The 72089-nt window shown below is 43.9% G+C and overlaps 2 protein-coding genes across 3 annotated transcripts in view; both read left to right on the plus strand.

The window, feature by feature from the left end:
* Positions 1-2525, plus strand: part of UBA6 (ubiquitin like modifier activating enzyme 6) — a 40241-nt gene extending 37716 nt beyond the window's left edge. The window contains exon 30 of the mRNA XM_082195393.1: positions 1-2525. This exon is cut by the window's left edge and continues 367 nt beyond it. The gene's annotated coding sequence lies outside the window, so the exon portion shown is untranslated.
* A 6565-nt stretch (positions 2526-9090) lies between these two features.
* On the plus strand, positions 9091-38396 carry CENPC (centromere protein C; the record flags this gene model as incomplete). Of its 2 annotated transcripts, XM_082194783.1 has the most annotated exons (17): positions 9091-9240; positions 11519-11565; positions 12162-12229; positions 13452-13546; positions 14744-14846; positions 16544-16673; positions 16972-17163; positions 20960-22300; positions 23129-23199; positions 25416-25481; positions 26449-26553; positions 28971-29060; positions 30249-30338; positions 30957-31111; positions 33184-33274; positions 35107-35179; positions 38247-38396. In XM_082194783.1, exons 1-17 carry the CDS (start codon positions 9229-9231, stop codon positions 38260-38262), a joined length of 2745 nt encoding a protein of 914 aa, XP_082050909.1. In that variant the 5' UTR covers positions 9091-9228. The 2 variants fall into 2 exon arrangements, with proteins under 2 accessions (XP_082050909.1, XP_082050910.1); XM_082194784.1 differs by lacking the exon at positions 38247-38396 and having other exon boundaries at positions 35107-35183.
* Positions 38397-72089: the final 33693 nt, after the last annotated feature.

Raw genomic sequence — 72089 nt, forward strand, 5'->3', positions numbered from 1 at the left:
TTTTTGAAGAAAACACACTTATTAAGCACTGCAGGAAGACCAGAACTGCAATCATAAAACCTGATCACAGACACTGACCATTAAAGGAGGTGGCAGTTGAGATTTGAAGAAGCTGCCAATTTATACCATCCTAAAACTGATTTCCTTTTGTTTTGTTTCATCTTGGCCCCTAAGCCAGTTCATCCCGCTGACGTTCATTTCAGTAACACAGCTATTATTTTCCCCCTTCTGATGCTGATAGCACATTTGAAATGTTGCTTTGGAATAGAGTCATAGTGAGGAGAAGCTGAGTTCTTGTAAAGTTAGGTTTTATGTTCTTCTAAAAAATAATAATAGTTATGTCTTTCCTTGTAAAGCAGAAACAACACCAATTCTGTTCCAGGCATTCCTTTGTCAGAACAGCGATTGCCAGGGCTAGTTTGCTTTTTCGTACTGGTTTTATTTAATAAGCTTGGTAATTCATTCTTTGTATGAAGAGTTTAGCCCAATACATTGATCTGAATTGAAAATACAAGTGTGGGGCTTTTAGCTGAAACTTGTCAACTGCCACATCCTTCAACTGCCACCTCGGGTCAGAGTGAACACCTGGTGACAGAACCACGTATTTTTACACCTTGATCTGCTTCAATCACATAGGAAGAATGGGATGGGTCCTATTTTGGTAGCAAAAAGAATATACGATGGAAGGATCCCTCTCTGGCCACTACTTTTCTCCCTGCAAGCCCCTCACCCCCAAGTGTTCTGCTCTGACCCAAGCTCACTTGCAGTACTAACCACAGACTGATAAAGTAAGCCTGCAGTGGCAAGAGGGTGTAGCAGTCTTTGCCCACACCACTTTTGTTGCTCAAAATTCAGCCCATGCACCTGCTGCATTCTTACGGAATAGGGCAGATCCAGGTTTAAACACACTGTTTACATCCCCAGGATACTGAATTATTCCATCAGTGCTATTGTCTGACCACTGGCGCTACTTGGTTGCGTATTAGACCACCCCCCCCATCAGCTTTTGAAGGTTTCACAAACGCTGGCCATAACTCAACATGGACCTTGGCATGCTTAAGCCCAAATCAGGGGGCTTAAATGTGTTCAGTTCTGTGTTGGGTTGTGACCTCTTACTTTAAAACTGCAAAAGCTGCCCGCCTGCTGCCGCCACTTGGTGTGGCAGTTCTGTAAAGCATGTTAGTAGACATATTCCATTTCGCCTGAAATGAGTGATTAACAAAACAGTTTAGACAGCCACATTTAAATAGTCCTGTACAAAATATACTAGGAGGCAGAGAAACAACTTTGGCCACAGTCTGTATGAAATGGCAGTGTGCTGTATATACATCATGGCCCATTTTGCTCATTTGTGTAGCACTTGAAGGGTAGTGTTGTTGCTTATCATCTTCTCTTCCCCTTATTCCCCTCCAAGCTTTGCTAGAGAAGTCAAATCCACATTTAGCATTTTTAGAGCTTTTTAAAAAATCACCGGGTTCACAAAGGCTTCAGACTGTGTCCCTAAAGTGAGATCCTTGGTTACATCAATATTTTCTGACATTATGACATACAGTTTCTCCGGTTTCATATTTCTATAGGCACATGAGTACCAAATACATTTTTCCATAAATATTTGGAAAATAGTCTTAAAATGTAATTAATGCTACACAAATGTGTTTCCCCAAATATACAGATGATAGTTTATTATAATTTGTTACAGTTTATAATATTTGATTTGACAACTGGCTGATTAATTTATTTTAACAACAAATATTTCTTATGGCGGTGGGAGGTGGGGAGGGAAGATACACCTTGTGACAGTGGGGCGTGGAGGGGTGCTGAAGCTTTTGTTTATGTTGCCATAGTGGCAATAGAGGTATATATTTCAAATAAAAGCTTTGATCTTTATGCTTTAAATACTTTTGGAAAAGGCAAAGTACCGTGAGCTCAGAAAGCTATAGAAGATGGGTAGAAATAATAATAATAAAAAAGAATGGCTGTCATGAACTTCCAGTGGAATGCAATGAGTGTTTTTCACAATCTGGATGTGATCATGTCTTCTACTAGCATTATTATTACTTATTTGTCTGTGGGGTTACTAATCAGTGTTCAAAAGTAAGAACTAGACTACCTTTGCATTTGCAAAATTGCATTTGATGTCATACATCAGTAGGCATGAAACTGAAGAACCTTTTTCCAGCAAGTCTTCCTTGCAGACCTTACAGTATAGAAAATTACAGAACAGGTAGCAGAAACAACACAGAGATCTCCCTACCTGTTGCGCAGCCCCTTAGTCTTATCTTGAGGATTATTCTTCTCACATAAGTGATCTCAGAGTGATTTCAGTTTAAGTAATATAGATAGATGTGTACACACAGAGAGAGACTCTACACTTCCGCAGTTTGTGTTATCTGTGAATTTATTTCAGTACATTTTGAAGTGGGAGTGGGGTTTGTGTACACAAGAAATGATGTACAGCCAAAGCAGTTATGAAAACTGCTTTTTGTCTTTTTCACATTAAATGATTTGAAAACATACAATCAAAATGTGCATGGCTTTGTCAATGGTTTCTAATAGGATACGTTGCCGTATGCAGTCTGTGGATCACTGAAAATGCTTTTATAACTAGCAGTCCATGCAGAAAACCGGGCGCATCATTTTAAGGTGTGTGAACCTGAGATAATGCATTGGTGTGGGTGGGTGTGTATCATTCATAAGATCATTCTATAGCCAAAATACCTGGGCAGGAATAAATTCTTTAAGCCCCTTGTATTCCACCTGCATTTGGGCCCATTTTGCAGGTGCGAGCCAGGGGTGAATTATACATACACGCTTTTGATTTATGGGCCCCTCTAGTCTAGAGAAACATTTATTTCCAATAGTGCACTTGTACCTGGTTATGTAGGGAGAGTGGTGTTTTTCTTGGGCACTCCCAGTTACTTACATTTTTCTACACAGGTTGGCTATTTTGCCTGTGCCAAGATGCCCTTGGCTGTGCCATGCGCCTCCACAGGAAGCTCTGGGCCAGACAGGATGCATTGGCACCTGGAACACAACAATCTTCTTATTTACCTACATTTACAATTTATCCTCATCCAAAGTATATTTTGGGGCGGACACATCTAGTTACTTATTTTATTATTCTTTGGTGCCATGTCTTTGTGATCATTGCAAAAGAATGGTCATCCTGATGGATCAAGTTTATTTTTGTGCTTGAACGTGTCCCCTGATTGTTGCTCGGTCCAGTATACCTGAAGGAGCGTCTCCACCTCCATCGTTCTGCCCGGACACTGAGATCCAGCTCCAAGGGCCTTCTGGCGGTTCCCTCATTGCAAGAAGCAAAGCTACAAGGAACCAGGCAGAGGGCCTTCTCGGTAGTGGCACCCGCCCTGTGGAACGCCCTCCCACCAGATATCAAAGAGAAAAATAACTACCAGACTTTTAGAAGACATCTAAAGGCAGCCCTGTTTCGGGAAGCTTTTAATGTTTAATAGGTTATTGTATTTTAGTGTTTTGTTGGAAGCTGCCCAGAGTGGCTGGGGAAGCCTAGCCAGATGGGCAGGGTATAAGTAATAAATTATTATTATTATTATTATTATTATGATGCTTGTTCTTATTGCTGGCATCCATCTGTCTCGAGAGACAACGGAGTGTGCCTCTGGGGGTGAAGTTAAAACCACTGAGTTAGCAGGAGTGAAGTGACGTCCCTGGGGCACAAGCCTAGACATTGTGCACGGAGGTCCTGGGCTGCCCAGACGACAAGACCCGCCCCGGCCTCAGAAAGCAGAGCAAGACATTTGGCGCTAGCTTGGCTGTACGAGTTGCTGGAAGGAGGCATACAAGGTGCCATCCAACCATCTTCAGGACTCAGGTTTGGGTAGGGTTCACTCCTTAGCCTTTTCTTCTCCCAAAGATACGCCACAATGCAGCAGAATTTTAATATCAAGAGTTTTTCTTTGCCTAGATGGGCTACCTCCCCAGGTTGGGAAGCCCCATCTCCCCTAGGTCATCCTCCTCATTATTATTATTATTATTATAGATTTTGTTTCCGTCAAAAAATGTGTAGGATCGTGTTATGTAACCCCTGATCAGGGAACACCCCAGGCCGCAACACATACGTAGGCAGACGGCGTACCTTGAGGACTATGAATGCAACCTCCCGGGCAGGACTGGAACTTAGAGGGGAGGGGCGTTATGTACGGAGTTGAATAGGATCCAAACTGCAGCAGTCTGATTGGTCCTAGAACAATAGGATTCAGAATAGAGAATAAAGGGACCCCTGACCATTAGGTCCAGTCTTGGACGACTCTAGGGTTGCGGCGCTCATCTCGCTTTATTGGCCGAGGGAGCCGGCATTTGTCTGTAGACAGCTTCCGGGTCATGTGGCCAGCATGACTAAGCTGCTTCTGGCGAACCAGAGCAGCACACGGAAACGCCGTTTACCTTCCCGCCGGAGCGATACCTATTTATCTACTTGCACTTTGACGTGCTTTCGAACTGCTAGATTGGCAGGAGCAGGGACCGAGCAATGGGAGCTCACCCCGTCCCGGGGATTCGAACCGCCAACCTTCTGATCAGCAAGTCCTAGGCTCTGTGGTTTAACCCACAGCGCCACCCATGTCCCCTAGGATTCAGAATGCAGCAGTCTGATTGGTCCTAGAACAATGCAGCAGTATGATTGGTCCGCAGGAGCCACCCAATCCAGCTCCAGGTGGAAGTGAATCCGCAACCTTATTGGCCCTCGGAGAATCCTGGAATTAGCCAATCACGTGCGGCCCATTGTGTAAATAATGTATATAAAGCAGATATTTTGGGGAAACATTCATTCCTCACTACTATGAGCTGAATAAAGAGCATGAAATCCACACTCTACTCCGAGTATATTTCAGATCTACAAGTTGTAACTATGTGTGGTCCTTGGTTAATGTTTCATTTTCATGAGGTTACTACTGCCATCTACTGTGTCTTCGCAACCATCACATGCCCAGGAGTTAATCAACATTTTTTTCAAGGTGCAACTAAGAAATAAGGGTTTGAGCGGAGCAGAAAATGCCTGAGACCAATACATGCCCAGACACATTATCTTATGCTGGCAATGCCCAAGGGCAACTGACCACGTTAGAATAAAAGACGCAACACACGACCACATGAATGCAAAAGTTACTTTTATTAAAGGTCCTGTCTTACAAAGTTACGCATAGCGTTAAGAAAGGAAACACGGGACGCTTCACGTAAATCCCAGCAGCAGCCTCGATAACCTCTGTTTCTGTCAAATAAATATAACCATTAACGCATTCACTTTCTGATGTAAGAAACAACCACTCAAGTCTTCTCAAACATATGGAGGTGACAAAACAATGCAGTTGTAACACCGTTCTTACCTGTCACTTGTGAATGCTTAGAAGGGATGGGGGGAGTGAAGGAGAGGGAAAAGCTTTTGATGTAAACCAGGGGTCAGCAACCTTTTTCAGCTGTGGGCCAGACTATATTTTGGAAAAAAATATGAATGAATTCCTATGCCCCACAAATAAACCCACAGATGCATTTTAAATAAAAGGACACATTCTACTCAAGTAAAAACACCAGGCAGGCCCCACAAATAACTCAGAGATACATTTTAAATAAAAGGATACATTCTACTCATGTAAAAACACGCTGATTCCCGGACCGTCCACGGGCCGGATTGAGAAGGCGATTGGGCCGCATCCGGCCCCCTGGCCTTAGTTTGCCTACCCCTGATGTAAACTGTATAAAAGCCTGGAGATTCTTTTGATCTGGGTCTTGCCTGTTTCGCTGCGTGACACGGGGAGACGCTGCTGCGGCAGATCTTTTCTTTAATAAAGGTCAGGCATTGTTTTGCCTCTTTGATTCAATTTTGCCCTGGTTGCCTTCCGTTCTTTCTACCTAGGATCTGCTTCTCTAATTTCCCATAAGGAGCCTTCAGGAAGCGGGATTTCACATCACTATCTAGGTATCTAATTCAGGTGGGTAGCTGTGTTGATAGTCTAGTAGCACCATGTGCATGCACACGAAAGCTCATACCAAGAACTAACTTAGTTGGTCTCTAAGGTGCTACTAGACAATTTTTTAAAAATATATTTCCTTTTTAAAATTACTATATAATTTTGTTTTGCTTTAAACAAATACATATAAATATAGACAACCAAAATTACAAAAGAAAATTCCTTAATAATAAAAATAATGAAAAAAGCTAAATAAATAACTACAAAGAATATCAAAGTACATGGCATAAAACATAAGCCACTATGGGAAAGAAAAAAGAAAAAGGAAAGAAGAAGGATGGGGGGGGGGAGGAAAAGGGGGGAGATAAAAGGAAGATGAGTCAAAACACAGGAAAACTCATCTAGTGTACGCTTCCGTCAAGGTCACAACAGATCATTATTCTTATCAATTCTCTATCTGCATTCCAAAGAATCCCTCATCCCAAATGGGTGAGGTACAAATAATTTATTATTATTATTATTATTATTACTATTATCATCATAATCATCTTGGTATCAGGGAACATTTCTCTATGAGGTATATATACTGATATATATATATATATATATATATATATATATATATATGCTTTCGTAGATTTTCACGGGTACAGGAATGCAGGTTTTGGTGTCTTCGGGTGTCTTCCCGTGTAAGAGTCGGGGTGTCTGTGCGACGTTTCGACGAGGTCTCACTCGTCATCTTCAGGCTGGTGCTTTCGGCTTCTTGTTACTGGAACAGAGCAGAGTCTGGTGTTTGAGTTCCTATAAATACTGTTGAGGGGTGTGGTGTATAGCCTCCAACGTTCTGGGCAGAAAGGAAGTTCCTAGATTAGTGTGCCTTTTCTTCTTTTGTTCCTTAATTACTTGAGGGATATCTTGGGTGATTACATGAGTGATATTCTGAATACCACTGGGTGGGTCATTAAGTGTAGATTAGTTGCTAAAGCTTTCGTGTCTTGACCTCTTGAGCTTGTGAAGAGTTTTTCTGAGAAGATGGCTGTGCTGCATTTAGTTGTGCTCTGGCTTGGCTTCGTGTATAGGGGCGAGCTGTGGTTTTGTGCCTTGTGCCAGCCAGATCTGTGTAGGGATTGCAGGGGGGTGCAGCATCCGGAGGTGCCACTATAGTTTGGCTACTGGATGGAGTCTGTAATATGTCTGTGGAGAGGGTCTGGGTTTGGGTCTGGTGTGGTTGATTGGTGACGGCGTTCTGTGTGCCTCTGGTTCTGGTGTCGGTTTTTGTGGGGAGGGCTAATTTCCAGATGTCAGGCAGGCGGGACGTGTCGTCACGCTTGTTCATGTTGTGAGGGTGTTTCTCTATCTCGATGGCTTCCATGATTATTCTCTTGTGGTGATGTTCCATGTTAAAGAGCAATTTGGAATCTGCAAAATTAATTTCGTGTCCTGTTTCTTTCATGTGCCTTTTCTTCTTTTGTTCCTTAATTACTTGAGGGATATCTTGGGTGACCTGTCCTGTTTCTTTCATGTGTTGGAAAAGAGAGGAAGTTTTTTCTTCTTTTTTGACGGCATTCTTGTGTTCTGCGATACGTGCATTTATTCGTCTGTTTGTTTGTCCAATGTACCCTGCAAAGTCTGCCCAGCCACGTACATTGGACAAACAAACAGACGAATAAATGCACGTATCGCAGAACACAAGAATGCCGTCAAAAAAGAAGAAAAAACTTCCTCTCTTTTCCAACACATGAAAGAAACAGGACACGAAATTAATTTTGCAGATTCCAAATTGCTCTTTAACATGGAACATCACCACAAGAGAATAATCATGGAAGCCATCGAGATAGAGAAACACCCTCACAACATGAACAAGCGTGACGACACGTCCCGCCTGCCTGACATCTGGAAATTAGCCCTCCCCACAAAAACCGACACCAGAACCAGAGGCACACAGAACGCCGTCACCAATCAACCACACCAGACCCAAACCCAGACCCTCTCCACAGACATATTACAGACTCCATCCAGTAGCCAAACTATAGTGGCACCTCCGGATGCTGCACCCCCCTGCAATCCCTACACAGATCTGGCTGGCACAAGGCACAAAACCACAGCTCGCCCCTATACACGAAGCCAAGCCAGAGCACAACTAAATGCAGCACAGCCATCTTCTCAGAAAAACTCTTCACAAGCTCAAGAGGTCAAGACACGAGAGCTTTAGCAACTAATCTACACTTAATGACCCTCCCAGTGATATTCAGAATATCACTCATGAAATCACCCAAGATATCCCTCAAGTAATTAAGGAACAAAAGAAGAAAAGGCACACTAATCTAGGAACTTCCTCTCTGCCCAGAACGTTGGAGGCTATACACCACACCCCTCAACAGTATTTATAGGAACTCAAACACCAGACTCTGCTCTGTTCCAGTAACAAGAAGCCGAAAGCACCAGCCTGAAGATGACGAGTGAGACCTCGTCGAAACGTCGCACAGACACCCCGACTCTTACACGGGAAGACACCCGAAGACACCAAAACCTGCATATATATATATATATATATATATATATATATATATATATATATATATATACACATACACACACACACATATAATTTCCTTAACTTCCTCCTCCTGTGAAAGGTGAGATTATACACACACACACACACACACACACACACACACATATATATATATATATTCTATGTATCTAATCTCACCTTTCACAGGAGGAGGAAGTTAAGGAAACCTCTATTTTCAGTACCACTTATTATATGGCTTGGAGACCTTGAAGATTCAATTCATGGTTTAATTTGGTTATTAATTATTTCCCCCCCCCCCTTTTTATTATTATTGTTATTTTTGGAAAATCAATAAATTGTTATAGATTAAAAAAAAATGTTATCTATTAAAAAAGAAGATTCAACCCCGCCGGCCGCGCCCCCCCCCCCCGCATTTCTCTAGGGATACCCTTTCCGCGCTCCCACTCACCCCCCCCCTTGCCCCACGGCAAACCCGCAATATCGCCTTCCGCGCGCGAGTCTACAAAAAACGCGCAGTAGCTCTTTTTGCTCGGGACTGGGGGCGGGGCGGGGAGGAAACCGCCTCCGCCTCTCGTTTTCCTTCCCTCGTCGCTGACCCCGCCTCCTCCGATGACGCCACAAACCCTCCCGGCCAATGAGCGGCCTCCTCCTCCCCCGCGAGGCGAGCTTTTGAAACGGGGTTGAAGGAGAGGAAAAGTCCCGCGCGGCGGAGGCGGCCCCTCCCCTCACGGCTGCCCCAACGTCGCCGCCATGCACTCCCTGGTGAGACGGGGGGAGGGGGGAGAGAGGGGGAGAAATGGGGGGGGCGGGGAGGGGGTAACATGGGCGCGGCGGGGGGTATCTGTCTCCCCCCCTCCAAAAATCGAGGAAATGATTAGAAATCGATCGTTAAATAACTGACCAATCGCGCCCCCTCCCAGTTTAAATCCTGGCTACGCCTCTCGTGAGGCGATTTCGCTCGCGACAGCCTTCAGTTTCGCCTCAGTTTCGCCCCTCGTTTCTCCCGACTAGATTCGAACCGTAAAAGTTCGCTTGACGTAACATGGAGCTAACTAACCTATAGCGGTTTCTTTCTTTTTGGGGGCCTGCCAGTGGTTACTAGGACGTCCTGACTTCACTATGGACTATGACTTCTCCCTATCCACCCCTTTTTCATTATTATTATTATTATTATTATTATTATTATTAAACTGTGGGTCCTTCGTATTTTAGGCAGAATGCTTCCAGCTCCAACGTTTTCATTCTGCGACCTGAGCAGATTTAGTTGCAGTAAAGTTGGAAGGGAAGCTGGGCTAGCTCTTTGAAAAGGGAACAAACATGGATTTTGGTTCTGTTTACATTTTTAAAAACAGCCACCAATATGGACAGGTGGCATAAAATAGCAAGTGCCCTTGAGACGGTTCATATATATATATATATATATATATTTGCTTTCGTAGATTTTCACGGGTACAGGAATGCAGGTTTTGGTGTCTTCGGGTGTCTTCCCGTGTAAGAGTCGGGGTGTCTGGGCGACGTCGCACAGACACCCCGACTCTTACACGGGAAGACACCCGAAGACACCAAAACCTGCATATATATATATAGTTCATATATATATATGTTCATATATATATATATATATATATATATATGAATATCATCGTCATATATAACTACATATATAACTACATATATCATGAATATCATGAATAACTACATATATCATGAATATCATATACATATATCATGAATATCATATATCATATCATCATATATGAATAACATCATACAGTGGTGCCTCGCAAGACGAAATTAATCCGTTCCGCGAGTCTCTTTGTCTTACGGTTTTTTCGTCTTGCGAAGCACGGCTATTAGCGGCCTAGCAGCTATTAACGGCTTAGCGGCTTTAAGAAAAAGGAAACAAACTCGCAAGAACTCGCAAGACGTTTCGTCTTGCGAAGCAAGCCCATGGGGAAATTCGTCTTGTGGAACGACTCAAAAAACGGAAAACTCTTTCGTCTTGCAAGGCATTCGTCTTGTGAGGCATTCGTCTTGCGGGGCACCACTGTGTGTGTGTGTGTGTGTGTGTGTGTATATATATATATATATATATATATATATATATATATATGTTCATATATATATGAGGAACATTTTGTCACTAATTGTATAACAAAAAGGTTTAGTAGTGGTAGTAATGTCATAGACTTTTAGTATCAGTTTTGTGGTGTGTGTGGAAGTCATTATTTATTAAATTTGTACTAGATCTGGTACTAAATCCAAGGTGCATCTGGAAAAAGCTCTGTGTTCATTTACTGACTCATCTGATTTTTCTCCTGAAATATTTACATCGGAGATGTAACAATCCACCTCATCCGCATAGAGGGTGATGCCCACTTCTGAGAGTTTGTATTCTTTTGACTACATTGTGTTGCCACATCCTGAAGTTCCAGTCGCATAATATATAATCAAATGGATAGCAGACATCTATACCTGGTTCTGCTTGCCAGATTAAATGTCTTAGAAGATTTACCATCAATTGAAAGTATACCAGCTGAGTTAGTATAGATTATAATGTATGCCAAAACATCTTTCTGTCAGAGGCAGAGCAAGAAATAAAAAGTTCGTCGCTGAGACAATGTATTTAGTACCCTAGGTGAGTCAAGTTATTTTGGCACCTGACGCAGAACATCCCACAAGTGCCTCCCTTCTCCCGTGAAGTGAAAATACAACAATAACTAAAGAAATAACTTGCTGCCTTTTCATGACACTTTAGCTGCCATAAGCAGCTGCCTTACTCTGCCTAACAGCAAGTCAGGTCCTATCACTCTTCAAATACAGGACAGCTTTTTCAAACTGTTCATTACTGAATGTATGATTTTACTTCTATTAAAGCTGGCTCTTCCTTCACTATGATTATTCAAACTTCTGCTGTTTGTGTGCAGCCTTGAGTTGCCTTGATTATGTTTTGTATAGCTTCGTGGCATATGATTACTGCAATAAATATTGTCATTTTCAAGAAGCATATTCATAAGAATTATTTCTTTTTTGTCATCAGAATCACTTAAAAGATAACTACAGAGCAAGATACTGCAACAAACAAGGGTAATTAACTTTTGTTTATTAAACTTCTATTATTCAGAAGCAACCAAAAATGTGGATAGCTTTCCAATAGTTAAGTGTGTCTCATATGTCAGTACAGTGGTACCTCAGGTTAAGTACTTAATTTGTTCCGGAGGTCCGTACTTAACCTGAAACTGTTCTTAACCTGAAGCACCACTTGAGCTAATGGGGCCTCCTGCTGCCGCCGCGCCACACAATTTATGTTCTCATCCTGAAGCAAAGTTCTTAACCTGAAGCACCATTTCTGGGTTAGCGGAGTCTGTAACCTGAAGCATATGTAACCTGAGGTACTGCTGTATTTCATATCAGCCAGGATCAAAAGAACTGTGCTACTAATTCCACACACCTAAGAAATTTGATGATTGAGCCTGTGTCTCTTGAACATATCCCCACTCCTAATGAATAGTAAACCACTTTTCAAATAGAGTTCAATCATTGCGTATCCCATCATGAAATCAAATCACTGTTGTTTGACTGCTTTGTATAATGCAGCATTATCAATATGCTGAGAAGGCAATATTTGCAGGTTGGAATAATTTTTGAAGTCACTCATATCATTTGTCTTTCCCTCCTGCCAGTCCAAATAAAGTTCCTGATATACAGCAAGGAGAAAATGTATTGAAATATATACAAGACTGCTTTACATGTAAGTTACCTATTTTGTGAATTGTTTACAATGCAGTATGCAATATGTGAACTGTTCTGAAAAAAATAGTTTGATCATGATTCCACAAATTGTGGATGGGGTTGGTAGTGAACCATTGTTTTCGTGTCAGCTATAAAGTTCAATTCCACTGCAGTACAGCTTGCCACAGTTTCTGAACCTATCAGATTCTGTAGTCAGAACCACGGGCCAAATCCACAAATTCTTCACATCTTGTTTGTACCAGAACGTATACATGCACTGTGCTTTTAAAGCTGTTTTTAAAGGGCTGTTTTAAAGGGCTACAGTACTTTAAATTCCTGCCCATATGTCACAAAAGTGAAAAAGAATTCCACATTTCCAAGAACAATAAGATTTGTGGTGCCTTAAAGATTGCAGTATGTAGGCAATCTCATAGGCAATTCACTTGGTTCGTTAAAAAATAAATAAATCTTAAATGCTAAATTAAATACAGGTAGTGAACATTTTGAGTGGGATTTGTGTTCCTGATCCCCACATGTGTTGGCAGAGTGCATGTAAGCCCACTACGCCCCTATTACACCCCTTTCTGGCCACTTCCAGCGTTGGCATGATGTACACATCAATTGGTTGTGCCTGAAACTGCTGTTGCCTTTATAACCAAAGGCAAAAGTGGATGTGCTTGTAGTGGTGTAGGAAGACATGAATTGGGAGCATCTCTAAGCTTTCTAGATCAGTTTCTCTCTGATACTTGTTAAGGTTCTACTACTATTGTTCAAGATGTCACGGTAAGCTATGGCTTAGAGAAACATGAATAAGTGTGTTCTCCTGGACTCATATGCTTCCTTCCCCCTCTTTCAGCATGGCCAGAAAAATAAATTTGGAAGCTCCTGCTTTTAATTACCCATGTTTTATTATGTCATCAACTAATTCATGGTCTGTAAAAAGCTGCTGTGCTAAGAGCCCAGTCCTAGGGACAATGAGATGTACCCAAACCCATTAAATCAGGGGGCTTGCTGAGCTCTGTGTAGAATTGTCCCACAAGCTTCTTGCCACACAGTCATATTCCTCTTGAGGAATCTTACTCATTTTATTTTGCACTCCTGGCAGGTTGGCAAACACAATTTTGAATCCCTTAAAATGGCATTTTAGCTTAGGATATTTGAGCCCTTTCTAGCTAAAAGAACCAACGAGCGGGTACTACTAGATTTTTCTTCTTAACCATCCCCCCCCCCCGTCTCTTTAGCTTGTGCAGAGGAAAATACAGTATGCTCCCCAAGCATATCATGTTGCTCATCCCCTTGCTCAGACTTCAGTCAAACTCTATCTCGTGGGAGAAAGGTAAGCTGTTTCTCTTTTTAATATGGCTTTTTTGTGATTGTCCATGTAGCCATGCATGTTATGCCATTTAACATATCCAGTCACGTTTGGTCAGCTGAAGTTGAAAAAGTGACACTTCTGTTATGCTGCTGGTTTAAAATTTTCTTTTTCTTTGTTAACCCGTGTTACTCAGACATGGGCATGGTGTTATTGGTGGTTTATTTGATAACATTTCCCCCTTCAGCCCATATGAGCTAATCTGAGAGCCCATATGAGCTAATCTGAGGGAAAAGTGATTTGCAGACCAGAGCCACTGCTGCCTTAAAAAGAAAATCCTAGCTTCTGTTCTGCTCTGCTCTGTTGGATTTGTAACATCTTTAATGGGTGCTGGTGCTGTAGGTTAAACCACAGAGCCTAGGACTTGCCGATCAGAAGGTCAGCAGTTCAAATCCCTGCAACGGGGTGAGCTCCCGTTGCTCGGTCCCTGCTCCTGCCAACCTAGCAGTTCGAAAGCACGTCAAAGTGCAAGTAGGTAAATAGGTACTGCTCCGGCAGGAAGGTAAACAGCGTTTCCGGGCGCTGTTCTGGTTTCGCCAGAAGCGGCTTAGTCGTGCTGGCCACGTGACCCGGAAGCTGTACGCCGGCTCCCTCGGCCAGTAAAGCGAGATGAGCGCCGCAACCCCAGAGTCGGTCACAACTGGACCTAATGGTCAGGGTTCACTTTACCTTTAATAAACTGAAGCTGAATTCAGACAAAACTGTGGGTGAACCATTGACCTAGTGTTGGTATCATGATATTGGTTTCACATTTTTGACCTGGCAATATATTGCGACTTATGATACGTGTGTGTGCGCTATGCCTGACAAAAAAAGATAAGAAATGTGGCAATAGGTGACTCTTTTGGAGTTCCACAACTCAGAAGGTGCTCTTGCTAGTGATCTCTACTACCTCCGTAACTTACCACGTCGCTTAGACACATGAAAAATTGGGACAGCTCCTTGACTACTGCAGGAGCCATGAGCTCCTTGAGCTGTTCACAACAGCATGGATGTTCACACTGTGTGTGTTTTCTCCTGTATTAAGATTGATATTGTATAAGATAGCCAGCATGATTTAGGCAGCCCAAAACTCAGAAACAACATTTTATTTGTGAAGCTTGTTTGTACTGTGTTTATTAACAGTGTATTTTTCTATTATGTTGCCGTTTTGATTGTCAGGAAGAACAGATAGAGCCAGAACCAAGTAAGATTAACTATGTGCAGAATGTATTTAATACCAACATCTCCTTACCATCACCAGAAGGAAATGACAGGATTTCAGGTGGGCAGCATGATTTTTCAACTGGTAATCATTTGGGTGAGAATATGAAAACGTTGGTCTTTTGTACGTTAATGCTTCCAAAACGTTCTGAAGTACAAAAAAATTGAAATTAAACATAGATCATTTCCAGATAATTTGAAAAGTGAACGTAGCAGTTCCGATCTCTGCTATGTTTCCATTCCCCATGTAAGAAGTGAGGGAAGGGGAAGAAAGATGAGTTTTATTATAAAAAATGTAGGGATTTCAGTCCAAAATTTCTGGGGGCAAGGAGGTGGGGAGGGAGCTAAAGAACAGAACAAAAATGGAAATGGAGCACATAAAAACCATGTGAAATTTTGGAGGACAGATTGAACAGAATAACCCACTTGAGTACAAATGTTCAGGTCTGAAGTTCCAGTTCACACTAAATACCTTATGCTGTATGTGTGTGGAATTTTGGAAATCCTTCAGTTGTTCATTATACAGCTTACATAGGGGCCATGTGTGAACTGAGTTACCCCATAACTACAAAATAGCCTTTGTTTGGGGTTTCACCTGAAGTCTGAGCATCTATCTCAGAAGGTCCATCCTTTCCTGTATAAACCTGGAATCTGTCCGAGGTGATGATCGGGGGGGGGGGGGGCTGCCACATTTGGAAGTTAGGTGGCTCGTTTTGATATTTCGTCTTTGCATTATATTAAAAATGAAATATAACATGCCCTCAAGCCCTGTTGATAGAAAAACTTTATTGAAATATTCCAAACTTAATTGGAAAACAAAACAAAATGCAGCGGTACTTCGGTTCTCGAACGGCTTAGTTGTCAAACAAAATAGCTCCCGAACGCCGCAAACCCGGAAGTAACGTGTTCCGGTTTGCGAACGTTTTTCGACGCAGCTTCCGCTTGAGTGCAGGAAGCTCCTGCAGCCAATTGGAAGCCGCGCCTTGGTTTGCAAACGGTTTCGGGAGTTGAACAGGCTCCCGGAAGGGATGAAGTTCGAGAACCAAGCTACCACTGTAGATACTTCTGATTACTTGAGGCATATTTTCCTGGAAAGGAAAAAAAAATGTAACCTTTTCTCAGATGTGGCCAGCTAGGTGCAGCGCCTTTCACCCCAGTGTAACTTCACTTGATCTAAACAGTAACCCCCTAGTTGATCTAAACAGTAACCCCCTAGTTGATCTAAACAGTAACCCCCTAGTTGCTCCCCCATTGCCTATTTGGCTATTCAAAGTTCCCGCCAACTCTGGCATCCTCCTTCCTCTTTCTCATAGTGCAGAGACTGTATACCACCCACCACTCAAAAGATGACAGAGCTCATCTGTCAACAGCATCACCTTGTCTCTTCAGGGCATGCAGAAGCCTCAGTGATGTTTTGAAATAAGATGAGCCTGTCCTTCTGAAGCACACCCCCTCAAAAGGCGGTGGGAAGGTGTGAATAATCAGTGGTATACTTTCGGTTAAGTAGGACAGTTTTAATCATTCTTGCAGCTTTAGCTTTTAAATATGTTTCAATATACACTGCTCTCTTGGAGGAGAATACAAATCCATTTTAAAAAAATGTAGTCACAACGAACATCCTTTAAAAATCAGTAATGAAAAATGTCTGGGCAGGCAATGTTTGGCTGATAATAGTGTGGAATAAGAATAGTTCTTAGGTCAGAAATAGTAACAGTTATCACTATTCTGTTTATTTGGTTTGTTCCACCATTAAAACAGATGCGGCAACGTTAAAAGGTGCTGAAACACCAAGCAGTGAGCATGCGGATTCCATAGATGAGGATGTCCCGGTGATATTCGGAATACCTGCTTTCCTGAATGAGGACAAAGAGAAATCTCATAGGGAAATGTAAGTTCTGATGAAAGTGAAATATTGTGCAGCAATATTTATGCTCCCACTTAACATCACACTGACGAGTAAACAAATGGCCAACTTCTATAGTATAATTGAAGCCATACATGTATGGACTGGCTTGGAAGAAGGACTTGGTTTTGTCTGTAATGGTGCACTGGGTTTCAGAGGTCGTTTCAGGGTATTGAGATAAACCTGGAAAACCAAAATATCAGTGTGGCTTAATTCACCCCCCAAATTTGGTTGTATCTTTATTTTTATTTATTGGATTTATATCCTACCTTTCCTCCCAAAGGAGCCCAAGGTGGCATGAGGAGGCACCTGATAAAGATTTACAGAGCAGCAGAGATGCTAGAAAATCTGAGGAGCATCATGCAAGGAAAGAAACAAAGGAGCTTTCAGCATGTTTTCCTATCTCTTCCTGTCAAAAGAAAATAGCAGAGTCTGTAGCATCATTAGACGCCATGACAAGATCTTCTAAAGAACGGTGAGATAAGTTTTGTACTGCAAGCATAATATCACTGTATTTTAGTTTTGTGTAAGGTGTTTGAGCGTTTGTAATTTGAAACATAGCCACCAAATTATGTTGGCATCCATCTGTCTCGGGAAACAATGGGGTGTGCCTCTGGGGGTGAAGTTAAATCACTGAGTTAAGAGGAGTGAAGTGAGGTCCCTGGGGCACAAGTCTGGACATTGTGTATGCTGCCCAGGCAACAAGACCCACCCCCCTCGGCCTCGTTAATGTGATCCAAAGGAAAGCAGAGCAAGACATTTCACATTAGCTTGTCATTTATTTACTTATTTTATTATTTATTTTATCTTCCCTTAGGGGACATGTCCACCACATGTGGAATAAGGTTCCCTCATTTTGTCTGCATCTCCAACGCATGTTGCTGATATTTATTTATTTATTTATTTATTTATTTATTTTGGCTGATTTGGATGGGGTCAGGTACCATCTAAAAATCAGATAACATGTGGTGAAATTTAAGTCTTTCCCCATAATTTTCCTCATTTTTCATCTTGATTGGATAGCCACAATTGTGTGCCCATTTCACCTTCATCTCCTAGTCCTTAAGGTTCCAGTCCAGTAATAATCTGTGTGGTTTTGATAATATCTTTGTATTATTTAATATTATCTTTTTTAAAAAAATCCGCTGTCTTTGTGTCAAGTCCATTTTTTTAAAAAATAATATCTTTATTGAGTTTATAAACAAAATAATAATAAGAAATCCTCGTGGCTGGCATGTTCCTTCCCTTTTTTGGAGATGTTTGTGCGCTTTGTTCAATTGAATAAACAAAAGCATATTGGATCTCCTGTCTGCAGGCTCTTATTGGCATCAGGAGCGCCTGGGACAATAAAAAGGTCTGATTAAGAAAGAAAGTATACTGCAAAAGTAGAGGCTTTCTGACGTTAGAAGAATGTGTAACAACATATGGTATTAATACAACAGTGGTCTGGCCCCTATATGGTGCAAAGATCTTCTGTAGCTTCCCTTTCTGTAGGGGAGAGGTCTGGCAATGTGTAAGTTCTTTGGGAGAGGGATATGATGGCAGTTTTTCTTTCAGGTCTCTGTGCAGGCATGAATATGGGAACTTGCACAAACCAGGGACTCCTTCCCACATAGACCATCATCTTTTTGTCTAAGATTATGGACCTCAGATTATGCCCCAGAGTTTCATCTCGGAAGCTGTCCAGATCCCACTGTGCTACTTAATAGCCAACTAAATACCGTAAATTTCGCTCCATAACACGCAGATTTTTCCTCCTAGAAAGTAAGGGGAAATGTCTGTGCGTGTTATGGAGCGAATGCCTACAGATGGCGGGGGAATCTGCTGCAGTCGTGAGCAGTCCGTGGCTCGCTTTGAAACAGCAAAGCGGGTGTAAGCGGCTCCTGTCAGCTAGGGGAGCCGGGGAGGAGGGAGAGAAGCAGAGCGGGAGTTGGCTGCTTTAAAACAACCCCGTGCTCTCTGTCCCTGCCTGCAGTTTTTTGCTGTCCGATTTTGGATTAGGCACTGTAGGGGCTGTGTGTGTGTGTGTGTGTGTGTGTGTGTGTGTGTGTGCTTGAGCTATCGTTCTCCTCCTCCTGCTTCCCCTTCACTCTCCCGACGTTAGAATCCACACTCTGTGTGTCTGTGTGTGCGTGAGGGCTGCTTCTCCTTCTCTTGCTTCCCCTTCACTCTCCCGACGTTAGAATCCACACTCTGTGTGTCTGTGTGTGCGTGAGGGCTGCTTCTCCTTCTCTTGCTTCCCCTTCACTCTCCCGACCTTAGAATCCACACTCTGTGTGTCTGTGTGTGCGTGAGGGCTGCTTCTCCTTCTCTTGCTTCCCCTTCACTCTCCCGACCTTAGAATCCACACTCTGTGTGTCTGTGTGTGCGTGAGGGCTGCTTCTCCTTCTCTTGCTTCCCCTTCACTCTCCCGAACTTAGAATCCACACTCTGTGTGTCTGTGTGTGCGTGAGGGCTGCTTCTCCTTCTCTTGCTTCCCCTTCACTCTCCCGACCTTAGAATCCACACTCTGTGTGTCTGTGTGTGCGTGAGGGCTGCTTCTCCTCTTGCTTCCCCTTCACTCTCCCGACGTTAGAATCCACACTCTGTGTGTCTCTCTGTGTGTGATTTGCTTCCCATTCACTCTTCCTGCGACTTTAGAATCCACACTGTGTGTCTCTCTGTGTGTGAGGGCTCCTTTTCCTCTTGCTTCCCATTCACTCCCCCAGCGCCCCTGCGACTTTAGAATTGACACTCTGTGTGTCTGTGTGTGTGTGAGGGATCGTTCTCCTTCTCTTGCTTCCCATTCACTCCCCCAGCGCCCCTGCGACTTCCAGCGCCCTGCAACTTTAGGGCCAGTTCTCTCTCTCTCTCTCTCTCTCTCTCTCTCTCTCTGTGTGTGTGTGTGTGTTGACCTCACTGTGCTTGTTGGGGGAGAGTGTTGGTCGCACTTTTTCTTGATTTGTCTCAGAGTGGTTACTATCGTGGTTTCCTTGCTGGGGAGGAGGGAGAGATGCAGAGCCTGCTTGTTCTAAAGGAGCAAAGCCGGAGAGGAGCCTCTCCTGCATTATTAGCAGCACCCTTCTCCACACCCCCCCCCCACGTGTGCTCCTTGTCCCTTGAGTGCTTTTCCTTCCCTCCCCACTTAAAACGTGGTTACAAAGCACGGATCCACATGGATCCTCAGGATTTTTGCACTGGGTCACCCCAAATTCACCATCAGATCACATAGCATGTCCATGGCTACAGCCTGCACAAAAAACACACACGCACCCACTGTTTCATGGGGCCGCAATGGGGCAAAAACGTGGTTACAAAGCATGGACCCACATGGATCCTCAGGATTTTTGCATTGGGCTACCCCAAACTCACCGTCAGATCACATGTCTGTGGCCACAGCATGAACCACAAAAATCATACATCCACTGTTTTGTTTAGAATATTTTTTTCTTGTTTTCCTCCTCTAAAAACTACGTGCGTGTTATGGTCAGGTGCGTGTTATAGAGCGAAAAATACGGTACCACCTGAAACAATTTGGAGTAATTCTATCAGGGTTGTTGTATCCAGTACTGTACTCTCGCACTCCCACCTCAAACTGTAGAGCAACCAAATTTGTATTTTGTAGAGCTGACCTGTGCAGCTTATTCTTTTAATTCCTGTATCCATTTCCACATAATCATACACACAGAGACCCAAAAGATGACAAGTTGCTTATCTATATAGCTGAACTGAATACCTCCTCCCAGTTTTAGCTCTAGGAAGTTAAGAGATGATACCCTATGCTGGCACAAGATCCCACTACGCAGCTGCACAGAGGACCACTCAAAGACCAACACTTTCTGATAAAGAACCTATGTTTTTCTTTCCTTAAGGAATCTCATAATGTTAAACATTTCCAAATTGCCTGAGGGATTGTATTTTTCTGATCAATAGTGGGAGAAGTCCTTTAGTATTCTTTAGCAGTGGAAGCTGCTGAGTTTTCCTGTTACTATCAGGCCCTCAACATTGTTTTTAATATTAATTATTTGGATATATATATATATATATATGCAGAAACTTTTTAAAACTTGAAGCAGATCAGAAGCCAGGGTACCTGATTTGTGGACCTAAACCTTTTGAAGTTTACTTACAATAATACAATATGAAATGGTTGCTGATTTGGAAAATATCTGGGTGTATTGTCAAAACAGAAGCATCTCTGAGAATAACATTTGGGGTATGTGGGGTTGTTTTGCTTTCTTTCTTGCTGTTGGTGATATGTAAGCAATCAAACATCTACCTTTCCTTCCTAGAAATACAGCCAGTATAGAGCCAGAAGACGAGTGCGAGTTTGTTATAGAGGAATCATTTGGATTGAGTTCTACATCCTGGATTTCAACATCCCCAAGGAACAAAAAGCAACAGAAAGTCAACTTAATATCTGCATCATCTGAAGGGGGAAAAAGAGCTAAGCAGCAGAGTGTCAGAAGACAAAATAAAAGGACATCAGAGAATCTTGTTACACCAGCGCCAATAAAGCAAAGCAAACCGAAGTTAATTAACACTGCTGAAAGAACAGTTAACGGAATGCAAAATGATTCAAGGACTAATGAAAGAATCACTGTGGAAGGCGGCCACTCGCCGCTAACTGTAAATACCATCCAACAAGTCAGAAAGCAAACACCTTCCAAGAGTAAGTCATCTGTCGGTATATGCAGTGAGGATTGCCAAGTGTCTGCAAGTGGAAGCCACGCAGGGGACCTTCTGTTCTTACAGGAGCAGGACCACAATTTTTCATTGCAGCCACAGGCCGTCGTAAGTACAGCCCAGAAGTCATCCCAGTGTAAGCGATCTGTGAAGCAGAGCTGCTCAAAAGTTAAGCCTTTGGTGGTATCGCGTGATGAAGGCTGTCAGGATTCTGCAAGTCCTATAGAGGTGCACTCAGAACGGATTCATTCTTCAGGCCACAATGTTTTGGAAGCGCCATCGTCTGCGACACGTACAGGTGAGCAATTACCTTGCAGTAAAAAACCTATGAAACAAATACATTCAAAAAGGAAGCCATCGGTAGAAATTCACGAAGATTATAGGCAAGAATGCACACCTGCAGCTGTGTCCCCACGGGGTTGTCAAAAGTCTATAGACGCCGAGGATCCTGCTCCTGTTTTGGGGGAAAAATTATCAAAGCGCAAGCAGTCCATTACACATACAGCCCAAAGGTTGTCACGCAGCAAATCAGCTAAGAGGCGAAAGCCTAAAAGAACGCTGTCTCGAAAAGATTTGGAAACCCCAATGAGTATTGTTAAAAGACCTAGAAGGAAAAATAAGGTGCTGGTTTCAAGTGATAGCTCTGGAAGCGAGCATGGAGGAGAAGAACAGTGTGGTGAAGAGGGTGAAGCCACTGGAGGAAGTAAGAGGGTGCCGGTTTCAGAGCAGATATCAGAAAACGAGAGTTCTGAAGGGGGTGGAAGCCCCTGTGAACCAATAAGCGAACCAAGGAAGACGTTGCCACGGGAATTAAGACCGACTTCCTTAGCAAGTGCTCAAGAAAGTGGAATTGCCTTCTACCAAGAGGATTATCCTGAACAGTATGTGGCAGAAAAAATATTAAATACTTCTATGGAACGAAAAAAGAACAATACGCGTTCCTTGCAGTAAGTGCTTTCATCCATTTATGTTGCATGTTAATTTGACTCCGGGGGTGTATAAATATTAAATCAATAGAATGGGCCCTTCACTTAGGCGCAATTTACTAATCAATCGTGACCTTAGGCACATGGCCCAAAAATGAATAAAATAAATAAATTGCGGGGGGTGAGGGTGGTGGAACCTGCCATAGAAAGAGCTTTTAAGTCCTTTGCCTCACTTACTGGGTTCTGGGATGCTCCCAGAGCCTTCATGCCTCCTTCCTAGAGGCCAAGAAAAAAAGTGTTACCTTTCTTACCTGGCTTTGGGAAGGTGGTGCAAGGGCTCTGGGAGTGAATCTGGTAAGCAAGGTGGAGGGCAAGGCCAGCTTCAGACAAGTGAGGGTGGTCATGTAGGGGTTTTTTTGGAGGGGGGACGGTCCTGGCTTTATTCAATTTTGCCTTTGCTCATAGAGCCCACTATATGTTCTTGCTGCAGTTGATGGTGTGTAGTACATGGGTTGTGTTTCTTCCTTTGCTCCTAACCTAGAATTTTATAACCATATCCAAATCGGAGTTTCAGTCCTGCAGTTCACCCTTGATGCCTTAGGCCATGTTTAAGGTTATGAAAAGCAATAGAATTGAACTTAGGGAAAAGTTAAATACAAGAAACCCTTGAGTCCACTCTAATAGCTCTTGATAAGTTAACCATTTCTCGTTGCCTGTCGCCTTTTTTCTATGAAACGCTTCTTGTTTCTACATACAGTTTCTTTTAGTATGGTACTTTTAATTTGCATGGATAATTTGTTTTGATTTTTTTGCTCTCTAAGGATTTTACCATTGTTCTTTTCCTTTAAGTGGCCCTGTTTCTAAAATTAAAACTTCTTCAAAACATCAGATTGCTGTTAACAGGGAGGATTCAACATCAGGTATGGTTTATTGATTGGTCTGGTATGCTCTTTGAGTTCCTTTTACTGTATATCTGTGTACGTAATTGTAAACAGACACATACATGTATGTATTCTGTGCCAGTAAATGGCGCTTGTGTCATTCAAGCAATAATTGCTTGTTCCTTGATGAAGCAGTCACAGGCCTAATCCTGAAGAGGCAACTGAACTACCACAGCCCTAAAATTCATGTTTGGCTTCGCTTGCTTTGTGCTGGCCTTCATTGTGAGGTAAACATTAGCCTCTCCTTTGAGCATTCAGTACAAAGTTTTCCAACTTCCAGTGTTTTCTTGCAGTCAATGTGACTTGGGCTAAATGCATGCCAAGTCCCAGCTTTTGGGGAGGTTGTGGAAGAACTTTTAACCATGTAAAAGGTAAAGGAACCCCTGACCATTAGGTCCAGTCGTGGCCGACTCTGGGGTTGCGGCGCTCATCTCGCTTTACTGGCCGAGGGAGCCGGCATACAGCTTCCGGGTCATGTGGCCAGCATGACTAAGCCACTTCTGGTGAACCACAGCAGCGCATGAATGCGCCATTTACCTTCCCGCCGGAGCGGTACCTATTTATCTACTTGCACTTTGACATGCCCCGTCGCGGGGATTCGAACCACTGACCTTCCGATCGGCAAGCCTTAGGCTCTGTGGTTTAACCCACAGCACCATGACACCCTCCTTAAAATGATCTATTTTCCAATAATCTGGACCTCTTGGATTAAACGTGTGCCAAATAGCAAGGCTATAACACACTGAAAAGTACTCACATCATTTTGGTGCCTCTGTGAATGAGTCGGTCATTGAAACCCAGGGCATCATGTAGAGCAGGGGTGTCAAACTCAAATTCATCGGGGGCCGCATCAGCAGTTTGGTCACCCTCAAAGGGCCGGTTGTATCTGTAGGACTATGTGTCCACTCTTTATTATCATAAATTATTGTCACTGCATTCAATTATTACTGTTTTTTGTAATAATGTAAGTAATAACTAGCTCTGAAAGCAGAAACATAGAATAATGGCAAGTAGATATTCAAATGTACAATTATTGTACAATTTATCCTCTAGTATAAATTGTAGAGGATCCTCAACAGGGTCCCTTCCAGCTCTACAATACTGTACTATAATTGTAGGTGAAAGGAGCTGAAAGGGCAAAATCGCTTCCCAAAGGTGTCTTTCCACGTGAGAAAAGATTTAAAGTGAGGCAGGAAATAGTTAAGCAGGGAGATGTGGAGAGGTGGGAGAGGGCTGAGAAAGAGAGAGAGAGAGAGAGAGTTGCCCTGTTAATTTGTTCGCAACTTCAAAAACACAGCCCATTACTTAAGAAAAGAAACCCATGAGGTTTTTTAGGTTACGTATGCCAAACTGGTTGAGCTTTTTTAAGGGAGGGTTGCTGTGCCTGGAAGAGGGATGAGGTCAAACATGGGCGCTGCAAAATCAGCCAAGGGAGTGCAAACGCAGCAACGAAAAGCAGACCGCCAGGGTCCTAGCATCTCCACGACGGTCGGATACATGGAGATTCTTTTTACAGAAAAACAAATTCTCTGGCTTGTAGGCTGCCGCGCATGCGCTGAAGAGGTGGCTTTCTTGTGTCAAAAAAAAAAAGTGAGAATAAAAGGTGAAGGCTGGCGGCCGGCGGCGGCTACACGGGCCACATGACGAGGTCTGGTGGGCCGGATTCGGCCCGCGGGCCTTGTGTTTGACACCCGCGATGTAGAGCAAGTGGGGCTGATCAGGTCCTCTTCAAATGTTATACAAAAATTACTGTCTGGGACCAATGGGAGCCATAACTCAAGGACATACGGAGAGCACCACATTGACTACCCCCATGTAGAAAAATATGTAAATCAGTGGTGGCAAACTGCCAACATGTGGTTAGCACACTGGTTACAGATGGACCAGAAGATCAGGTAGATCCACAGTTGGTTGGAAAATGAGTCAAACTGTGCTCACCAATGGTTCCTACAGGGCTCTGTTCTGAGCCTGCTACTCTTTAATATTTTCATCAGTAATAAAAGGGTAGAAATTCTACTCCAGTGGATGGCTCAAAGCTGGGAGGTAAAACTGACTGATTTTACTGTGTTCTGTTGTGGTTTTGATTATGATTTTATGGTTCTATGGTTCTTTCAGTTAATTTGTGTTAGCCCTCTGCTGATTGGAGGGAGGGTGGGATATTAAAAATGCGAATTAATTTGTATTTTACTATTTAGATGAATCTGAAGACTTGGAAGAGGAGCAAGGTGTAACTTACTTAAATGCACTGAAGCGCAAAATGAGTAAGATTTCTTTCTTTCTTTTTAAATGAAGACTGCATCAAATGAACTCTGATCTCTCTGTCTGCAAGATGGCATGTTAAGAAGGCCTATTGCCAGTCTTAGAACTGGGGAGATATATATATATATATATAGAGAGAGAGAGAGAGTGCTTGCATGCTTGCATTTATACTGAATTGGTGCCAGTGATGGCTGCTGTGGCAGTTCACTTAGTCAAACAGCATGAGGACACTGTCCTAGTGTCCTATTTCTCACACAGAGGGCTGGGACCCACCAGTGGGCCTTAGACTGCTTTCAGGTTGGCTTCAGTGCCACAGCTTGCCTAATGCCACCTCACTTTCCTTGGTTAGGCCAATGTCAGTACCAGCAGCTCATTGCATGCTGCCTAAAGGTAGTCAGGAGACAGAAATTGGTGAGAGGTGTCAGTTCTCTGCAGGCAAAGGGCCAGAGAAGATGTTTCCACCTGCCACCTACTTCTAGATGGCTCTGCTCTTTTAAAGTTAGGCCCACTTCATCACCGTTAAGGAATACATGAGAGGACAGTGCAAATACTGATTGAACTCTGTAAAAAATGGTTAATACAATATGGGGTGGGAGGAACTCTCCCCACAATTGTGTAGCGGCTGTAGTTTTGGACCTTTGAGTGTGCAGATATCGTTTAAACTGCTGGTTCATAAAGTTTGCTAGCTGACCTTGACTCTTACAGCCTCTCTAACCTATTGCAATGTTTAAAGTGGGACTGGAGGCAGATATACTGATCCAAATTCCATGGGTGGAGGGGAGGGAGGAATAAAAATAAATAATAATTTTCTGACACTGCATTAAACTGCATCTATTATTTTAAGCTGCAGGATTATAAAGTGTGTGGCAGGTCCAAACATTATTTTCATCCTTGTATGTGTTTTCTTGTTCTGCTTCTGGGTTTTTACCCAACCTAAATCTGTTCTTCATTACCTGTCTTGTTTATTAGTATTGCCTTCCAACACGCCCAATATTCGCCGGACCAAAAGAATGCGTCTTAAACCATTGGAGTACTGGCGAGGAGAACGCGTGAAATACAAGATGAGACCATCAGGTGTGAGGTTCTATACAAAGCTCATATATGTTATCTGGTTGTGGCAAATGCAATGCAGCCCTATGTTGTTGTTGTGGGAATGCTTTAAAAGTAAAAGTCAGCTCAGTGTAAAAAATAAATATTTACTTTGCCATGCATGGCATTGTAATTTCTTCTTTTTATCTCATTTCTATAGCCCTATATGTTAGTGGCTCCCCTTGTGTCAGGAAGGGCGGTGGAGAATGTTTTAGCTCTGCCCCTTCTGTTACCTCACATGCCCATTCTTGTTGCCATACACATATTGGAAGGCAGGCTTATCTGCAGCAGGGAGCCTGAGGGCTCATGTAGTTTCTCTGTGTTATTTTGGACCCTGGTGATAGAGGCTTCTTAAGTGGCGTGGTAACCTGCAGGTGGCACTGTGGTCTAAACCACTGAGCCTCTTGGGCTTGCCGATCAGAAGGTCGGCGGTTTGAATCCACGCAATCAGAAGGTCGGCGGTTTGAATCCACACTCCTGCCAACCTAGCAATTCGAAAGCATACCAGTGCGAGTAGATAAGAAGAAGAAGAAGAGTTTGGATTTGATATCCCGCCTTTCTCTCCCTTTAAGGAGTCTCAAAGCGGCTAACATTCTCCTTTCCCTTCCTCCCCCACAACAAACACTCTGTGAGGTGAGTGGGGCTGAGAGACTTCAGAGAAGTGTGACTGGCCCAAGGTCACCCAGCAGCTGCATGTGGAGGAGCGGAGACGCGAACCCGGTTCCCCAGATTAGGAGTCTACCGCTCTTAACCACTACACCACCACTGCGGTGGGAAGGTAAACACTGTGTCCGTGTGCTGTAGCACTCGTCACAGTGTCCCGTTGCACCAGAAGCGGTTTAGTCATGCTTGCCACATGACCCCCTCAGCCTGAAAGTGAGATGAGCGCTTCACCCCATAGTCAAATTTGACTGGACTTAACTGCCACAGTGCGGGTGGCGCTGTGGGTTAAATCACAGAGCCTAGGACTTGCTGATCAGAAGGTCGGCGGTTCGAGTCCCCGTGACGGAGTGAGCTCCTGTTGCTCGGCCCCAGCTCCTGCCAACCTAGCAGTTCGAAAGCACGTCAAAGTGCAAGTAGATAGATAGGTACCGCTCCAGCGGGAAGGTAAACGCCATTTCTGTGCACTGCACTGGTTTGCCAGAAGCGGCTTAGTCATGCTGGCCACATGACCCGGAAACTGTACGCCGGCTCCCTCGGCCAATAAAGCGAAATGAGTGCCGCAACCCCAGAGTCGGCCACGACTGGACCTAATGGTCAGGGGTGCCCTTTACCTTTTAACTGCCCAGAGGTCCTTTACCTTTTAGCCTGCAGGACCACGTCAGGCTCCCTAACATTTGGAAAGTGGCAAGGGCACCACTTATTTTATTTCCCCTTTATTGAGTGTTCCTCTCATGTTGCTTGCATTTGAAAACCACGTGGAATTTGAATGCTTTATAGCATTCTTCAACATGTATACCAGTGCTCTTTAAATATGTTGAACTCTGGCCACTTTTACACTTGCTCTATTGCCCTGACCCTCCCAATATATTGGTAGATATCTCTTGAGCAGGCAACTACACAAAATGCCGCTACAGCTTTCATTTCTGCACAAGAATAAAGTCTCAAGCTGTTTCTTCTCAGCTTGGTAAAGAGAGAGTTAACAGCAGGCATGCAACTCTCACTCTTTAGATAAGCCAGAATTTATGAACATATTTTTAACCCACAAGCATAATTTCAAGATCTCATTTTATTCCAAAGACATCAGAAAGTATACAGCTTAATTAGCAATTTAGGTTTTGGTAACATGTCTGCGTAGTTCCTATAAAGAATAATAGTTTATATTTGATGTTATTTCCATTATCAGTTGTCAATATTATTTTTACTTTGATGATAGTGTGGTTAATCAAAATTATTGTAAATGTAATCAAAAATGAATGCAGTAGCTAATAAAGCTAACATAAAAGAGAGGCTGTAATGATTTAAAAATCTGTTCGCCTCCTGCTTGAAGAAGAAAATTCTTATTTCTAGAAGGGGGCTAGAATGGGAAACTAACACATTAAAGTAAAATGGAGTCTGACTACAGGAGTGTCAAATGTGGAATGCTCAGACAGGGCTCAATTTGCCACAGGTAGGAGCCATTTTAAATCCAGAAAACCACCCCATAAACTTCTTCCCTTGCCCAATATCAGTTTGAGAGGTTTGATCAAGGAATTGTGAAATAGAATCCTGGCAAGAGGCACTTAGTAGTGAACTGTGTTTCTTGTAAGACATCCTAATGGGAGACCTCTTTCTTCATTGGACTTGATAAGAACTAATCTGCTAGAGGTTCACCAGTTAGTTATTCCATCATCCCTTGATTCACACTAAAATAATCTAAGCTGGTTATGAGAAATGATTCCTAAAATTAATTGTTATTTCAGGTGGCTTTGTAGTCGATGGGGTAATATCACCTGAACAGAGAGAACCCAGGAAACGAAAAACTAAAAGGACAATACCTCTTCTGGAGTTTGGTATGATAATCATTTATATATGTATATGGGGGGCACTGGAAAAAAATCCCCAAGTATACTTCATTAGATAGCAAAGGTTCAAATGCTACTTTTAGTATTAACATCTTATTGTATAGTATACTATGTGCTCAAATGGACGGATGTTGGTCCTGACTTTGCGACACTCTTTCCTTTTTTTAAAGAAAACTTCCAAAGGATAAATACTGCACATCATATGCTAACTGGTGTGCTTAATTAGAATATGGATGTAATTTTTACTTTGGCAGATAAAGATAGCTATGAAACCTCTTCTCTACTAATAGTAAAGATTAATCAAAGGAGTCACTCTGTAGGCCCTGAGCTTTTTTGAGATGACCAGAGCAAAGGCCTTAACAATATTATGAACTTACTTGAGTCAACCTGCGGTAAATTCACAGCCCTTCACTGTCTTAAGATCCACTTTTAGTGACCCACAAATAAGTTTGCCAGTTCCAAGCATATTTCTTAATCATAGGATCTGCCTCAGTCCAAAATACGAGGTTGGTGGGGGCACATCTCTTAACTTTTTGTTAGGCTTTGGCAGAAGTAAACAGCCTCAGTGCTTTCAAGTAGCTCCTAAGCTCTGCACAAGTACAGGTATGAACTCCTGATCACAAAAGAAGCAGTGACTTAGGCAACCTGCAGTTAGAAGAGGATTTCATGAGACTTGCAAAGAACACTTACAACCTGCATGGACTTAATCCTGAAGAATTTGTTGTTGTTTAGTCGTTTAGTCGTGTCCGACTCTTTGTGATCCCATGGACCACAGCACGCCAGGCACTCCTGTCTTCCACTGCCTGCTCAGTTTGGTCAAACTCATGCTGGTAGCTTTGAAAGCACTGTCCAACCATCTCGTCCTCTGTCGTCCCCTTCTCCTTGTGCCCTCCATCTTTCCCAACATCAGGGTCTTTTCCAGGGAGTCTTCTCTTCTCATGAGGTGGCCAAAGTATTGGAGCCTCAGCTTCACGATCTGTCCTTCCAGTGAGCACTCAGGGCTGATTTCCTTAAGAATGGATAGCTTTGATCTTTTTGCAGTCCATCCTGAAGACTATTTATTCCAAAAGCTCACATCTAGAAGTGTAGTCAGGTTGACTGAATCTTCCAGCCCTGCCTCTTGGGCAACCGCTATATGACCTGGGATCCAATTCTGTTTGTACTTCTGTTTTGCAGAAGTACCCGACGACTCAGCTGTTTCCTTAAAAAATCGTTCTCAGCCAGCTGTTGTGTTTGATAAAGATACCAATAAAGAGGTTCTTCTTGGTGAGTAATGTGACACAGGTTTAAAGGCATGAATAGCAAGTACAGTCATACCTCGGGTTAAATATGCTTCGGGATGAATATTTTTGGGTTGCACTCCATGGCGACCTGGAAGTAACTGAGTGTGTTACTTCTGGGTTTCGCCGCATGCGCAGATGCTCAAATGACATCATGCGCGGAAGCGGCAAATTGTGACGCGTGGACGCGGGTTGCATTCGCTTCAGGATGTGAACAGGGCTCCAGAACGCATCCCGTTCGCATCCAGAGGTGCCACTGTATATTGAAAACTTGCTCTGTGGCCTTTCAAGAACCATGATGATCCTGCATATACTCCCCTCCCCCACCCGCATGCAGAACTGCTTGTATCATTCCTTTGCTTTTCATATTTCACTTTTTGAATACAGTATACTTACCTTAAATATTACAACTCTCTGATTTTGCCATTGACTGCAATGCAAACTTTCAGTGCGCCGCAGAATTTTGCATGCTTACCTTTTGATGAAGCAAGCAGATTTTTGCATACGACTAAGATAGCACATGTTATATTGCAGTGTACATTATCTGACCTTGTCATCTCCTATGAATATTAAGTCATGTATTTATTTTCCGGTTTTGTAACAGACTGTGTGAGCAGGAGTAATTCACATTTGCTGTTCATCAATGATGACACCGTGTCCATATACAAACAGCTGAATACCCCTTTCTTTTCTGCCGGCAAACTGATACTAAAGCCATTAAAAGAAAAGGGATTTCAGTATTCCCACACAGATACACTGGTGAGTATACCAGAAATTGTATATGTTTTTGCATCATGAAATTGTTACGTTCTCACGTTTTTCCTATGTATGCTATCATCTTGGTATTTTACCAGTTTTGTTAATATTCCCACTTGTGAGATGGAGCAACTGTTTTTTCTCAGTTGTCAATCTACATCAGGCATGTCCAAAGTCTCTTTCGGGGGCTTAATTCCGCCCACTGGTCGGTTCAGTCCGGCCCCTGTGGCAGTTTATTTTCTGGAGCAAAATAAAAAAAAAACCCTCAACAACTTCAGTCCTAAACAAAGGTTAACAATTTTGGTTGGCCCTTTAGTCGGCCCTCACGGCTTTTCACTTCATCAAATCTGGCCCTCTTTGGAAAAGAGTTTGGACACCACTGAACTACATGACATGTGTATTTCTGTGGTAAAGTATCTCAAGGCTTTGCAGGGCAAAGAATGTACCGGGACGCTTGTATATATTAAGAAATCTTAAATGATTAAACAATCCTATAAGCCCAAAACACCTGCTTACTACGGATGCTGCCCATTATATTTTTGCTGATCCTACTGCAGACACAACAGAATTACATACCTTGGAGGAGGCTGCTTGCCGCATCTCTGCATGAGTCCTTGCTTTGGGCTTCCTTCCAGTCAGGAGGCATGTTTGATCTAAACAGCGAGTTTCATGGAAAAAAGAATTGGGCTTTTAATGAAATCGGGAAACAATGTTCCTCAGAAGCTTGAGATACCCTGACAAAGGGTATAGATTTCCTGTGTTGATCCACCATCCTTTTAGCTGAATGCAGAACTGTGTAATCTTTTTCTTTTAATTTTTATCTAGTCCGAGTGCCCATCACTTTTAAACAGAAAACAGATTGTCACTGGAATTTACAGGCTAGCCACAGTCAGCGTTTTACAGTTGAAATCTGAAATGCATTTGCAAAAATTCTATGGCTGACATCTAGTGACGTCTGACTGCTTGTGCAGCAGAAATCCACCTGTGCAATGGGATTTCTGGTTTCTCTTTTTTTGCCCTTCCTGACCCCCATGTGCCCCACAAATCTCCAGAGGGTCCCTCAATCCTCTGAAACAGGTTTTTGGTTGTGCAGGGCTCTGGGGGGTGGGGGAGCAGAAAAATTAGAAGTCCCATTTTTGAGTGGGTTCTTTCTCATGCTACGTTGAATCTTGCACTATGCCTTACATATGATAAAAGATGGAAAAGATATTTTTTAATTTGTGAAAACTAGAACTCTGCATTTTAGTTTGTTGTTGTTGTATCACATGTAACAGTCACACAATTACAGAGGGGGAAAACAACTGCAAACAATCAGAGTCACTTCAGAGTACAGCAACTTTGTCAGTGTATATGTGCCAAAACCATCTCAATCTTAAGAAAAACAAAAATAATACATTTTAGTTCTAAGATTGCTAGTTCAAGACGTTCTGTTAAGAAGTGCATAAGAGCACTGCTAAGACAGATGGCTTCCTGTGGTAGACCCCCCCCCCCTTTTTTTAATGCAACAAGTAAAATTATTGGAGCAGTCTCCGGATGGGGGTTGTGGCAGAGATAACTCTGCCCCCTCACCTCTTTCATTAACAAGGCAAAAATGACTGTACATGTTAATGAATCCATCACACTCTTTGCAATGCATGGTGTATTTACTCTTTCCCATCCCCATAAGCTTCTGCTGCTGAGTTAATAATTCATTACTTTATGGATTTCCCCTTTGAAGCAAGGGCAGCTTGCTTTTTCGTTAAAAGAAAACGTATTTTCTCTCATAATGCAATGCCAGCAGGTAAAGCTGTACAGAGATTGGATTACCTCCCCAGTGTATTGATTCTGTGCCGAGTAGTGGCGGTGGAAAGGTCTGTCGTAGGAAATTGCCCAGGATATTGGTTCCCTTCAACCACCCACCCCTTCAGTAGCGCCCAGGCATGCACAGCACCAAAAGTATCCAAAACCATTGTTTGGGTGGATAAACTGTTGTGCTTTTAAAAGCTGGATCTTCTTGCTTTTAACAGCCTGATGATACTTTATACAAGTTTTAAGATGAAAAGTGAAGTAACGTTTTATGGCTTTCATTTCTGAAGGTTTTTCACATTTCTTGTGGAAAGCTCCTTTTGATGCTGTACGACCAGTATTACCGTCTGACTGCTGGAGACTATTTTTTTATCCCGCCAGGTAAGTGTACCGATCATCTGCCAAATAATGAGCATTTCCGAGAGGGGGAAGGGCTAAGGTGAAGATGAATGCAGAAGGGGGAGAATAAGTGTCTATGGAAGGAGATGATCCTGTTTTCTTGAGCAATGTTGGGGCATACGTTGTGTCTGACTCAGTGGCGGAGGAACCCTCTCTGGCACCTGGGGCAGGACGCTGAGGGGCACGACGTCCATACGGAGTGCGCATGTGCAGCATCCTGTACAGAGTGTGCATGTGTGGCATCCTGTACAGAGTGTGCATGTGTGGTATCCTGTACAGATGGCAGCCCGTATGATTGCCATGTGAGTGGCAGCCTGTATGGATGTCGCGCAAGCGGCGCCCATACTGACTGTGTGCGCCCTCGGCCGCTCTACAGCTGGAGGGAGGCAGGGGCCATCTTGTCACACACCCCCCAAGTGGCACCCGGGGCGGCCCTCCCCCTACTTTGTACGCCCCTGGTCTGACTGCATGACTAAGGGGCACTTCACGTCCTCCTTTGAATAAGCAAGAGAGGAATCGAGAGTAGTTCGGCATTTCTTCCTGCTATTCCTTCTGGGCCTTCTGCAAAGTGTAGAGCAACATTGGGTGTCCCTGCACTGGAAGAATGCACCTTTCCTTTACCTCTTTGCACAACACCTGGAAGGAGACCAGAGGAGGAATCAGCCGTGTTTCCTCTCTTGGTACTTTTGAGAATCCTCTCCATCATTCCCATTCCGCTGCCTCTGCCTTTTGGAGGAGAAGTAAGGCAGTCAGCTGTGAAGCATCTAACCTGATGAGAAGACCTTGCCCCCCCAATATCCCAAGCTGTTTAAACTGGGTTGATGTGGCCCTTTTGGGAGGCTGTGAGACCAGCAGGTGTGGGCTTAGCTATTTTTACAGTTAATGCTGCCACTTTGCAATTGATTATATGAATTCAGTATAAAATGTTCTGCACTTGGATACAATGGAGGAAGTGGTACTTAGGAAACATAGTTTCGTACTTTTATGTTGGGAACCACTTTGTGATCTTTTGATGAAGGGCAATATAGGTAAAGGTAAAGGGACCCCTGACCATTAGGTCCAGTCGTGGCCAACTCTGGGATTGTGACACGCATCTCACTTTATTGGCCGAGAGAGCCAGCATACAGCTTCTGGGTCATGTGGCCAGCATGACTAAGCTGCTTCTGGCGAACCAGAGCAGCACACGGAAACGCCGTTTACCTTCCCGCCGAAGCGGTACCTATTTATCTACTTGCACTTTGACGTGCTTTCAAACTGCTAGGTTGGCAGGAGCCAGGACTGAGCAACGAGAGCTCACCCCATTGCGGGGATTCGAACCGCCGACCTTCTGATCAGCAAGTCCTAGGCTCTGGTTTAACCCACAGCGCCACCCACATCCCTGAAGGGCAGTATACAGATTTAATAAATAATAATAGTAATAATAAATTGAGCAAAAAGACTTGTATCCAAAGAACTGTGTGTGGAGCTCTAGTCACATAATAGGTCCCCCCCCCCACTCACTCCATTCCCACTGTAGCCCCTAATGTGCCAATCAGAATGAAATGTAATTTGGTAAGGGACAGGGAAGTGTTTGGCAAAAATGGGGGTGCAGGTGGATCAAGAGCCCTTGTATTTGTACTAGATCTTTTTTAATTTGACCCAAAGACTTCTCCAGTGTCCTTTAAGCTTTGGACAACACACTGTTAAAGTGGTGATATTTAGGAAGCAGGCCCATTTCGGATGCACGATATCCAAGTGAGATGAAAACCACCTCATTTTTGCATTTATAAAATGGTAGACTTGTCCTATAATGGAATCACTCTGTTTAATTGTAGGGAACGTGTACAACCTACGTAATCTCTTGAATAAGGAATGTGTTGTCCTCTTCACTCAAATGAAAGGAAGCAGGTAAGAAAAATGTAGTTTCCTTGGGTTCTTTTTCATGCCCACTCTGAGTCTCCACTGAGCATAAAATGAGGCATGCCGAAAACTTTAATAAATATTTATAAAAAAATAAAAAATAAAATAAAATGAGGCATGCCTTCCCTTACTATTTTGCTTCTTTAAAGAAAACCCCGGCACTGGGAGACTTATGAAAAGTTAAACGGATAAAAGGTTTTATTTTAAGAACAAAATTGGCAAAACAAAAGAAGTGTCAGGAGATAGAATTATATCAAGAAACAGTAAACACACTTTAACATATATATGACATTCAGTGGATGTTGCAGCTTCTAAACAAGAGGGTAAACATGCAGCTTATATTTCCTTCAGTTCTTTAAAGTAAACCTTGAGGTATTAAAGTCAGAGCTTTTAAAACTGTTGCAACACGTTACTGTGTCGGCTGCGGTGTGTAGGTGTGTCACATGAACGTTCCCCGTGCTCCTCCTGGGGCTGGAAAGGAGTTAGTTTAACCTCCAGTTTGCTAGTAAAACTAAATTACTACGTCATGAAATGATGCAAAACTGATTTACTGTGTTGCGAAATGTTGCATGTCCAAAAAGTTTGTCACCAACTTGAAAAGTTTGGGAAGCTCTGACTTAAGTCTTAATACTTGGGTTCTGAGGTAAGGCTGTTCTTTTTGTCAGTTTCCCAACCTTCTATAAATCTCACTGCTGAGACAGAGGATCACCACACCCCTCTTAAATTATTTTGGGTTTCTATCTGAAGTTCTGTTCCCTGTTTACCGAACTGAGACCCAAGTAGAGTCTTCCCTCACAGCTCCATTTTTCCTGTCTCAAATTCAGCTACCTATTTCTCACTTGTCTGCATACTCTCAAAATAATAATAATAATAATAATACATAATACATAATTTTATTTATACCCCGCCCTCCCCGGCCAGAGCCGGGCTCAGGGCAGCTAACACCAATAAAATAAAATCACAATAAAAACATTATAGGGGGAAAAGAGAGGGATAAAAAAACACAATTTAAAATACAGGTTAAAATGCAATTTAAAATGCAGCCTCATTTTAAAATAGCTGATAAATCAAGACCATAAGGGGAGGGAAACATAAGGGTCAGACCGAGTCCAAACCAAAGGCCAGGCGGAACAGCTTTGTCTTGCAGGCTATGCCGAAAGATGTCAAAAGACACTAATTTCTTTCTCTGGCTGTGGACCTTTCCCCTGGGGTGGATGTTACACACACAGCTCAGGGGCTAAACTTTTGTCCAGCTGAATGCCAGGAGCCCGGTTCTCAACTGCTTTTCTCTCTGTCACACTTTGTGCTGCCTTTCACCCCCTTCTGGCTAGCTGTCCCCGCAGCTAGAGAGGTTGCAGCTCAGCACTCTGCCAGCTACGCCGCTCTGGCAGAAATCCACTGCGCTGCACCTACCAGACTCAGGTCTGCCCGAGCTTTCCGTCACAGACACATATGTCACCTTGAGGTCCTTGGAAGGAATTTGAGAAATAAATCAGTATTGCTAGAAACTCTTCAAAGATGCACCAGCAGGTGGAGCCAATAGGCCAAAAAACTTAAAGCGCCTTCCATTTAGTGGCAGGATCAGATTAACAAAAGCTGCTTGTAGGGCCTTTAGACTCATCCTGCTTGCGTGAATATTAATTGGGGCTGGGTTAATGAGTGGAATGGCTGGATGGTGGTAAACCGTTCATTTATTTTATTTTTCTGTGCTCTTTCCATGCTTTGACAGGTGCAAAGAGTGGCTTACCGTTAAGCCTTCTAGATAAGCAATCCTGATACAGCAATTTACACAGGTTTTACTTGCTCAATTATAGCTTTATGAGGATTGCCCCCTAATAGACAGACAGACAGACAAACAGAAAGGAAGTCCTTGCCTACCCTTGGGGAAGCCCCCAAAACTCTTGGGCGACTGTCCCAGAGCTTGCTAAGCAAGGCAGAGGACTTTCAAGCTCTTCCTGTGAAGGGTTTTCCCACCGGAGAAAGTGCTTTAAAGCTCTCTGCCTTGCTTACTGGGCTCCAGGAGGGTTGCAAGAGATCTCGGACAGCCCCGATCTTGCAAGAGCTCAAGACGGGGGTGGCTCCAGGGGCCGTTCTGACTTTGCGTGATTTTCTCTTGATGTGCCATTACTGGGAATTTAGCCCTCGCGAAAGTTGCAACTGCACTGAATCCTGTTCATCAGTTGGCAGACTGTAATAGCTGAGGTTCACTGAACTAAAAAGGAAGAGGGAAACACTTGTTGCTGTTTCTTTTGCTGAGAGTTATATTTAAATACAACATGCATTAAAATCATGGGGAAGAAAGTGTAGACAAACTGGCACAGGCAAATAAGAGAGGTTTTGCTGTTTGTTTGTTTTTTAAATCCTTCTATCTACAGTGCTACCTCCGGTTGCGGACGGGATCCGTTCTGGAGGTTCGGTCAGATCCCGAGGTTTCCGCAACCTGAGGACCGCTTCTGTGCATACGCAGACTGCTTCTGCGCATGTGCGTGTGGCAAGACCCAGTAAAATATTTACAGGTTTGCCACACGCACATCCTGAAGTTTACGTAACCAGAGGGTTACATAAACGGAGGTTCGACGGTATTAAATTTTCCTTTAGCAATGAGCGGAGAGGAGGGAAAGGGCCAGCGAAGCTGATTATATAGCTTTTTTCAGATGTTCTGTGACCTATAAGGTCTTGCTGGAAAGCAGCTTATAAATTGCAGTTAAAATAATAATAATTAATAATAATAAACCACATGTGAACGCACTGAGAAAATGAAAGAGAATGTCTCCATTTTTTTTTAATACAAGAAAGTGAAACAGTAGTGAATTACTAGCTTGTGCGTCTTCCCCTGGTTTAAATTTAAGAGAATTTCTTACCATCTGTTGCATGTCAACAAAACATTTCCACCCAAATAGTAATCATTGCGTAGCTATATTGACTACAGGTGTTCTTTTAGTTAGTAACTTGGCATAATGTTATAAATCGCCCCGTAGCCAAGTGATTTTGGGGGGTTGTGGCATAGTTGGAAAATAAAGCTTTGTGGAAGATTTGTAATTTTGTTTCATTTCAGGTCCGAAAATTCATGAAGCCTACCCTTGTATCAACATTTCTTGGAGCAACTTAAAGATCGTCTCATGTTGAGGGGAAAGGGGGAACCGTCCTAGCTTACAGCATTCCAGGCTTGCAGGACAACAAAATTAAAGATATTTTTGTAGTTTGAGTTGTATGTTTTTCTAATTATTTATATTGCACAAGTTCCCTTCTGATCTTGTCATTTCTTTGACTGAACTGATAGCTTGGCAGGCTCCTTCGGTGGCAAAACTAAACGTTGCTGCAACTTAAGATGCCATCCTGCACTGGGCAAGTGGTGCAGAGCCATGTCATTATTTGGCATGCTAACCTTCAAGGCCTTTGCTGCTGTCTTGCTAGTGTGATGCTGCGGGCAGTACTAGGCACAGAGGCAGAGCTACTCTAAAGACTGCAAAACCTCCGGAAAAGGGGCCATTTGTGCCCAGAGTCGGGTGGAAAGGACTGGCGATGGGTCTGTATAGCAATGCAGATGTTAGGTCCCGTGTTCTTTCCTTACCCTGCTCCATTCAGGACCAATCAATGCTCCCCCTTTTCTTTTGTACAGTTTGTATCTTTGTTACATAAATCACACGCATTAATAAAACTAATCACCCAGGCGTCGTTTGATATTTCGAAACTTAACGTTCTTGAGAAGCATAAAATGCCTTTGCCTTCCCTGTTGTTGGTTTCGCAGATTTAAGTCTAATAATAATAATAATAATAATAATACAGTGGTACCTCGGGTTAAGTACTTAATTTGTTCCGGAGGTCCGTTCTTAACCTGAAACTGTTCTTAACCTGAAGCACCACTTTAGCTAATGGGGGCTCCCGCTGCCACCACGCAATTTCTGTTCTCATCCTGAAGCAAAGTTCTTAACCTGAAGCACTATTTCTGGGTTAGCGGAGTCTGTAACCTGAAGCGTATGTAACCTGAAGCGCATGTAACCCGAGGTATCACTGTATTAATAATAATAATAATAATAATAATAATAATAATAATTTATTTATACCCCGCCCATCTGGCTGGGTTTCCCCAGCCACTCTGGGCGGCTTCCAACACAATATTAAAATACAGTAAGGAAGGGGATTTTGACCCTAGATTGCTCCATCTACCTCAGAGTGGCTGGGGCAACCCAGGAAGATGGGCGGGGTACAAATAACTACTACTACTACTACTACTAGTAGTAGTAGTAGTAGTAGCACAGTGGTACCTTGGGTTAAGGACTTAATTTGTTCTGGAGGTCCATTCTTAACTTGAAACTGTTCTTAACCTGTAGCACCATTTTAGCTCATGGGGCCTCCCCCTGCCACTGTGCGATTTCTGTTCTCATCCTGAAGCAAAATTCTTAACTCGAGGTACTATTTCTGGGTTAGTGGAGTCTGTAACCTGAAGCGCCTGTTCTAAAAAGCAGATGTCTTCCCCCCAAAGATCCTGGGAACTGTAGTTTGTTAGGGGATCTGGGAACAGCTCCCATTAGCAGAGATCCGTGGAGTCCTAGGAACTCAGTCATGAGGAGGAACCAGGAAGGAAGGAGGAGCTCAGATGCCCCGTTCTTGACTTGGGGAGGGACCCCGTGCCTTGGAAATGGAAAACCGTTGGGTTTTGAGTGTCCCAGGATTGTGCCTTGCCTTCAAGGGGACGCCTGGGAGATGGGGTTTGGTCCTGCTCAAGCTCTAACAGAAGACCATATATTTGAGGATAGGAAGGGATTCCCCTCAGATCAGATTGGCTCGGGCATATCTGAGAGGAGCTAGCAGATGTAGCGACAGCTAGACTGGGGACTGGGAGCAGCCGCCGGGACCACAGAACACTGGTCCTAAAGGATCTACAGTGGCTCCCGGTACATTTGTGAGCACAATTCACAGTGTGGGTCCTGTATACCTGAAGTAGGGTTGCCACCTGGTTCTTTAAAAACAGATTTTTAAAATTCCATCCTTGACAGGAAACTTAAATGGATAGGAATTAGACTGCAAAACCTTGTTTTGAGCGAGTCCAGCTATGAAGCTAGCTGCCTTCCCTCCCTTTGCCCCACTTAAGAAAGAATCAGGCATCAACACGGGAACTTTAAAAATAAGCTTTATTTACTTTATAATCATGCATTGGTTCACATCAATAGTGGCATTAAAAACTGTGCAGGCAAAATAGTGTTATACATTTGCCGGAGACCCCCCCCCAAACCCCAGAAATACACAAAAGGTAGAATTTTGATAAATTGGGATATCAATGAAAGTACAGGCTGCACAACTGTGCCAGACAAGGAATCCCTGGGCTGACTTTTGCAAACCAGGCTGGCCCATCTAGCAAAAGAGCAAATATGTTAACACACCTGAGATTGCTGGGCACACGACCCAAGGGGAAGTGGGGATGAGCCCCAAAGGTATGGTGGGTGCACAGTCTATCATTTCAAGGGAAAGGTCTCTAGCAGGCTTTAGCTTACACGGGGCAGAAACGTAGTGAGATTTATTTTGTATTATTTCTTTGCACCATCACTGCGTGTGACCCTTTGAAAAGAGGTTCCTTAAACTCTTTAATTTGAGGCAAGGAGGCAACAGCGAAAGGCTGAGGATCCAGGGTGGTCCCTGAGTCCTGCTGAAAGAACTAATCTGTCAGTTTAGACTTCTGGGTTCCCTGGCATTTCCCATATGTATCCTCTGGGACAACACTGCGCCTCTACCACCACTGGCTATTCCTGGTCTCAGCTCGCGTGTGACGCTACAGTTCCCAGATGGACGCAGAGTACAACTGCGAGCATTAAAACCTCAGGAGCCACCAGCAATTTCATGCTCTGCGAGTTTGCCCAGCAGCATGGTGTGGCGATGCAATAATTGGGGAATCTGCAGGCAGTGAGAGCCCATTCACATGAGAGCTCATACGGTATCCTGCTTCTTCCACAAGGCCAGGCTCCAGGGATGAGATGCCATCTCCAGCTCCCGGGATGAAGGGCGAGAGAACATCCTGGCGGTTCCCGACTGGCATCACTCGCACCTCTTCCCCACTGCCCCTTCTCCGTGTGGGCATGGCTCCTTCCCGGCCCTGTTTGGCACAGAAGCAACACCCAAAGTTTCCTCCCATTAAAATAGCCTCACAAGTTATTTCAGAGAGGGAGGAGACTTTGGTTTCTGCTTCTGTGCTAGGCCGGTCGGGACGGAGCTCAGACGCCCGTACGGAGGAGGACAGGTTGGCACAGCTGATAAGATCAGGTAGGAGGAAATGCCCCTTCCCAGCCCCCCCCCCCTCATGCCCCAGACTGGGCTAGCGTGGCTGGGAGCTAGGAGCCTGCTGATGTCTCCGTTTTCTTTGCAGGGAGGGAGCCTTTCCCCAACATATACTTTCTTCTGGTCAAATCCCTGGAGAGATGTGACGACCCTCAGGTACCGGGGCAGAGGAAACAAAGGGGTCCTTCCATTGTTTTTGGCCCATCAGAGGCCCATTCTCACATGATGTCCTGCTTCCTCCACAGGGCCACACCTCCAGGGATAAGGCCCCAGCGCCTACTCCCAGGATGAAGAACAACAGACCATCACTGCGGTTCCTGGCCCCTGATCCTCGCCTGCCTCACCCTCCGTCCATTCCCCGTGCGGGCATGGCTCCTTCCCGGCCCTACTTGGCGCAGAAGTAGCAGCCAAGATTTCCACCCACCAAAATCACCTCCAGAGTTATTCTGGAGCTGGAGGAGACTTTGGCTGCTGCCTCTGTGCCAAGCCGGCCGGGACGGAGCCCAGACGCCCGTACGGAGGAGTATAGGTTGGGGCAGTTAATAAGATCAGGTAGGAAGAAATGCCCCTTCCCAGGTCCCCCCTCCTGCCCCAGACTGGGGCTAGCATGGCTGGGAGCCAGGCGCCTGCTGATGTCTCCGTTTGTTTTGCAGCGAGGAGAAGGTTCAGCCTGGGAGCCGCTGTATCCCGGGAGAGACTGGAGCCCAGACAAAGGCCTCTCACCCCAGAGGTACTGGGACAGGGGGAAGGACAAAACCCCCATAGGTAGGCAAAGTGTGGAAAGGCTCAGAGTTCAGGTAGGGGGAAATGCCAATTGAGTGCTGGAGTGGGGGGGGGAGCAGGCCTGTCTCTCCCCAGCCCCTCACCCCCCTCCTTCCAAGCCAGGGGTCTGTCCATTATGTGCCCAGGCAGGAGCAGCGATCGTTGCAGCCAGTGGGCATGGGCAGCATGGCAGGGGTGCTTGTTCTGTCCCCCTCCTTCCCTGAGTCAACTGGCCAGACACCTTCGCCAGCGCTCAGGCTGTCCCTACAGAAGTTTGGGGGCTGCTCCGCCCGGGGGTCCTATGTCTCCACCGCAGGAAGGCCCTGCCTCCCCTGGCTTGCCTGCCCATGGGCTGCTGCTGGGCTGCTCTGTGCCAAACAGGAGAAGGAGGGATGTGGAAGAGTGAGGAAGGGAGGGAGCTGGGAAGGCAGACGGGGGGGGGGGGGAATATTGAGGGCGATATGCCCCTGAAGGAAATCATTGGGGATGGCCCATGGGACCCCCGTCCCCTAGAGAGTACAATGTCCTTCTTCCTTCAGAGGGCCAGCAACCCAGCAGCAGCGCAGCGGTGCCGGGAAACCCAGAAAAACCCAGAAATATGTTGTCACCTTGTGTAGCCGGAGAAGTGTTTCCCTGTCATCTTACCAACTGCAGGTAAAAAAAAGTTCCTGCCCCGAGGGGCTTACAATCTTTAATATGACACAGGGAAGGAAGAGGGAAAGGTTGAGGTCGAGGCTGGATCCTGAGTCCTCCTGCGAGACATAAGCCAGGGTTTCTGAGTTCAGACTTTGGGATTCCCGGACATTTCCCACCTGTAACTTCTTCCTCCGCTTTTTTTTTTCCTTTACTAGGTCCTAAGAGGCTGCTATGGTGCCGGGGCAAGAAGGAGGCTGCTGTGGCACAAAGAATGAACCAAACATTTGAAATTGTGGTATGTTAATTCCATGGGGAATCCATGCCCCACATGTGTAGGAAGGTTGTGGCCCCGACCTGCGTGAAACAGGGCTGGGTTGGGGTGTTGCAGGCCGGTCTTGCACCATCCCCTCGCCCCCCTCCTTCCAAGCCAGGGGTCAGGCACCCAGGCAGGGGCAGCGATCATTGGCAGCCAGTGGCGATGTGTATTTTCCTTTCTGTCTCCCAGGTCCTAAGAAGCTACTGTACTGCAGGGCCCAAATGGACAAAGGGGTGATGGCCATGGAAGATGTGGTATGTTAATTCCATGGGGAATCCATTCCCCACATGTGCCAAATGGGGCTGGGGTGGGTGAAAGTGTGTCTGAGTTGACGTTCTGTCAGTAGTTTTTGGCCATTCACAGCCCATTCTCATAGGATGTCCCTCTTCCTCCACAGGGCCACGCCTCCAGGGACGAGGCTCCAGCTCCAGCTCCCGGGATGAAGAGCCGGATAACATCCCGGCGGTTCCCGGCTGACGTCCCTCGCGGCGCGTCCCCACTGCCCCTTCTCCATACGGGCATAGCTCCTTCCCGGCTCAGTTTGGCTCCCTGGCTTGCCTTGTCCACAGATGTTGACAGCTTGGCAGGTCCTCAGCTGTGGTCCCCAGATGATATTTTCTGTAGTGAATTACTGCTTGGTTACTTCCTCTGTTTTTATTTTCCTTTCTGCCTCACAGGTTGTCAGCCAGAAAGGGCTCAGCCATGGTGCCATAAGAAACAAATATCCCTGGAAATTGTGGTATGTTAATTCCTTGGGGAATCCATTTCCCACATATTTATTTATTTATTTTAATTTCTATACCGCTTTATATTTGTAATAAAAATCTCAAAGCGGTTTACAGCATAATAAATCAATAAAACTGTCATGGCCTGTGACAGCCCATTCACACGTCCAGTGATTCTTCCCTCAAAGCAGCCCTTAGTGTTGAGTTCTCTCCTGCTTCAAAGATCCCTTCTTTCTTCCAGGATCTCCTGTCTGCACCGCTGTGGCTGCTGCCAAAGCCTCCCATAAAGAGAACAGGAAAGGGGAAGGGCTGGGAGAACACCCTCCAAGTTGAGTGTCAACAGAGAATGGGAGAAGAACCCTGACCAGGGAAAAAGCCAAGAATAAAACACAAAATAATGACAGATAAGAAGGAGAGAGGAGGTTTTGGTCTCCCAGATATGGAGTTATATCACGATGCGGTGGGTCTGACCTGGCTAAAGGAATGGATCAAATTAGATGACTCGGATGTATTGGATTTAGAGGGAGTAGAGACGAGATTTGGATGGCATGCCTATCTAATAGATGAAAAAGTGAGAGTACATAAAGGCTTCCTAGGGCATATAATCAGAAAATCTATATATAAAATATGGGAGAAATATAAAAGACTCCTAGAACCGTAAACTCCCTGGTGGGCATCGCCAGCAGAAATTGTCGCAGTGAAAAAATTAAATATGAAAGAAAATTGGGCTACCTATAAAACTGTATTAAAGGAAGAAAACGGAGAATTGGAATTAAAGGATTACACAGAAATTAAAGCTCATATTAGTGATTGGTTCCAATATATTCAAATTAAGTATAGATTAGCGAAAGACAAAAAGTTAGGATTTGAAAAAGAAATATCAAAATTCGATGAATACTTAATACAAGGAAAATCAAAAAATATATCTAAATTGTATAATCTGATTTTAGAGTGGGAAACAAAGGATGAATTGGTTAAAGCATCAATGATTAAATGGGCGCAAGATATTGGGGAAAATATTGTGTTTGAACAATGGGAAAATTTGTGGAAAGAAGATATGAAATTCACTATGTGTTATATACTGAAAGAAAATTACCTTAAATTTCTCTGAATTAGGTAATAAGTTAACAGAGTGGATGGATCAAAAAATGATAGTGATGGGTGACTTTAATGGGGTGGTGTCACCGAACCTGGATAGATCAACAAGAAAACAAGAAACTAAGGAAGGCAAGTTACCGCGGACATTTTTTGATTTGGTTGATAATATGGAACTAATTGACGCGTGGAGATTCAAAAACCCTACTGTAAAACAAGATACTTTCTTCTCAAATCCTAACTAGAGTTGGGGGAGAATAGATGGTATTTGGATCACTAAGGAATTGATACAGAATTTAATCAAATCTGAAATTCTCCCACAGACTATATCTGATCATAACCCAGTATATTTAGAGTTAAAGGGTAAAGAGACTAGAGTACTTAGATGGAGAATGAACGAATCTCTATTTAATGATCAAAAGACAGCGATTACAGCAAAAGAAACAATTGAAGAGTACTTTAAGTGGAATTTAAATAAAGGGACAGCTTTAGCAACGGTTTGGGATGCAGGGAAAGCCGTCATGAGGGGCTTTCTAATTCAGAAAAACAGTCATCAAAGAAAAGAAAAAGAGAAAAAGAGGGAGGAGATCTTGGTACAGCTAATGGAGAATGAAAGACAATTAACTACTAAGCCAGGTGATGAGACTATAAAACAAAATATAAAGTTATTACAAGCCCAATTTTCTATGATAGTAAACCAGGAGATTGAGGGGAAAGTTAAAATGTTGAAACAGAAGAGTTTTGAATCTGCTAATAAAATAGGAAAATATTTGGCCTGGCAACTAAGAGAAAGGAAAAAACAAAATACGATTTGTAAGATAAGGGATGGAGACAAGATAGTGGAAGACCCAAATGAAATAAAAAGGTTGTTTCAGAAATACTATAAGGATCTATATAAAAGAGATAAGGAGTCAGGCCATGATATAGAATGCTATCTGAAAGAACATCATTTACAACAGATATCAACCGAAGAAAAAGAATTATTAAATCAGCTGATTACAGAGGAGGAGGTAAGGAAGGCAATATCAAAGATGAAAATTGGCAAAGCGCCGGAGCCAGATGGTCTGTCAGCCAAATATTATAAAGTATTAAGTGATCAAATAAGCCCAACCCTATGTGAAGTGATGAACAATATTTTAAAAGAAGGGAAGACCCCGAACACCTGGAAGGAAGCCTATATCACACTAATTCCCAAAAAAGATGTGGATGCTTTAGAGGTGAAAAACTATAGGCCGATTTCGTTATTAAATAATGACTATAAATTGCGGATGTAATGGCAGAAAGATTAAAAAAGTACTAAATAACAGAATCCATAAAGATCAAACGGGCTTCCTTCCAGGGAGACAATTGAAGGACAACGTAAGAAATGTGATAGATATCATTGAATATTTGGAAACCAGAATAGATAAACAAGCCGCTTTGATTTTCATTGACGCCGAAAAGGCCTTCGATAACGTTTCTTGGTGCTTCCTGATAGAAAATCTAAAAACGAGGGGGCTGGGTGAAAGATTTAGAAAAGGTATAGAAGCTATCTATAATGAACAAAAAGCTAAGCTAATAATAAATAACTCGACATCAGAATTTTTCGACATATCTAAAGGGACTAGACAAGGCTGCCCCCTGTCTCCTCTGTTATTTATAATAGTACTTGAAGTACTTACTAAGAGACTGAGAGAGGCAGCAGAAGTGAAAGGGATTAAGGTAGGGACTAAAGAACATAAGATAAAAGCTTTCGCGGATGATATTGTATTAACTTTAGAAGATCCGAAAAATAGTATGAAAGAAGCCTTGCAAAAATTTGAAGAGTTTGGAGAGGTGTCAGGCCTCAAGATTAATAAAAATAAGACAAAAATGTTGACTAAAAATCTAACTAAGGAAGATATTGTAGAACTAGAACAAAAGACGGGGATTATGACAGCAAAGAAAGTGAAATACCTTGGAGTGTGGATATCAGCGAAAAATATCAACCTATATAAGGATAATTATGAAGTCACTTGGAAGAATATTAAGATAGATCTTGAAATCTGGGAGAGATTGAGGCTATCTTTTCTGGGGAGGATAGCGGTTATCAAAATGAACGTCCTCCCCAGAATGTTATTTTTGTTCCAAACCATTCCGGAACTAAAAGGTTTAAAGCAGTGTAAAGAGTGGCAAAGAGCCTTAGCGAGATACATCTGGCAAGGCAAAAGACCACGAATAAAAATGAAAATATTGGTGGACAAAAAAGAAAGGGGGATTCGCTCTACCGGATCTAAGTTTATATTATGAAGCGGCGTGTTTAGTGTGGCTGAAGGATTGGATAAGATTGGAAAATAGGGACATCTTGGACTTGGAAGGTTTCGATAACAGGTATGGGTGGCACTCGTACCTGTGGTACGAAAAGGTGAAAGTTCATAGAGGCTTTCTAAATCATATTTTTAGGGGACCACTATTCCAAGTATGGGAAATAAATAAAAATATATTGGAAAGGAAGACACCTTGGTGGATTTCACCAATAGAGGTGTTAACTATAAAAAAAAAAATATGGAAGGGAAGAATGCCACCTATGAAGAACTAACTTGGAAGACAGATCAAGGGATTAAACTTAGACCATATGAAGAGATCAAAAATTTATTTACTGGGTGGTTGCAATACCACCAAGTAAATGACCCGTTAAAAGAAGACAAAAAGAAAGTAGGATTTGAAGATAAAAAATCTAAATTTAATGTAGAAGTTATAGAAGGTAAGAACAAAACACTGTCAAGGATGTACGATATTTTGCTGGAGTGGTATACAAAAGATGAGGAGGTGAAGGAGGCTATGACTAAGTGGGCGATAGACATTGGATATAACATCGACTTTGAGAGGTGGTTGGAACTATGGAATAAGAATATGAGATTTACGGCATGCACGGCACTAAAGGAAAACCTGTGGAAAATGATCTACCGGTGGTACCATGCACCAGTGAAATTAGCGAAGATTTATAAGTTGAAGGATAAAAGATGCTGGAAATGTAGAGAGGTAGAAGGTGACCTCTACCATATGTGGTGGTCGTGCTGCAAAGTGAGAGGCTTTTGGGAATTGGTCTATAATGAACTTAAAAAAATATTGAAATATACATTTCCCAAAAAGCCAGAAGCTTTTTTGTTAGGAATGGTCGGTAAAGAAATTAAAAAAGAAGATAAGACCTTGTTTCTATATGCCACGACAGCTGCAAGAATTATGTTAGCACAAAATTACCTAACGTAAGTGAGTGGCAGGTTAAAATGATAAATTATGCTGAGCTTGATAGAATATCAGGAAGATTAAGGGACCAAGATGAACAGAAATTTCATGACAATTGGAAGAAATATTTAGTGTATATGGAATCTAAAGTTCAGGTGACACTGGCGGGGTTGAAATAACTTTAACAGCGGGAAAGGCCTATGTAAAAGAGTTTAAAAGTACGCAACTATATAATTTATTCGATACTTACCAAAGGAGTGGAGGGAAGTCCAAGGATCAGTTGAGACTAACTCAGTTATGTATTTTATTTATGATTTGTGAAGTGGATATAATTTGTATAAGGTATGTGGTGGATTTTTTGTTTATGTTTTTCCTGTATATATGTGCAAATATGAATAAAAATTTATGGAAAAAAAGAAAGAAAGAAAACTACCTTAAAAAGCAACATAGATGGTATTTAACACCTGAAAAAATAGCAAAAATGAATAAAAATTGCAGCGATGTCTGCTGGCGATGCAACACGGGAAAAGGTACTATGATACATATATGGTGGAATTGTTTAAACATCAAACAATTTTGGGAAATAATATATAATGAAATGAAAAAAATGTTTAGATACCCATTTAGGAAAACACCAGAAGGTTTTCTATTGGGAATAGTACCAGGAAGCCTAAAGGAAGAAGATAAGACCTCATATTTATACGCAACAGTAGCAGCAAGGCTATTGATTGTGAAAAACTGGAAAAATGGTATAATACCAACAAAAACAGAGTGGCTTGCCAAATTATTGGAGTATTACAATATATCCAAAACAATGGAAGAAATTGGAAGGATTTCAAAAGAAAAGATAGATAGGGACTGGAAGGTGTTTAAAAGATACTTGCAAAATCATATCGAAAAATCAGAACTCCTATTGGAATAAACAAGTTCCGTTTCAAAATGCTGAAATATCAAATAAGATTGATAACAATGTGTAATAGAAAAAGAAGTATGAAATTAGGCTAAAGGTGTGTGAAAGAAAGTAATAGAAGTGGAAAGAAATTGTAATTGAGTAGATTGGAAGTCAAACACAAAGGTGGGGTGAAGGGTTGGTGGATGGTGATGGGTAAAGCAATTATTTGTGGGATTGAGTGTAAGTATGTTTGAACACTTTTAAGGATTGTATGAAATGTTTGTTTGCATGCTTGTATATGTGTATTAATGATGAACTATTTTAACAATAAAAACTTATTTAAAAAAGAAAAGAAAAAAGAGAATGGGAGAAGAACCTTCCTGCATGAGAGCAGAAAGCAGATGCTCTAGTCTTGAAGTGGGTGGGCCAAGCTTTCTTGGGGAGCAATGCCAGGGCAGGGGAACTGGGCATCCATTCCCCACCTCTGCCAGGAGGATACCAAGTCCTTCTTCCTCCACAGGGCCACGCTTCAAGAGAATGAAGCTGCAGGGGAAGTCACTCCCCTTCTCCCCCTTCAGGCTGCTGTTCAGCAGGTGAAGCTGATTCTTGCCCCATGACACTATATCCCTCCCCAAGGTGCCCTCCACCTGCCGGATGGGTGCCGCCCTTTGGGGAGCACAACACGGTTGGAAGTGTTGGACCAACCGGACATTGGGAGAGCATGGACAGGCAAGGCATCTTCCCATGAGGAATTTCCATTGAGTCCATGTCCATAAAAAAGGCCGAAGCCCCCCAATTTCTATCATCTTCTTCTTTGGCAATCACACGTAGCCAAGTGAGATTGTCTTCCATGAACACGATCTTAACAGTGAGTCCATAAGGGACTGTGGAGGCCAATTCTGAATCCACATGTCCTTCCACAGTGGAGATAAAGATTTCCAGGTGGGAGTTGATCACGTTGAGGGTTTGCCAAGCTTGCCTTCCTCCTAGTTTTTTTCTCCCTTTTGTCCTGAGTTCGAGTATCTTCAAAGTCCATGACACCGTTGGTAAAGGCTGTTCTCTAATTGGAGTGTTCGCAGGCCAGCATTTCCCGATTGCTTACACAACATTTCTTTTAGATCTGCCTTGAGAGAGTCTTTAAACATCTTTCGTTGACCACCACGTTACATTTTTAAGTTGCTTGGGAAGACGATAATCAGGTGTAGCCCAGGTCCGTAAAGCAGCTTTCCAGGTAACTAGAGGGGGTCGTGTGAGGATCTGGGCCTTAGCAGTACAAGCCAAACCTTAGCTCCATGGCCCTCCTAAATTGAGGTTATTCTGTTCTTGGGCAGCTGGCAGAGCCCTCTTCTCTTGTCAGGGAACGGCCACATGCCCTGGGCGATGGCGACTGGACTATTGATCCTAAGCTGAATAGCTGTCCAGCCCAGCTTCAGGTACCCCACCAAGTGCCCCCCTCCAGAACCCACCGCTCTCAACCGACTCTCAACTGCCTCCCCCCCCCCCAACATTCAAACTCCCTTTCAAACTCTCCTCCAATCGTCTCTCTCCCCCAGAATTCCACTCTCTCTCTTCCCCCCTCCCTCCCTGCTTGACATTCCCTTGGGAATTCCTCAATCACACAATATTGTTATAGATTTGCGGGGGACATCCCAAACCCTGGAAATTAATAAATGGTACGGATTTGGGATTATTTGGGATGTGAAGGGAGAAATACAAGCTGCAGAAGAATTCCTGGGCTAGCCTATGCAAAACGACCTGGCCAAGCGAGGGCCTTTAAGAAACAATTCAATGCCAAGGAGAGCCTAACTGGAAATGCAAGAGAAGTCCTTCTCCCTTGCCCTGTGGTGTGAACAGAGATGGGGGACGTGAAAGGGGGCCAGGATAATGGTGTGTGGTGAGGAAAACTGAGATTTTGAGCAAGGGGAGGAGGAGCAGAGTCTGGAATCTAACTTGGGAAGACTGGTTTTCCTGCTGTGGGGGACAAGTCCCTCTTGGAAGGACTCTGCTGTAAGATCTGGACTCCATGCAAACTGAAGGTGTAAACAGGTGAATAAGCTGTATTTCTTAAAGGTAAGACAGTCTCTGCCATGTCACAATTCTCCAAAGGTGAAAACCCGGAACCCCATGGACTCTTGCCATCGCTCAGTAGAGAGGGGGGAGGCACCCTTTGGAACAAAATTTTATAAGCCTGCTTGACAAGTCATCCTGTTAGAAGCACTTGAGCTTCCCATTCCTGGTTCCTAGGAAATTGAGGGAAGGTCTCTTCCCCTAAATGATTCTGGAAATTGAAGTTTGTCAGGGGTTCTGGGAATTGTAGTTCTGTGAGAGGGAAGCTGCAATGCCCAGGATCATTTGGGGGACGCCATGTGCTTTCAATGCTCATTGGATGCACTTTAAATCATAGGATTACAGAATTGTAAAGGTGGGAGGGACCCCGAGGGTCATCTAGACCAACCCCTGCAATGCAGGAATCTCAGCTCAAGCATCCATGGCAGATGGCCATCCCACCTCTGCTCAAAAACCTCCAAGGAAGGAGAGTCTACTGCCTCCTGAGGGATTTCTTCCCACTGTTAAACAGCTCTTGCTGTCAGAACGTTCCTCCTGAAGTTGAGTCGGACTCTCCTTTTTGTAGCTTGAATCCACGGCTTCAGGTCCTGAGGGCTTCTGGAGCAGGAGAAAACAAGCTTCCTCCTTCCTCCCTGTGACGGCCCTTGAGATATTGTCAGGGCTTCATGGCGTGGCTCTCATATCCATGTCCTGAGGGAAAGAGAGCAAAACGTTTCTCTCTCCCCTCTCTCCAGCCCAGGCAGAATCGCAAGGGGTCAGTGCATCTGGCTGGAAGGAGATGGTCAGAGTTTGGAGACCAGCCAGGGCTGGCTGTGGGCAGGATCCTGGCATTGCCGGGGGTTGGACTAGATGACCCTTGGCATCCCTTCCAACTCTACCATCAAGCAGCCAAAGGAAGGGGTGGGGGAGCAAGAAGCAGAACAAGGGAAGGAAGAACCACACACCCCAACAGCACCCTCTGGCCTGACCCATGATGGCCTCATCCCAGCACACTTTGACCCCCCTGATTTTATTTCTATTAATTCATCTGCCTGACAACCCAGCAGCCTGGTCCCTGTGTGCCAGCTGATGTCACAAAATGCTGCTTTGCAAGCAAGCCTTATAGTGGCCTGCAAGAGGGATGCCTGTCAGATGATGGTGAGAGACAGTTATAATGAGATGGAACTGTGAAGCTAGGAGGCACTCCGAGGCCCAGAGGGGAGATGAGTGGCATAGAATTATTATTATTATTATTATTATTATTATTATTATTATTATTATTAGTGTCACCTGTCACTTGTGCATGTGACCTGGCTCACTGCCTTGACTTGTCCACAGCTGTTGACAGCTTGGCAGGTCCCCAGCTGTGGTCCCTAGATTATATTTACCGCTGTGAATATCTGGTTGGGTACAAGATTGAACCATATGGCCTTTCCATGCCTCTATTCTCTGAACTCTAAGGCTGCGGAAACATCTCACCTTGAAGTCACGGGGTGTGGCGTTTGCCCTCCCAGGTGTGTGACATCATACTGGGTCATAAGGAAAGGGTTAACTAAGTGTAAAATGATTAACCAATAGGAACCCAAGGGGAGGAGTTAGAGTTAGAGTTGTTAAGAAGTCAGTCTGGAGTTAGAGAAGGGAGAGGGAGGCAGTGGCATAGCGTGGGTTGTCAGCACCCAGGGCAAGGCAAGTAATTTGCGCCCCCTAACCCGTGGATTTGCGCCCCCTAACCCGTGGATTTGCACCCCCTAACCCCCAGATGTTGCACCCGGTGCGGCCGGCCCCCCCTGCACCCCCCACACTACGCCACTGGAGGGAGGATAAGTCTGTGGGTTGGGCTAGTTTGATGTGAGTGAGAGTCAGTTAAACAGTTGACTCAAGACTCACCTGACCATAAGACGCACCTAGTTTTTAGAGGGGGAATGCAAGAAAAAAAATTCTTTAAAGGGAGCGCTGAGCAGAGCCTGGGATGCATCCCACGAGCTGCGAGGAGTGTGTGTGCAGTGCTTGCAAGCTTTTCCCCGAGGAGGGAGAAGGGCAGCCTGTCATTGATGGGTTGTCCTTCTCCCTTCTTGGGGAAAAGCCCCCAAGAGCCACAAACACGCTCCGCACGGCTCTTTAAAGGGACCGCGGCTCTTGGGGACTTTTCTGGGAGGTGGGGGAAGGGACAGAAGGGCTAAGCCAGAAGCTAGAACAGCAAGAGGGAGCGCTGTGCAGCGATCCCTCTTGCTGTTGTGGCTTCTAGGATAGCTGCGCAGCCTGCATTCACTCCATAAGATGCACACACGTTTCCCCTTACTTTTTAGGAGGAAAAAGGTGCGTCTTATAGAGCGAAAAATACGGTATCCCATTCTAGAACGAACTCCTGTCTGCGATTGTCTCTGATTCTTTCAGAAAGAGAGGCTCATTTTGCATATTCTGTAAGTTTGAGTAACCATTCATCTCTAGTAGGAAGTTTGTCATTTTTCCAATATGTCGCAATAAGCACCCTCGCGGCTGCGGTTGCGTACAGAGAAAAAAAAATTCTTAAACCCTAGGGGATATCTGTACCCACAATACTCAAAAGAAATGTTTCTGGGGTTTTTTAGTGAAATTTACCTTTATCATTATCTTTAGTTCTGAGTAGATGTCATTCCAGAACTCTTTCACCTTCCATCCACCATATGTGAATCATGGGGCCTCCTGTTTTCCCGCATCTCCAACAAACATCTGGTGTGGTTTTATACATCTTAGAGAGTTATGCGGCGTCAGGTACCACCGGTATAGCATTTTTTGCATATTTTCCTTTGTAGAGTAACAGGCAGTAAACCTCCAATTTACCTTCCACAAATTCTCCCATTGGGACATCTGTATACTTTAGCAGTAGCTAAAGTAAGAGATAGCTGCCTTGTGAAGGCTCATGGTCTTAAGGGCCATGCCTTTTTGTTTGAAATAAACCAGGTATTTTAGCACATCAGATCCCCTAGCTGACCCTAGCCTATGGCATGAGCCAAATCTGACCCTCAACCCCTCAAAAGATGACCAAGCTCTCATGTAAGCCCACAATGTAGAGGGTGCAAGTGCTCCCAATACTCCCTGTGTCACTTCTCTTGTCCAGTTTCTCACAGTTCCTCCGGGAAAGTCTCTGGCAGCTGGGTGGTCTTGGGAGCCAAGTCGTGAAAACGCTCCATCTGAAAATGAGACAAGGCATCTGCAATTTCGTTATTGAGGCCTGGGATGAACCTTGCCAAGAAGGAAATGTTACCTTTGAGGCATTCTGTTATGTACTGAGTTGAATAGGATCCAAAATGCAGTAGTGTGATTGGTCCTAGAACAATAGGATCCAGAATGCAGCAGTCTGATTGGTCCTAGAACAATAGGATTCAGAATGCAGCAGTCTTATTGGTCCTAGAACAATAGGATCCAGAATGCAGCAGTCTGATTGGTCCTAGAACAATAGGATCCAGAATGCAGCAGTCTGATCGGTCCACAGGAGCCACCCAATCCAGCTCCAGGTGGAAGTGAATCCGCAACCTGATTGGCCTCCAGGTGAATCCCGGAATTAGCCAATCACGTGCAGCCCATTGTGTAAATAATGTATATAAAGCAGATACTTTGAGGGGACATTCATTCATTCCTCCTCACCACTATGAGCTGAATAAAGAGCATGAAATCCATTCTCGACTCCGAGTATATTTCACATTCTAATACAAAGAGCCTTTGTATGATGATCACCCTTTTCTGATTTCACCGACTGCTTGACGATGATTCTTACTACCGCTTAATTGTCTGACCAGAAGCACACCCTGGTATTCTTGAGGAGATGGCTCCATATGTGCAGTGCCACTAGAATGGGGGGGGGGGGGACTCAAGGAAGGTCAAATCATGGAATATTAAGATGCTGGCCAAGGCTGGACACACCAGCCCATACAGAGAATGATCTGAGTTCTTTTTATCTTGTGGACCTTTAAAAAACAACCTTTTAGAACTGTAGATATAGTTTAAGACTAACACAGGAACACCACAGGGATGCGTACTCAGTCCGCTCCTTTATATTCTCTACACGTACGATTGTGTCGCTACTCACCCTAGTAATAGGGTTGTTAAATTTGCAGATGACACAACCGTGATTGGGCTCATCCATGAAAGGGAAGGTGAAACGGATTATAGAGATGAGGTGGAGCGGCTGACAGAGTGGTGCAGAGCTAACAACTTGCTCATAAATACAAGGAAGGCAAAGGAGCTTGTGGTGGACTTCAGGAGACAGAAGAGCAACGTCCAGCCACTTTCGATTGATGGGGTCTGTGTGGAGAGGGTAACAACGTTCAGATTTTTGGGCATTGAATTACAAGAGGATCTGTCCTGGAGTGTCAACACAAGGGGGCTTGTGAAGAAGGCGCAGCAGAGACTGTACTTTTTGAGAATACTAAGGAAAAACCATCTTCCGCAGAAACTGCTGCTTGCCTTCTATCACTGTGCCATTGAGAGCGTGCTCACTTATGGCTTGTGTGTGTGGTACGGAAGCTGTACTGCCCAGGACAGGTTGGGGTTGTGCAGGGTTGTTAAGGCAGCAGAGAGCATTGTTGGCTGCCCACTCTCCACCTTAGAGCAGATTTATGCCACAAGGTGCCATAGGAAGGCACTGGACATAGTAAAAGATCCATCGCATCCTGGTCACTGTCTCTTCGAGCTCTTGCCGTCGGGACGGAGATACAGGACGATGAAGACAAGAACGAGCCGTCTTAAGAACAGCTTCTTCTCCAGAGCAATCTCGGCCCTGAATGGGAAGCCCGGACTTTGAAAGTCATCTAATCTCCCTTGCTGTATTATACTGTATTGTTTAATTAGTGTTTTTATGGAGCAGTCAAGTAATTTCGTTGTCCCCGAAGGGGGCAATGACAATAAAGATATTATTATTATTATTATTATTATTATTATTATTATTATTATTATTATTAACGAAGAGCCTTGCTACAAAAGGAGTATAAATTAATATTTCAATTAGGAACCTTATATCCAAAGGGTTTGAATACTGAATTCGATCTGGGATGCTATGTATGAGTTAACATGTATACTGATGTTTGGTTGTAACAAAAAAGTGATGCTGCACCTTTAACCATGTAATCATGTGATGACTGAATCAATCAAATACAATACAGGTGTATATTGTATTTAACTGCTTGTTAAGAGTCTGAACACTAGCTGTGCCAGTGAATATTTTCTTTATCCTGAGCAAACCATTTTGCATGACTGGGTAAGGTATAGTATGAGACTGATATTTTCTAATTTTTTTGAGAGGCAGATTGTCAGCAAAGAGAAAAAGTAAGATATTAATTGGAGTCATCGAAGAGGCCCTGTCATATGGAGGGTAGATTGTCAGCAGCAGTGAGGGCAAAATACTAATATTTAATATAAATAATTAATAGGACATTCCTACTTAATATGAGCTTATTTGGCAACATTCATGATTATTTGATATGTTTGGTATAAACATGTACTGTGTGTTCCATTATGAAATATATCTTACTCATTCTTTTTTTTTAAAAAAAGCTTCCTATGATTATTATTTCATTATCTTGTAATTTTATTCCACCTGCTTTTATGACTGTTTTAATTATTACGTTTAGCTGTATGGATATGTTTTAATGCATCCTGATGTTATTCGATTGTGGCTTGGCATTTTATCCATTCACAACTTTTGTAAACTGCCCAGATGACTTTGTTGATATGCAGTATAAAAGTGTTCCAAATAAATAAATAAATAGAGAGATAGAGGTATGGAAATATATAGATGTGTGCGCGCACGCACACACACATACTCTTATCTGTGGTTAGCAATCGCAAATAGCAACAACAACTATGGCAGAAGACTGACCACAATGTATGGTTGGCTGGCTAATAAAAAAATGGAATTACCTAACCCCAGTCGACCTCAAGCAGACTACTGCTTACTGTTTGTGGTTGGCAGTTGGTAATAATGGGTGGAACTGAACAACAGGCTAATACAGTTTTTTCATCTGTGTTAAGGTCCATCTGCAAAGCAGAAGCCCTTTCTCCCATCTCCTCCCCCTGTGAATTGTTCTGGGAGTTCTCCTGACCCTCTAGAGCAGATTCGGAGAGGCGTGGATGCCATCCCTGGGGAGGAGATGGGGAAATGTTCCATTGCAGTAGTGGGATTTCCTGTGTTGGCTTCCACTGAATCTGGCTCCAAAGAGCAATTCATTTTATAAGAAAGTTAAGGTCTCAAATATAGAATAAAGGTAAAGGGACCCCTGACCATTAGGTCCAGTTGTGGCTGATTCTGGAGTTGCGGGGCTCATCTCGCTTTATTGGACGAGGGAGCCGGCGTACAGCTTCTGGGTAATAATAATAATAATAATAATAATAATAATAATAATAATTTATTATTTATACCCCGCCCATCTGGCTGGGCCTCCCCAGCCACTCTGGGTGGCTTCCATAGGAACCAAAAATACAATAAAATATCACACGTTAAAAACTTCCCTGAACAGGGCTGCCTTAAGATGTCTTCTGAATGTCAGGTAGTTGTTTATCGCTTTGACATCTGCTGGAAGGGCGTTCCACAGGGCGGGCGCCACTACCGAGAAGGGTCATGTGGCCTGCATGACTAAGCCGCTTCTGGCGAACCAGAGCAGCACACGGAAACGCTGTTTACCTTCCCGCTGGACTGGTACCTATTTATCTACTTTCACTTTGACGTGCTTTCGAACTGCTAGGTGAGCAGGAGCTGGGACCGAGCAACGGGAGCTCACCCCGTTGCGGGGATTCGAACCACCGACCTTCTGATCAGCAAGTCCTAGGCTCTGTGGTTTAACACACAGCGCCACCTGCATCCCTATCAAATATAGAGTAACTATTCATAAATACACACCTATCTAAATATGTAAACCATGTGTCTGAAATAATATACAGGAGAGCAATCCTGAAGCCATTCGGAGTCTCCCAATGACCTCAAATATTCCTCTGCAGTAAGAGAGGCAAATGGGGAAAGCCTTCCCATTGTCTTTTCACTTATCCTGTCCTAAGGGCCTATTTGCATATGAATAGGGTGAGCCTGTGACCTGGATTCAGGAATTAAAGTATTAAAGAATGGCCAGGCTGCCCAGGTAATGCAACCAGCAACCATTATCAGGTATCCTGGCAATCAGGATTTTTGTTGTAGACGCCCCCTATGATGTATATACTGTATTTTTTGCACCATAACACTCACTTTTTTCCTCCTAAAAAGTAAGGGGAAATGTCTGTGCGTGTTATGGAGGGAATGCCTACGGGTGGCATGCCTACGGATTTTCCTCCTCTAAAAACTACGTGCGTGTTATGGTCGGGTGCGTGTTATAGAGCGAAAAATACGGTATGTATCGCTCCTTGGAAGGAGGGAAGGGAAATATGTTGCAGCAGAAAAATAAAGATCTGCCTTGCTTTCCACTGGATCCTACCGCCATACATTCTTCTCTGACCGATCATGGACTTAGGGGAGTCCCATGGGGAGTTGGGCAGCAAAAGCCAAACCCCAAATTTTACATCAAACTGAAGTCAGAAGGCTGGCTAATATACTCACAATGTTTGGGTGGCAATAATAGTAGTACAGTGGTACCTCGGTTTACGAATTTAATCCATTCCTGAAGTCCGTTCTTAAACCAAATCCATTCTTAAATCGAGGCGCGCTTTCCCTAATGAGGCCTTCCGCTGCCGGTGCCCTTCCACCGTTCAGCTTCCGCTTGTAGACTGAGGTAAAGTTTGCAAACCGGAACACTACTTCCAGCTTTGTGGAGTTCATAAACGGAATAGTTCATAAACAGGGCTGTTCGTATACCGAGGTACCACTGTATTTTTCTGCAATGAGAAGAGAATAAAATTGTGCACCACGCAACTAGGTTGTTGTATCGCTTGCTGGCTGGCGGCTGCTTAAGCAGTTGGAAATGATAAATAATAATAATGTCAGGAAAAAAACATAATTGTGGAGCTGATTGCCTATGATAATACAGTACAGGACTGTGTGCAGTGTATTCACAACACACACAAACACAACACAGTGCTAACACAGACAGACAAGGAATTCTGAACGCAGCTGTAAAAAACACGTCACAAACTTTACCTAAACACTAAGAGCCAAAAGAGTTTTCTGTTGCATTTAGGCCACATATTTATTTATTTAAATCTATTTAAAAGCATTTATAAACTTCTTAATTTTTTTTAAAAAAATCTCCAAGTAGTGTGTAACATAGAAACAAGATCATTAAAGCAAAAAATACAACAACAACAAAACAGTAAAACAGTAGCTTAAAAAGTATTTAAAATGGGAATTCAAACAAATAAAATCAGGGTCTGATCTGTTGGGCCATGGAAAGATATGTCTTTATAATACTTTAGAGATTTCCTCCATTGATAAGCTTGTGATTCTTAGGGATGCTGCTAATTTCCCAGACTATAATTTCTGTGAATTATTATTATTATTTATTATTATTAGCTAACGGTAAAGGACCCCTGGATGGTTAAGTCCAGTCAAAGGTGACTATGGGGTTGCGGCGCTCATCTCGCTTTCAGGCTGAGGGAGCCAGCGTTTGTCCAGACAGTTTTCCAGGTCATGTAGCCAGCATGACTAAACCGCTTCTGGTGCAATGGAACACCATGACGGAAGTGAGAGCGCTCAGAAATGGTGTTTACCTTCCCATCACAGCGGTACCTATTTATCTACTTGCACTGGTGTGCTTTCAAACTGCTAGGTTGGCAAGAGGCGGGACAGAGCAACAGGAGCTCACTCCTTTGAGGGGATTCAAACTGCCAACCTTCATGTATGCGACAACAGCAGCAAGAATAATTATTGCAAAGTACTGGAAGACAGAAGATTTGCCCACTCTGGAAGAATGGCAGACGCAACTGATAGACTACATGGAATTGGCAGAGATGACTGGCAGAATCCGAGACCTGGGAAAAGAGATAGTGGAAGAGGAATGGCAGAAATTTAAGGACTATCTGCAAAAGTATAGTAAACTGTATGAATGTTAGAATGATGCAGGATATTAAGACAGCATGGCATTAGTGACATATCTGAAAGGAAATTGCAAAATGGGTTTATAAGAACAAAGGTAAAATTTGAATATGTCAAGCTTAAATAATTGATGAAAAAGGGGAAAAATTGGAGACATAATAGCTGAAATATATAATATAAAATAAGGTTTGAAAGAAGGTGAAGTATTGCTGAATAAGATTTTTTTAAATGGGAACACAGAAAAGGGAGATGTGAGGGAGTCAAGAAAGAGGGTTATGGAAATAACATTTGAGAAATTGAATTTTTTGTTTTTTTATGACTATTTTAAGTTTTGTTTTTCTTCTTTTTGCTCTTTTGTATGTTTTGTATGGGTTTTTTTGTCTTTTTCGGCTTCTTTCTTTATTGATTGTGTGGATTGTTTAAAATCTTTAATAAATATCTTATAAAAAAACAAAAAACAAACTGCCAACCTTCTGATTGGCAAGCCCAAGAGGCTCAGTGGTTTAGACCACAGCTCCACCCGTGTCCCCTAAAAAGTTAGGATAAAACTCTCACTACATTTTGCTTCCTGCAGGTCCCAACTTTTTCATACGTTCACACATTTGGTATTTTCTTAAAGTACTGTACAATCTTCTTCTTATTTTATTACCTTCCCCTGCACCCTAAGGTCCCAGTGGAGGTTACAACACTTCAAAACAACATTTAAGAGAGCCAGTGTGGTGTAGTGGTTAAGAGCGGTAGACTCGTAATCTGGGGAACCGGGTTCGTGTCTCCGCTCCTCCGCATGCAGCTGCTGGGTGATCTTGGGCCAGTCACACTTCTTTGAAGTCTCTCAGCCCCACTCACCTCACAGAGTGTTTGTTGTGGGGGAGGAAGGGAAAGGAGAATTTTAGCCGCTTTGAGACTCCTTCGGGTAGTGATAAAGCAGGATATCAAATCCAAACTCTTCTTCTTCTTCTAAAAAGAACTTTTTAAAGTCACAAAGAATACAATCGCAAAAAGTCAGGCATAAAAACTGTACTTCTCATGTGTCAATGATTGTTTACATTCTCCAAAGGCAAACCTATCAACACGTAAGGCTTGAACTCCCTGGAACTAAAGCTGCTTTGAACATAGTAGATATATTCATGCATAGAATATGCATCCTCTTTCTCTCTCTCAAAGTTTTGAGCTCTCAACTATTTCCACTTGTCTTTCTCTTAGCAGTGTTCATTATGCTCCTCTAGTTCCCTTCTTCTTCTGCTGGTGGTTTTCTCTCTTCAGAGCTTTTGTTTGAGCAGGGTTGAAAAGAAGGGACAGAAAACATGTAGAAAGTTACCTTCTGCATTTAGTAGATAAGGAAACCATGGAGCTTATGAGAATGGCCCCAGTGTGACTACAGTCATTCCTCTGTTTCTTGCAATGGTTAACTGCTGGCACTGAGCTACAAAATGTCATAGGGTAACATTTCCATGCTAAGAGAATTCTCTCCCGCAGGGTTACAAACAGATTATCTCAGGAACGTTGTCAAGCTTCTAACTAAATTATATGCAGGCATGATAATTAGAGGTACTGTACATATTGGTCTGCTTATATTCTGCCTTCTAGGAAGCTCATGCCTTAGCCTCTCTAGAAATGCATGCCTTAGCCTCTCTGGACCTATACGGTTTGTGATGTGTGACATGACTGTGGTCTGTCAGATGATTGTTCCTCCTCCTGTTTATGCAATCCCAAGGAGCCAGCAAAACCAGAGGGTCCAACCCTTGTGGGTTGCCGTACATCAGGGATGGGGGACATTGGGCCCAGGACCCACATGCAGCCTTACAAATCTTTCTATTTGGCAAAATAAAAAAATTCCTTCCAGTAGCACCTTAAAGACCAACTAAGTTAGTTCTTGGTATGAGCTTTCGTGTGCATGCACACTTCTTCAGATACATTTACATACTTTATTTTGACTATGGCAGACCAACATGGCTACCTATCTGTTTCTATTTGGCAGTTGGGGTTCTTCCCAGGCCATGCCCACACTCCTTACTGGCTCTGCTTTGTCATCTCATTTTGCCCATCCAGAATGCATCCTCATAGAATCATAGAGTTGGAGGGGATCCTGAGGGTCATGTCGCCCAACCCCTTACAGTGCAAGAGCCTCAACACGTGGCTCCCCATCCAATTTGAAACCATACCAGACCCTGCTTAGCTTTGCAAATGTGCTAGCAGTTTTATTGCTGTGCCACTAGTAAACTTGAATTCTGATAATGCTTCTTGCTTGCCTGGAATAGAGAACAGAGAAGGGGGGAGCCTGAGGAAGATATAGTTAATGTGCATACAATGCTGTGCTGAAATATACTCTGAGTCCTGTAGTGATTTCATGCTCTTTATTGCAGCTTGTAAAGCAGTGATTGATCCCCCCCCCCAAACCTCAGGCTTTTATATACAGTGGTGCCTCGCAAGATGAAAAGAATCCGTTCTGTGATTCTATTCGTCTAGCGGTTTTTTCGTCTTGTGAAGCAAGCCCATTGAAGGATTAGAGGATTAGCGCTATTAGCGGCTTTTAGCGGCCTTTAGCGGCTTATCTGCTGATCGGATCAGCTGATAAGCGGCTTAGCGGCTTAGAAAAAGGGGGGGAAGGAAAAAAAACCAGCAGGAACTCGCAAGACATTGTCGTCTTGCGAAGCAAGCCCATAGGAAATTCGTTTTGTGAAGCACCTCCAAAACAGAAAACTCTTTCGTCTAGCGAGTTTTCCGTCTTGCGATGCATTCGTCTTGCGGAGCACCACTTTTCGTTATTTACATAACGAGTCCCGTCTGATTGGCTGATTCTGCTTCCCTCATGGAGCCTGATTGGTCTTTTCCTGCAGGCCAATCAGTTGTTGCATTCTAGGATCCAACTTGCCTATTGTTCTAGGATCCAAGCTTGGCCCCTCTGTCCTCCCACACTACACCCCTGTTTTACCTCTGAACAGACTTCCCCCAAATTTGCACCAAGGTTCTCATCTGAGCAAATTTCAGCTCACCTCTTTTTTTTTTAAAAAAAATATTTGTTATTGATTTTCTTTCTTGCAACAAATATCCATCATCATTACTAAACATTCACTTTCCAATTTCCCCCCTCCCTGTTAACTTCCCTCAACCTCCATTTCTGGTTTGTTACACCAAATGGTACAATCTACTGTTTATATATGATACTGTTTTCCCATTGTTATATTTCTTGTTCTCTGTAAATAAAATTCTAAATGTTTATTTAAATCCTGCCAGTGAGTCCATTTTTTTTGTTGTTTCTGTAAATATATTGTAAAGGGTTCCCATTCTTTTTCGAAGTCACTATTGTCCTTTTCACGCAACTTGTCTGTTAATTTTGCTAACTCTGCATAGTTCATCAACTTTTCTTGCCATTGTTCTTTAGATGGTACTTCTCCGGTCTTCCAGTTTTGTACTATTAACATTCTAATTTTGTACTATTAACATTCTTTGCATACATAAATAATGTCCGTTTTTCTTTCGGCAGCTTCTGGTTTTTTAACACTTGTTATTCTAAACATTGTTTTCAATTCATTCTATATAATTTCCCATTATTTTTAAAAATAATCTTGCAATCCCACCACATATAGTAAAATGTACCTTCCCCTTCTTTACATCTCCAACAGTTCTTTTGTTCTGTTTTATACATTTTTGCCAATTTTACTGTTGTGGTATACCACCTATACATAATTTTCATATGATTCTCTTTTAACAATATGCAGTCTGTGAAAGTGGAAAGTGAACTTTCAGCTCACCTCTAATGAGATACAAAATGATGGGTAAGATTTTCGGCCAGTTCACATGAGTCACGAATAGGGATGGGTGGCAATGCCAATTTTGATTTTCTTAGTTTCTCGTTTTTCCGGTCTTAAATTTAGTTCTTCACATTTCTGCAGCAATCTGCAATTTATTTGGGGTTTTTTTATTTCTAAAAAATACTTATGTAAATTTGTCAGCATCCTAATAAGCACATTTTGTATGTCATCTGCCTAATAGAATCTTTTTTATGTAAAGCAATTTCCCCTAATATAATGCAGTTTTGTATGTTTTCACTAATTATATGCCTTTTGATGAACCTTTTACCCTAGTCAGTGTATGCATTTTTTACATGTTTCTTGGATGAAGAACTGCGCTGCCACATTTGGAGAGGTGAATTTTGAAGGATGGTTTTCTTTTGGTTTGCATACTGTTTTGGAAAGTGGAGATTTGGTAGGTTCTGGTTTAAGCGTCCTGTGAGTTTGGCAGGGCACATTAGGCTGAATATATTTGTAGCATTCTTTTCCGTGTAATTTCTACCACTCTAATGCTATTCTAGGGATGTGGGTGGGTTAAACCACAAAGCCTAGGACTTGCTGATCAGAAGGTCGGCGGTTCGAATCCCCGCGATGGGGTGAGCTCCCGTTGCTCAGTCCCTGCTCCTGCCAACCTAGCAGATAAATAGGTACCGCTCCAGCGGGAAGGTAAACGGCGTTTCTGTGCGCTGCTCTGGTTTGCCAGAAGCGGCTTAGTCATGCTGGCCACATGACCCGGAAGCTGTACGCCGGCTCCCTTGGCCAATAAAGCGAGATGAGCGCCGCAACCCCAGAGTTGGCCATGACTGGACCTAATGGTCAGGGGTCCCTTTACCTTTACCCTTTAATGCTATTCTGCACACTTGGGTGGAAACACTATTATGTTCCACTTGTCCCAGAGTCTAAAGGCTGTGTCTCCTGTATTCAGAAGGAATGCTTTGAAGCGGATGTTTTACATTGCACCAGTGAATGAAATATATTTTCATCTGTAGTCTAGTTCTTGGCCTTCACTTAAACACTAGATGGCGCTGCTGCTCCAGAAAAGCCTCACTTGCAGTTTGTCCCTAGGAAATCCATTAACTGAAGTGAAATGAAGAAAATCCTCGAGTTTGTATGCAGCAGAAGTCAGAGGTCAAGGCTGTTACAAGCTTTTTACTTGAGGTTAATTTTCTTCTTCTTATCATTCCGTGAACTTGTCTGCAACATTTATGGTTTTGCATTTGAAGTTGACCTTAGTTGTCTCCATTTAATGTGCAATACATTAGAATCTGAGCGGTAAACAAGGGAAAAAAATCTATTAACGATATTGAAAGCTCTGCAACAGCTGCATACAGAAAGATCTAACTCTGAAATGTTCATTTTTTTGTTTTAAAATATTGGCTTTGATTCACAGCTGACTTGTAAATTTTAATACTTCATTTTGCTGGAAATGATTCTCAGTACATTTGCAAGTAACCTTCAAATTTTGGTGGCTCCATCAGAGTGCTTTGTACAAAGTAACCTCTGTAGCTGTACAAAGGAACCAGGTGTTAGCAAATTCTCTTTTCATTGCCTCTCGCTCTATGTGGTCCTTTGGTAAAAAAATAAAAATAAAAACTTGTCTTTAGCAAAATTAGCTGTGTACCTTTTACACAGAGGCCAAACCTCCTATTTTTGTGGAAATGATTTTGTTGCCGACAATTATCACAGAAGGAACCAAAGCACAATCAGCAATGCTATTGCAGATTTCAGCAGCGGGGAGAGAGAGTCCTTAGCAAGAGGCCGAGGCAAGATTTGATCCTGGAACTTTCTGCATCGTAGCTGACCTCCTTTACTGTTGCACAACAACTATTCACAACCATATAACAGTGTTTCCCAACCGGTGTTGCCTGGAGGGAGGCGGGCGAGTCCAAAAAAGGTTGGGAAACACTGACTTAAGTTTCTCTTTCAAAAAGGAAACGTGGGTTAAAGCGGCGCCGCCGCCTCCCACTCACTTTCCTGCTCTGGCTTCCCTAACAGTTTTCCGAGTTGCGTCACTGGATCCAGCCCCCTTTTCCACAGGTGACACGGGGCTGGAGGGAGGGAAAGAGGGCTTTATGTCGCGCACAAAGGCAGCCTCCTAGAAGCGCTCTGGGCCGGCGCCGTTTCGTCGAAGGCGCCGGAGGACCCCCACCCTCAGCTCCTTCAGAAAGGAAGCCCCGCCCCTCGGCTCCCTACGCCGCCAGGCAGCTCAGCTGACTGACGAGGACGTTCTGCGGCGGCGGCCGCCGCACAACCACACAACCACCGCAGTTGCTGGCAGCATCCGCAGCGCAATAAGTAACAGCGCCTGGTGCTGCCAACTCTTTCTCTCTCTCCTGCCCCCCCGTCCCCAAGCTCTCGCACGCCCCGCGTCAACATCGCCGCGCGCAGCTTCCCGAGCTCGAGGCCAGCTGCTGCACGCACGCGCCGGCTCGTCATCGGCTCCGGTTGTTGCCTTTCTCTGCCGAGGTCGGTGGACCCCGAGCCTAGGCTTCCTTCCCGCACCCTGCTTTCCGAAGACCGCACACCAGTTGGGCCAGTACATATTCCCCTCCCGTGACTGGAGCGGAATAGCCCTTTCTCTTCTTCCCCAACCCTTGTCGTTGGAGGAGTCCCTCAGTCCCTCGCTTTGCTGCCTCCTCCCCCCCCACCCCCAAAGCTTGGAGGTTCCCCGGCAAGGGGGAGGGAAAAAAATTGAAACTTACACTTTCGTGCATCCCTCCCGGCGTGACGCTGCACGCTGACGTCACGGGGCGGTAATGGTGGTGTGCCTCGAGATTTTTTTCATCAAACAAGTGTGCCTTTGCCCAAAAAAGGTTGGGAAACACTGCCATATAACACCTACATTGGCTCCCAATATGTTTCTGAGCACAATTCAAAGTGTTGGTGCTGACCTTTAAAGCCCTAAACGGCCTCGGTCCAGTATATCTGAAGGAGCGTCTCCACCCCCATCGTTCTACCCGGACACTGAGGTCCAGTGCCAAGGGCCTTCTAGCGGTTCCCTCGCTGCGAGAAGCCAAGTTACAGGGAACCAGGCAGAGGGCCTTCTTGGTAGTGGCGCCCGCTCTGTGGAACACCCTCCCACCAGATGTCAAAGAGAACAACAACTACCAGACTTTTAGAAGACATCTGAAGGTGGCCCTGTTTAGGGAGGCTTTTAATGTTTGATGTAGTACAGTATTTTAATATTTTGTGGGAAGCCGCCCAAGAGTGGCTGGGTATAAATAATAAATTATTATTATTATTATTATTATTAATAATAATTTAAAATTGTGAATCAATGGATTATACGAAAGCAAGCTTTAAAGAGCAGAGATTGACAATGTTTCACAAATCATGCTTGACCCCATCCCAAAATGAGCTTATTTAAAGCCAAACTGAGTTCACCACCAGCTTTCTCCAACACTCCTTTTTTTTAAAACAACACTTAACTGCTAAAGGCTAACCGGCCCTGGTGCCCCTTGGTAAATGCAAATTTCCTAAAAGTTCCTGTTTATTTCAGAGTAGTCTGATAAAAACAATTAGTCACCAGGTGTGTCCTGGCTTATAGTGTTATGTACTGAAGTTCCCACCCTGGACCAGCAGGGAGATACTGTAGATAGTTTTCACTCAGGTCCACATATGCAAATAAGGGCTTGAAAGTGACGTTCAGTGATGGGATAGTTACAGAAAGTGGTTACTGCTGCGTTGTAGTGGAGTTCTATATAAGCAGGCTGGCTGAACCCTTCAGTTCAGTTCAGTTCTGGCCTGTGAATAAACAAGAGCTGTTTGAAGAATCACTGTGTCGTCTGATATGTTCACCCACAACTTAACATGTAGTCCCTCCCAGACCCAGGCTATATATCCTACAACCACACCCTAGGTCACACCTGATAGGCTAGTTCAAACTTCCCTTCTGGAGCCGGATTGGATGGCTCCACTGCCAATCAGATGCTACCTTTTAGAATCTTCCTTGCCTATTATTCTAGGATCCCAACTCCAGACAACACCCCACCCCTCTAAGTTCCACTCGCTCCCAGGAGGTTAGCATTTGCAGTTCTTGAGATATGCCAGCCGCCTACTTAATGTGTTGTGGCTTGGGTTGTCCCTTGGTTGGGGATTCCGGTTCTACTTTTGGGGCTGCTGGCTGCGTCGGGGCCATTTGGTCTGACACCGCCGGCTCGCTCGCAGCCAGGTCGCTCAGTCGCAGCTCTGGGTCCTGTGATTGCTCAACCCCAGGTGTCACCTCTATATTTACCAGCCCCGCCCCTTCGTCCTGTCCTACAGGCCTCCCAGCCCCACTGTTTCCTTGGCCAGCACTTTGGGTTTGAGAGATATGGAGAGATGGTTCAAGAAGAAGAAGAAGAAGAGTTTGGATTTGATATCCCTCTTTATCACTACCCAAAGGAGTCTCAAAGCGGGTATCATTCTCCTTTCCCTTCCTCCCCAACAACAAACACTCTGTGAGGTGAGTGGGGTTGATAGACTTCAGAGAAGTGTGACTGGCCTAAGGTCACCCAGCAGCTGCATGTGGAGGAGCAGAGACGCGAACCTGGTTCACCAGATTAGAAGTCTATCACTCTTAAACACTACACCAAAGCAGGAGGGAGAGAAGGAGAGTTCGTTCTGATTTGTGTGAAACATCCACTCTGAGGAAAATATTTACAGCTAGAGAAAGGAGTCTGTGAGCTTAGAGGCTTAAAGAGGCTCAACACACTTCTGCTTTAGATCCTTATTCAAGTACACAGCCATTTCTGTCTTCCGAACTCAAATCACAAGCAACTGTCACTACCACCCTCTTCAGACATTACCATTAGAAGTCAGGTAGATGTGCGAGGAGGAGATGTGTTCTAGTCACCCTCTCTTAACTCCTGGATGGTCATCTTCTGAATGGGGAGCATTCTGTACTTGTGGAGGTTCCCCGTGCATTTCAGTATCCTATAAAATTAGAAATCAACGTTTCATAGGTTTTCTGGGCAATCCTGATTCCCTGGCCTACCTGGAAGACAGTGTGCCAAAGCGATGTTCCAAGTCCAAAGGCCAATCCACATCAATCCAGACCAAAGATCAGGAAACGCAGTCTGGGGTCAGTCCAAGTTAGCCAAGATAGGTGTTCAGCAGTCAATCTCGAAGTAGAAACCCAAGAAGGTCCATGGAGAATCCCAGACGAGGTCCCTCAACATGGGCAGTTGAGCAGACACAGCACCTCAGCTCTGCTGCCTTCTGATACTGTGTCTGCTGACTGCAGCATCTGGGCTTGATGAGGCAGGTGACCCTCACCTGTCCTTACCTTCCCCCAGCTGAGGGATCCCATGCCTCCACCCCCACCTGGCCAGCTAGTGAACTAGGCTGCAGGCCCTGGACCACCTCTGTTTCCTGGAGTGCCCTGCCCGCTGTTCCTTATGTCTTAGGACCTATTGTGAGGACTAGAGTCTCTCTGGTTCTGGCGAGGGGTCTTGCTGCTTGGCTTCCTGTGCACCAGCCTCTGTCCCCTCATCTTCCTCTGTCACCCTGTATTGTCTACACCAGGCACCCCCAAACTCGGCCCTCCAGATGTTTTGGGACTACAGTTCCTGTCAGGTTCTCAGGCTGCAGTCAGAGGTAACTGGCCACACTCCAGGCATTCGGCTTGAGATCCTTGTTGACCTCCCCGTCTGCGTCTCCCGGCAGGATACAGGCGAGGTCACTATCTGCGATCCCACTCAGCGTGAGAGGGACACACCTCTCCCCCTCCTCCCTGCTTCCCTCAAGGAGGGGAAAGAGACAGACAGAAATCTATTTACATGTCTTTATTTCTGTCATTCCAGCAGTACAGAGAAACACGTCTGCACTCTCCAGTCTCCAACAGTAGAGAGAGAAACTCCACCCCTGTACTTCCAGTACAGGTCAGATGACACTCTGAGCTGACATCTGGTGCTCAGAACAGTGAATAGACTGCCCCTTTGTTCCAATAGTACAGTCCCAAACATCAACATCCTGTCTTGCATTCCAGACACCTACAGCTCGCTCTCGCATTGGTGCTTTTTCCTGACAACCTCCCCCAAAAGTATCAATGTGCGTTGCTGGTCCTGTTAGCTAGGGATGATGGGAGTTGTAGTCTCAAAACATCTGGGGGGCCAATTTTGGGGATGCCTGGTCTACACCAACCTCTCCTTCCCTATCCCCAGCTTTCTCCTGTGTGACCCGCTCCCAGCTGCACCCCTTACCAGGATCCTTCTCCTCCCCGAAGTTCTGCCAGCTCATGACAGTAATATGCATATACAGTGGTAAGTAAAGGTAAAGGGACCCCTGATCATTAGGTCCAGTCATGGCCAACTCTGGGGTTGCGGCACTCATCTCACTTTATTGGCTGAGGGAGCCGGCATACAGCTTCTGGGTCATGTGGCCAGCATGACTAAGCCACTTCTGGCTAACCAGAGCAGCATACGGAAACGCCGTTTACCTTCCCACCGGAGCAGTACCTCCTGCTGCTGCTGCGCCACCAGAGCACGATTTCTGTTCTCATCCTGAAGCAAAGTTCTTAACCTGAAGTGCTATTTCTGGGTTAGCGGAATCTGTAACCTGAAGCGTATGTAACCCGAAGTACCACTGTAAATGGAAATGTTGCTGTTTGTGAGCATTGTGATCTTTTCGTTGCAAAGATCTGTGTTCTGATGGGGTTTTGTGTGCATTTTTTTTTTTAAGATTAGTGGGAGACTGGCATTGAAAATATGCTGGGAATTAAATACATTCTGACACCATTACTACATTTTGCACAACCCCAAAGCATCAACAAGCACAGTGACGCAGCGGTACGTGATTTATATTGCCCATTGTGCACATTTTCTAGCATCATTTAATGACTGTGAATGCTGACTGGGCAAAGTACAAAATTGCTGGTTCATGCTGTCAACTGGACATACACTATTACTGGAGATTATGCGGATTCTCAACTGACCTTGCACTGAACCACGACATGTACACATGGGCAGATGCGCAGTGAAGGACAAGAAGGTGACCACATTGTTATTATCTACTCCTAAAGGAAGGCAGTCCTGGAAAAGATTAGGTTTTCCTATTTCCCTCCTTATTCCCTTTTCACGCTTGAGGGACGCAACTGTAGACGGATCACTACTTTAACTGTCCTCAACAGTGCTTTTTACTATTGATTCCTCATATATCAACTCTAAAGTGTCTCAAGACAGCCGTCTTTCTCCTGGTATTTCAGGCAAGATCATGAAATGCAAATGTGTGTATAAAATGTACTTAACTTTAATTAACATTTTACTAACATGTAAATGATCTGGGCAGATTCTTATCTTCTTATTCATAAACCGCTCTGCAAGGCTGCGTTACACCACATTCTTCGCCAAGTGTTAAAACAAGGAAAAACGTTTACTGGTAAGAAAAAAATCAGCTCTCAGGATTTAGACAGACCTCAGGGATGCTCAGGGCCGGATTTAGGTCTGATGAGGCCCTAAGTTACTGAATAATAATAATAATAATAATAATAATAATAATAATAATAATATATTATTTATACCCCGCCCATCTGGCTGGGCTTCCCCAGCCACTCTGGGCGGCTTCCAAAAGAATATTAAATACTGTGATACATCAAACATTAAAAGCTTCCCTAAACAGGGCTGCCTTCAGATGTCTTCTAAAAGTCTGGTAGTTGTTGTTCTCTTTGACATCTGGTGGGAGGGCGTTCCACAGGGAGGGCGCCACTACCGAGAAGGCCCTCTGCCTGGTTCCCTGTAACTTGGCTTCTCGCAGTGAGGGAACCGCCAGAAGGCCCTTGGTGCTGGACCTCAGTGTCCGGGCAGAACGATGGGGGTGGAGACGCTCCTTCAGATATACTGGACCGAGGCCGTTTAGGGCTTTAAAGGTCAGCACCAACACTTTGAATTGTGCTCGGAAACGTACTGGGAGCCAATGTAGGTCTTTCAAGACCGGTGTTATATGGTCTCGGTGGCCACTCCCAGTCACCAGTCTAGCTGCTGCATTCTGGATTAGTTGTAGTTTCCGGGTCACCTTCAAAGGTAGCCCCACGTAGAGCACATTGCAGTAGTCCAAGCGGGAGATAACCAGAGCATGCACCACTCTGGCGAGGCAGTCCGCGGGCAGAAAGGGTCTCAGCCTACGTACCAGATGGAGCTGGTACACAGCTGCCCTGGACACGGATTTAACCTGTGCCTCCATGGACAGCTGTGAGTC

This window comes from Podarcis vaucheri (assembly GCF_965113315.1).
Source record: "Podarcis vaucheri genome assembly, chromosome: 13".
In the NCBI taxonomy this organism is placed as follows: Eukaryota; Metazoa; Chordata; class Lepidosauria; order Squamata; family Lacertidae; genus Podarcis; species Podarcis vaucheri.